The sequence below is a fragment of the Spermophilus citellus genome, assembly GCF_964194105.1.
Source record: "Spermophilus citellus genome assembly, chromosome: 15".
Classification (NCBI taxonomy): domain Eukaryota; kingdom Metazoa; phylum Chordata; class Mammalia; order Rodentia; family Sciuridae; genus Spermophilus; species Spermophilus citellus.
Genome location: NC_138195.1, coordinates 1,756,334 through 1,828,422, shown reverse-complemented (window position 1 = coordinate 1,828,422; position 72,089 = coordinate 1,756,334). Strand labels below are relative to the sequence as shown.

Below are 72,089 nucleotides of genomic sequence, written 5' to 3'. Positions count from 1 at the left end.
TATGGAGTATTTTCCAAGACTAGGAATGAAACCACCATAAAACCAAGCTATGCTTCTACTCTGTATTTATCCTGAAGAATTAAAGTTATCAAGTACAGTGATATGTGCATATCCATGTTAATAGCAGCAGAAATTAAAATAGAGGAGCTAGAGAACTAGACTAGGTGTTCATCAATGGATGAATGGATAAGGAAAATGTGGTGTATATACAATGTTTTTTTTTTTCAGTTGTAAAGAAGAATGAAATTGTGTCATATGTTATTTGCAGGAAAATGGATGAAAGTTGAGAACATAATGTTAAGCAAAATAAGCCAAGCTCAGAAAGTCAAGGTTCCTTTTTTCTTGAATGTGTAGAAGCTAGAGAGTAAGAAAGAAAAGAAAGGTATGTGGGGGATCTCATGAAAATTAAAGGGAGATCAGTAAAGTAGAGGGAAGATACTAGGGACAGGGGGAGAGGAGGGAAAGGGAAAATACAAGGGAATGCCAAATTATCTTGTGTGCATGAATAGATATGTAACAACAAATACCACCAGTATTTAATTATTTTTATATTTATATTTAAGTTTATATTTAATTATTTTTTATTTCTATCTTTTTTAGTTAACTCTAACATTCCTCCAATTTTTTTTTTTTTTTTTTTTGCTGAAGTTACGAAGTAGAAATTTGAAATCATATTTTCCTCAAAATGATCCAATGTCTTAAAACATGTGAGGTACATCTAGTTGTTTTTGAAATTGTTTAAAATTACCTTTTTAATAACATCATTATAAATATATGTAATATAATTAAACTATACTACATTCATGATAAAATCTCTATATTGTTTCAAATATAACACAAGAAAACAAGAAACCCTGATGACCAGAGTTTTACTTTAAATCTCCTTAACGGATTTTTCTTGTGAATCTCTTTTAACATCCTATTTATTCAGTTCTCTCAGTCTTTAAATGTTTCCTCTCAAGACAGATGCTAAAATATGCCTCATATTCCCTCTCCTTCCCTGCCGTTCATCTCCAGCATACACCCTCACAGTTCTCTTCAGAACATCACTCATCTGTCTAATGACAGTTTCTGACCACTCAATCTTCCTTCTCTATTTGTCAAGGGAAGTGTTCAGGGCTTACTAGAAAGTATAAATCATTACTTGCTCTCATGAATTTTCTCCTCAAAAATGTCATAGATAATGATCATCTTTTCTTAGTTTCATATAATTTCTAACATTTTTGTCTGATATTTCTGTTTGTTTCTGTTGATCTAGCTATTCTATACCGGTAGAGTTCCATAACTATTGCACATTAAACATTATTTGATAAAGCCAGGAATGGTGGGGCATGTCTGAAAACCCAGTAACTCAGGAGGCTAAGGCAGGGGGACATAAAGTTTGAGTGTGGCCTCAGCAACTGAGGGAGAACCTGTATCAAAATAAAAACTCAAAGTGGCTGCAGATGTAGTTTTGTAGTAGTGTACCCTGATTAATCTCCAGTTGAACAATATAAAGAAATAAGTATATGATGAATGAATAAATAAAATCATTTGATAAACTCTATTGTGCCATTTCTCTCATTGCTCAACTGCTTAAATTGCTTGTAATTATTACTCTGTTATTGTTTCAGAAGGCTTTTGAAATTGTTTAATAAATATGCATTTGTATTTTCAGAGAAATTATATTAACATATCTTTGTAATAATTTTTCCTCTAATGTATAGCTTTTTATAGAGTTTAAACTTTTTTAGTGGAATAAACAGAATTGAATAAAATTGACAGAAAAGATAAAAACAGGCAGAGATAAGTTCAATAACAGCAATTGTCTCTGACAATATATTGTAGAATTCAATGTGAAGTAAAATTCGATGACATAGTTCCCTTCACAGTTTGCAAAGAGGAGCTCCTTTCCTTACTCAGTCTATACACACTGGTATTATTCGATTTAGAATATTGGGTTGTTATTATTTTTAACATTACTATTATTTTGACAGGAGGGTTTAAACCCAGGGGTGCTTTTTCAGTGAGTTATATCCCCAGACATTTTTATATTTTTATTGTGAGACCAGATCTTGCTAACTAGCTTGGGGCCTCACTAAGTTGCTGAGGTTGGCCTCAAATTTGCAATCCTATTTTTAAATAGCCCTTTCTCAGTGTAACAAAATGATAAAACTTTTCTGAAATGATCCTTACCAAAATTTTTTAGAAATAGTTTCAGACAACTAAATGCAAAAAAATAAAATCAGATAGAAATAGGAAACAGATGAAAGACATTGAGGGAGAAATGCTGATTATTTGACACATGAAATCCTTAATAGAAATATTTAAATCCAATTTACATAAAGACCAAGGAATGTGGTGGCAGAAGTATGATAAAAGAAATTCAAAGAGGATTCTGTCAGCTCAAACCATGTTTTGATTGTTGGCAGTAGGTAGGCATTATTTTACTCATTCAACACATACTTAGTATGTTTTTCATATGTTGGCAGGTTCAAAAGGGAAAAGGAAGGGAAGAAAGTCACTTTAGAATGAAATTGACCAATCTATGCTATGTATATATATGAATATACACAGTGAATTTCACCTTTATATATCTAGCACTGGCATAAAAAAATAAACAAATGGAAGAAAGTAGAGAAGAGGAAGGGGAGAGAAAGAGGAAAGCACCCAAGACTGAAAGGGAGCAAATTATATTCCATGAATATATAACTATGTCAAAATTAGCCCTAATATTGCACATAGCTCTAACACACTAATAAAATATTTAAAAAGGAAAAAAATCATTGATAAACTCTTTAGAAAATTTACATTTTGAAAGGAAAGTCAGATAATGGGTAAAGAATGAAGTAAAAAATAATATAATTGCAGATTGAAAAAAAAATTGCTCCAAAGATAGTAATACCAGAAAAATAAAAAAATAGCCAGTAAAAATCTGAATTTCAGATAAGCAATGAATAGGTTTTTAGTTTTTAAATCCTTTTGCATAAGTTTTATAATTTTTTGCATATGTATGACCCAAATATTGCATGTTATTTATTGCATTGTTTAAATAAAATTCTAATTAGAAAGTCATCGCATATTTTTGCTTGCTAAATCTGGTACCTCCATCTAAAAAGTATAAAGAAACTAGGAAGCAGCTACAGAGGGACAGAGGAGGTGATGATTTAGGGATGGGCATGAGCCAGCTCTGAAAAGAGCCAAGAAGAAACATGCCAAGCATTGTCCATGTGGCCACAGGCTCACGGGGAAAGAGACCCAAAACATTTAAGGAACAGCAAGCTAGTGTGGCTTCATGTCAGTGAGCATGAGGAAGACCTTGGAAAGAAACCTGAAAGCTGGATTACTCTTGAGTCGGCAAGAATTAGATTGTTTCTGAAGTACTTTATGTTCCCCTGTGGGTCTGGTTTCCTTTTGTCTTCATCTCTGTAACTTCTATTTGGCAGAAATTTGCTAGGTGTTGCTTTTTTTCCCAGGATAATAATATTTTTAGGCAAGTGCATGACCCATTAGTGTGAACAATACATTTCCCAGTATCCTTTTTAGATTGGTATAGCCACGTGTTTACTCTCAGGACAAATCTTGAGTAGCACTTCTGAGAAGGTCCCTGCCCCTCCTTCCTCTCCCATTTCTTGGGCCTGCTGCATGGAGTTATAGCTGGATCATGAGTGTAAGAGTCATACATGGAGATGCTAAAACAGAAAGCTGGAAGGAGGTTGGGTCCTAAGAGTATTGTAAAATAAATTCCATATCAGCCATAGATTTCCTACTTCCAGACTCTGAAGAAGTTGTGCAAGTAGTAGTGTTTATATTTTTAGTTTTTTTTAAAAAGCCAGTAATATTTTTATTCTGCACATAACTTGTTTCCAAATAAAACCTCGCTCCTCACGTATGATCTTATCTTTTATTTCTTCTTTAATTTTGCTTTCATCTTCATTTACCAGCTCTGCTCACTGCCCCCTCCCTTCTTTTCTGAAAATTATCATCTTACTTGATCTTTACTTTTATCTCTTTGCTCTTTTAAAAGTCTTTTTAATGTGGTAAGATACATACCACATAACATTTCAAAAATTTTTAAGTATACAGTCCCCAGGCATTAAGTGTGCTCGATTGACAGCACTCTATCTTCATAACTCTTTGTACCTTTCAAATTGAAATTCTATATGCATTAAACAAAGCACTCCTGATTCTCTTCTCCTCCCAGCCCCTGACAATGATCATCCTACTTTATGTTTCTTTGAATTTAACTACTCTGGGTACCTTATATGACATCCTAATGCATTTTTTTCCTCTATTGTACCGGGCTTATTTCACTTAACATAGTGTCTGTAAGGTCTGCATATGCTGTAGCATGTGTCAGAATCTCCTTTTTAATTCTAAATATATTTCATTGTTTATATGTACATATTTTATTTATGCTCTCATCCAGCAAAGGACTCTTTTTTTTGTTTAGTTTTAATATTTTAAAGTTAAATATAGACACATTATCTTCATTTTACTTATTCACTTTTATGTGGTGCTGAGGATTGAACTCAGGACCTCACATGTGGGAGGCAAGTGCTCTACCACTGAGCCACCACTCCAGCCCACAAACTCTTGTTTTATCACTATCATTTAGCTTTTGTGAATAATATAGCTACAAACATTGGCATACAAATATCTCTTCATGTTCCTACTTTCAATTCTTTCAGATATATACCAAGAAATAGAATTGCTAGATTGTTAGTTATTTTCTTTTTCTTTTTTTTTTCTTTTGAGAACCACACTATTTCCCATAGCAGCTGTACTATTCTAAATTCTCTGTAGCAATTCAAAATGGATTCAGTTTTTCCATCTCCACTCTTCTGCTTCTTTTGATAATAATCATCCTAATTGTGCAAAGTGGAATCTCATTGTGATTTTGCTTACATTTTCTGGAAGTTCAGGAGGTTAAGCATCTTTCAAAGATTGTTTTGAGTATTTTTTTTAATATTTCATATCATTTTTTGAATGGCTTCTATTTCTGCCACAGAAAAATAATTGGGGTTTTGATAGGCATTGTGTTGAATCTGTATATTTCTTGAATAGTGTTGAAATTTTAAATATATTAAGCCTTCCCATCCATGAAGAGGAAACATACTTCTACCTATTGGGGTCTTCTTTAATTACTTTCAGAAACATTTTGTAGTTTTCAGTGTTCAATGTTTTCCTATATTTGATTTAGTTTAGTCCTAAGTGATTTTGGTGGTATCATAAAAGGAATGATTTTCTTGATTTTCTTTTCTAATTTTCCCATCTTAATATGCAGATATAAGTGACTATTGTAGAGGTTTTGTATCCTGCAATTTTGTTGATTTTATTTATTAGTTCTAAGCTTTGGGGGGAATCTTAAGGATTAGAAGCTGTCATCTGTGAGTAGAGATACTTTTACTTCTTCCTTTTCATATTGGATATATTTTATTTCTTTTTTATTTTTTTATTTATTTGTTTATTTATTTATTTATTTTGCCAAACTGCTCTGAATACACTGTCTAGAACTGTAATGAGTAAAAGCATCTAAGGAAGGCATCTTTATGTTGTCCATGATCTTAGAGAAAGAACTTTTAGCCTTTTATCTTTGAGGATGATGTTAACACAGGATTTTTCATATGTGACCTTTATTATGTTGGGATAATTTTCTTCCTCTCCTCATTCATTTTGTAATTTGATTATGAAAAAGTGTTGAATTTTACCAAATGCTTTTTATGCATGAATTGAGATGATCACACATTTCTTTATGCCTCTGTTCCTTTAATGTTATTCATTAAATTAATCCATTTTCATGTGTTGACCTACCCTTGCATTCTAGGAATAAATGCACTCAATCAGAGTAGTTTTCTTTGAAAGTGCTGTAGAATTTCATTTGCTACTATTTTGTTCAGGATATTGGCATTAATATTCATCAAGGATATCAGTATGTATTGTTCTTCTTTTAAAATGTCTTTGTCTTGATTTGGTTTTCAGGGTTGTGGTGACCTAATAGAATAAACTTTATTTCTCTAGTTGTTTGGGAATTTTTGAGAAGAGTTAATATAATTGCATCTTCAACTATCTGGTAGAAAGCACAAGTGAAGCCATGTGTTCCTAAGTTTTTTTTTTTGGAAGTTATTGATTACTGATCCAATCTCTTTTCCTACTGATAGGCCTCTTGAGGTTTTTATTTCATCAGAGTTTTGTTTTGGTCATTTGTATATTTCTAGAAATTTGGAGCTTTCATCTTGATTATGATTTTGATGGCATATAGATGCTCAGAGGATTTCCTTATAATCTTTTTTACCTTATGGAAAATCAGAAAAAAAATCCCCCCTTACATTCTGATTTTAATTATTTTTTCTCTTTCTTTTTATCTTAGTCAATCTAACTAAAGGTTGTTAATACTGTTGATCTTTTTGAAAGACCAACTCTAGATATTTTTTGGTTCCCTGTTTTATTTATCTCTGTTCTAATGTTTATGATTTCATTCCTCTGCTGACTTTGAGTTTTGGATTCTCTTTACCTAGTGCCACAGGATATAAAGTTTTATTATGTTACTTGAGATTGTTCTTCTTATTTTATTAATAAAAACAGTTGTGTAAGTAATTGTACATGTAAATTGTTAAATGTTTTCTTTATACCCTTTAGATTTTATTTGTTGTGTTTCCATTTTGCAACAACTTTGCAAAAGAAAGAAATAATTTTGTAGTCTTGCATAATAGTGGTAGGCATTATTCCTGTATTTTCCAATTATTAGCATACAAAATAAAGATTTCTTATTGTAACATAATGTGCTAAAAAATCACTGCATCTAAATTTACTCATAAGTTTTGGTTGTAAACAAATATATTGCTAGGCATAATTCTTTCTGTCTTCATCTTGTATTGTTTTAAGTGAGCTATCACAAATAAATGAACTGAAAGAAAAATATTTAAGTACCATAACTAGTTTTGAACCAACCCAAGTTCATAAGTAAATCTGCTTGTAACAGAAACCTAGAAAATCTACAATTTTTATGAGACATGGCTTTATATGGTGGGTTCCACAACCTGCTGCTAATGTGTGATAATTTGCTGCAATGGCTCACAGAACTCAGAGAAACACTTTACTTGCTAGTTTATCACACAGTGTGTTATAAAATGATACAAGTAAGGATCAGATGAACTACGTAAGATAATATGCGAAAGAATTTGGAGCTCAGGAATTTATATCCTGCTGTAGTTGGGGTGCACCCCCCTGGCAGTACTGGATTCATCAAGGCACAAGCTCTCTGAACCCCATGTGTTGAGACATTTATGGAAGCTTTGTCATATAGGGGTGTCAGGTGCTTAACTCAATATGCAGCTTCATACCCTCCCCAGAGAATGGCATGGAACTTAAAGTTTCAAGATTCTAATTATCACTTGCTTTTTTCTAATATGGGATCCCAATCCTGAAGCCATGAAGAACCACCAGTGGAACAAAAGACATCCCTGTCACTCAGGAAATAAGAGAGATTGAGAATCTCTGAAAACTGCATCATAACCCAAGAAATTGCAAGGGCTTTAGAACCCTTATATGAGGAACCAGGTTTGGTCCAAAGCAACTAGCATCCCATTACAAAGATTTTCAGAAACTGCCAGAAACCAAGTGAAGAAATGAAGTACAAATTTCTTATTATATCATAATGTGCTAAAAAAATCACTGCATCTAAATTTATTCATAAATTTTGGTTGTAAACAAATATATTGCTAGGCATAATTCTTTCTGTCTTCATCTTCTATTGTTTAAAGTGAGATATCACAAATAAATGAGCTGAAAGAAAAAGATTTAAGTACCATAACTAGGTTTGAACCAATCCAAGTTCATAAGTAAGTGATAAATACATAGTCATTCACTAAATGTTCTGGAAACTTCACATTTTTTTAACTATTAGATCATTAGAGTTAAATTTTTTTAAAAAAAACCTTTAAAAAAAGTTTTTATGACATCTCATCAACATAGCTAAATATCTGTTCCTTACTGTTTTATATTTTCTAAAGCTAGACAAATAGGAAGACTTGGGTTTCTAAGATCTCTAGTTTGACTATGTGTACATTTCACCTGCATATTTTATTCATGATAACTGAAATGTTTCAAAAGAAATATGCAAAATAGGTCTTGGGATAAGAATTGATTATATTTGAAAAGATCATATGCCTTAATCCCTAAAGTAACCTCTCAGTCAAAGGCTGATCTAGTACAAGTTTTGAATGTCCTGTCATATTAGAATTCAACTCATTTTAAAAACATGCTAGGTTACCTTTTCTTTGCAGTTTTCAAGATCATTATGAATTTCCCCTGAAAATATTTATAAAATTTTTCATAAAAATCATCAAAATCACTTCACAGTTTCGCAACAACTTGGTAAAAGAAAGAAATAATTTTGTAGTCTTGCATAATTGTGCTAGGCATTATTCCTATATTTTCCAATTGTTAGCACACAAAATATAACTTCTATTTATATTTTATGGGTATACATAGGTAATAAATATTATCTGTAGTTTTTGCCACCAATATAATTGATTATAAGTTATGCTTTAAAAGATGAAAATTTACTTTTTATATGTGTGTATCCATGTCACAATTCATCACATTAATAATTAAATTGTCATCCAACTGAGGCAGGAACACAGCAAAAATGAAACAGTCTAATGAGCTTGCTCTAAGCCATTGCCCACTGGCTTAAAAAGCAGTGGCGCCTTGTTTACTTGAAAGAAATACTTCTTCAGACCCACTAAAAACTATGGATTTCCAGTTATAATTATTTTTCTCATCGACTTCTCTATTATACTAAGGACCCTGCTGTGATTCAGGATCTGCTTTTAGATTCACTTTCATCAGAGAGTTTTCAAAATATATTTGCATATCTCAATTCAATTATGTTAAAATTATTTTTAATCTAAATTGCATCTTTTAGGTCTTTTTTCCCTCTTCTAATCTGAATCATTCTGCGCTTGTTTGTATAAAAATTCATGCTGACTCTTTTCATTTTTTTCTTATTTATAATTTGAGAACCAACTTTGATCCATCTAATTAAAACTTCTGTGAAGAACAAAACATAAAATGCCTGATAGGAGGCAGTCTGAAGTTATTTGAAATGATTTTAACATCAATGCTCTAACTTTCCATAGTACCCTTGAGTGCTTGCAGAACCAAGTAAACAAATTGCTTGCTCTTTGCACAGTATAATTAGTATTTAGTTATAGTGCACTCTGTTGCCTTGACAAGCTCCTCTGACAGTCAGTCACTTTAAGGTGTTAGAAAATAATTCCAAAGATAGACTGTCTATGAAAAAATATTATTTGAATGGAACAAAGAATTTTTAAAAAGAAAGGAAACAGGATGAAAGTGATCACAGACTTTACTCCTGTTTAGGGGGAAAGATGTGGAATTAAAACATGAGGAGAAAAGTAGGCTAACATGAGAAATGAAAAAAAGAAAAGAGAGAAGTCCCAGAAGGATACTGACCGGAATGAAAACAGAGACATTTTAAAAAGCAAATCGACAGGGATTGCTGAGTTTTTCTGTCCATATACAGCTTATTTCTCTCTGTGAAGTTCTGCAGTATTGCTGAGTGAGCCAAATGCAAATGAGGCTATTGAAGCATAAATGGAGCCCTAAGAGGTGGGAAAATGTTATGCTAATAATCTCAGAGGTCTCTGAAGGTCATGGGAAAAAGTACAGGGGTCATGGGAAAAAAGTACAGGAGGCCCAAACAGAGTTGTGCTTTTGGTCTCTGAGACTTGCTAGAAACAACACTAATATTTAGGAAACACAGATTTCTAGAACTTCCTAAAATGTCTGCTTATATAAAGGAGTAACACTTTTCTAGAATAGCATTTCACAGACCTTATAATTCTTTAGGCCTGTAATAAATATCTGTTATACTCATTATATCAAATGGCATATTCTTGTTATTAGAGAGTTGAAAACATTTGATCTCGGGCTGGGGATGTGGCTCAAGCAGTAGCGCGCTCGCCTGGCATGCGTGCGGCCCGGGTTCGATCCTCAGCACCACATACCAACAAAGATGTTGTGTCCACCGAGAACTAAAAAAAAAAATAAATATTAAAAAAAAATTCTCTCTCTCTCTCTGTCTCTCTCTATCCTCTCTCTCTCTTTAAAAAAAAAAAGAAAACATTTGATCTCGGGAATTCAAACTACAGGGTGAAAAAAAGGATCTAAAAGTGGTTCTGCATCAACACCCACTTTCCTTTGTATCAAATATGGCAGGGAATGTATGATAATATTTAGAAAGCAATCATGGCTAGTGGGTATCTAAACCTTTGTAAGACATTATGATACAGTTGTGGATTTATATTGTATTAAGAAAATATTTCAATGTAGATAATAATATTAGTGAAATGTATCACGCATGTTCCATCAGTAAGTTTCACTAGTCAAAATGATGATAGCTTTATTTTCAGTCAATCTTGGCTTTCTTTATACTTTGAAAATGTGGAAACAACTATGATAATCACTAAATGGTTGTGTTCCTTACATGCAAATTACTAGATAAAAAGATTTCATGTAATCTTTTGAGTTCCCTGATCACTAAAAAGGATCCATTGCATGGATGACATAATGAGGACAAATGCATATTAATTCAAGTTAAAAGATTCTCAAGTTTAATGTTCAAAATACCACATAATACAAATTTTAAAAAGATAAAATATAATTAAATTTTAATTTTAAATGCCAAAAGTATGAAACAATTTCTTGTCTTCAAGAAACTTTTTATGAAAGAATAAGTGAAAGCCAGGGACATAATCAAATCAGTGAAGTTCACATTATTTTCATCTTGATAAAGAATACAAGGGAAGCATTATCATTACAAAATAATGCACTTTCATTCCTTAGATAAGTGCTTGTCATGTTGACTGAACTGTTTATTTCATTTGTAGTTTGAATTACAAATTCAAGCTTCTAACAGTTAGAAAGCAATAAGTTATAATTCCTCGTTTTTAATTTTATGCTAGCAAAATCTAAACAGTTGAACCAAGTTGTTTCATCAATTTCCTGAATAAAATTAATAAAATTAATGAAACATTAATAATGTGAAAAAACAGGTGACAAATATTCTTGCTTGGGCCTTATTCTTAGTTTGAATTTAAACCAAAAGTGACGTTCCTCAACAAATGTTACATGATACTTAACTTTTAATTCCAATAATTACTTTTCCAAGAATTATTTTTGATCATATCCATTACTAAAGGATAAATAATGTAGGTGACACTAGAGCTAGAGGAATGGAAATTGATAAAATTAGATAAAATTACCTGGGCATTAAGGTTAAGTAAATAAGTAAATAATCAAGTAATATTTATGTTTTATAAAAGGCACATAATCACTACCTCTATTAATTAAAATAGATACAGGAAAATTCAATTTGCTCTAGAAATACTATTCTATCAGGATACAGATGACTACCATTTTGCATAAAATGGAGACTGAGAACTTATACCCTTTTTTTGGTAGTCAGTAATCAGAAATTATAGAGAATGGTGCATATGTGTATGGGCATGTGTGTCTTGGAACTAGATATTAAGATTAGAGTTTGAGTGCCAATAATTGTTTGGAGTTCATATGTCAAAGGTGAGAAAATGAGAGGAAAGAAATAATAATCATGAAGGTTATATTATAGTCATCTATCATGGTAAGCAATTGGGATTTCATTCCATGAGGAAACCCTGGAAAAAGGTTCATATGTATATGAACACACACACACACACACACACACACACATACACACATATATATATACACAAACACATCTCACAATTACCTCATTTGAGAGCAAAGGACCCTGTATATTTATTCAATAATTCCCCAAGTCATTACTAGAGGACTGTTCCCATAGTGTTGTGAAATCTACAGTGATTTTCAGTTCTCAGGATAGACAGAGATCTACCTTCTCTGTTTCCAGAATTAAAGTCAGGCACAGTTCTGCAGAGACAGGCACTTGAAAACTATCCCTGATAAACTATTTGAATTACCTGGGCAGGGCTTTGGGATACATGCTCCCATCTTTTTCTTACATTGTTTCCCCTAAGACTTAACAATAAATTCACAATCCACTTGATGTTACTAGTTCTTAAATGTTGGTCTTAAAGCTTTAAAAACAAACACTAAACCAAAAAATTAGTAGCACCGACTTTAGCCCCCACATTTGTAGTTGGCCTTGCATTTGGCATGGCAGATAGTTTTTGTATCACTCTTGTACATCTTGGATTATTCTTCTTTCGATTTGCCTCAGCAATTCTTCTACTCCCAACAACTTTCCCATTGAGAAATATTATACTTGCATACCTGAAGATTCATATCCTTTGATAATCAGTTGCCTTCCTCAGATTGTGTAGACTGCAATTACCATTTATTTACTTACTTAATTTGGGGTGCCAAAGATGGAACTGAGGACTTCATGCATACTAGTCAAGTGGCTGTGCCGTGGAGCTATATTCCCAGTCCTGCATTTAATGTTTTGATTCAGTGGAAGCAATAAAATGTACCTCAAGGAATTGCTTTAGCTGGACATACTTCCCTCTACCTCCAGTACACAGAAGCAACCTTACCATCTCAAGATAGTTGTGGGCATTGCTCCAACCAGGATTGTAACACGCTTTTTGCCTACTGTTTTACTGGAATGAGGAGCTGAAAATAGTAACTTGAGTCAATAATTTTAAGTTGAATGGGATCCTTAATATGTTCTTGGGTGAAAGGAGTAAAAGGACCTCTAGTACAGAGCCAAAAGTTACTATAAGAAGCAAGATTTACTGAATAGTGGCACAAGGATGGATGGAGAGAAGGCACTCAGACACAGCATTCTGCATATCAAAATATTATTGGTATTATTTCCATTCTTTTATCAGAAGTATTATAGGTATTTGTGCCAAGGAACCCCACCCATCTTGTGTTTATTATTGTACCATCTTACTCTTGTTCCAAGGCCCTGAGCATGGTTCTGATATAATAAATACTTAATTTGTTTCCCATTGAATAGAATTGCTGCTTGTGGTACTGCAGGCACAGAACGATAATACATACTTGCACCCCTGTCAAAGCCAAAGTTGTTCTAGATAAAACTAAAGTGACAAGGAAGTCCTTATTCAAGGCAGGAGACAGAACCCAACTCCACATTCAGTTATTCTGAAATTTGCAATTGCTTTACCTTGTGATAATACTACTAAGTTTGCTATTTCCGCCCCCCCCCATTGAAATGAGGCTCCTACATTTCCAGGGAGACTGGGAGATAAGGGTAAGCATCCTTTAATGTTGACATTTCAAATGAATTATTCCCAGGTCTTTCTTTACAAAGACATTTCCTTGGATATAAAACTGACAGGTGTCTGGGAGAAGATTTATATACATTTCAAAGAAGCAGAAAAATAATTTGCAATTGAAAGTTTCCTAAAGCAGTTGTTCCAAGTAAAGGCCAGCCAGGTACCTTTAACTAGGAATAACCAGGCTAAACTGTATTCAAGCTGAAGAAAGACTTAAGACTATCTGGCTCATTCAGAATAATTATCAATTCAGAACAGATGAATTATATGTCATTCAAGGATTTAATATACTTTTCTTTTTCTGCTAATGTCTCCCTTTAATATTTCTTATAATGCAAGTTTGCTGGCAAAAATTTCTTTCTTTTGTCTGAAGTGATATTCATTTTACCTTTTCAAAATGTTACTTTAAATGGGTATAATCATTCAGTAATAAGACATATTTTTGCCCTTTTGAAGTTATTTTGTCCCTATCTTGGGTGTTTTGAAATTTTTTTTTTAATCTTTGTCCTTCAGTTTGCTTGTTTCTTTCTTTCTCCCTTTTAATCTCCCTCCTTTCATCCTTCCTTCCTTTATCTTTATCCCTTTTTTAATTTTATGTTCTTCTGTTGTCCAGAGTTTTAAATATGTTTTCATTTCTCCTGGACATATTCACATATATAGTGTGGCTGGGGAATATGATCAGTTTATGTGTTTAAAAAAAAAGCTGTCAAACCCTTTTCTACACTGGCTCTTCCATGCATATTAAATGAGAATGTCAATATCTCTACATCCTTGTCAATAGTTGCTATTAGCTTTCCTTTTATAACAGCAATTCCAGCGTATAGGATTTTGCCACTATAGGTTTGTTTTGATTGCTAGAGACTAATGCATATCATGAATGACTCATATTTAGTCTACCAGTATTTAAGACCTCTAATATTGTTAGAGTTCATTAAAACTAAATAATGTCTTTTGTCCTTTTGCAGTATGTTTTGACCTATATGAATAACTCAGTTTTAAAAAATTAAATGCTATTATTTTATAATTGCTTCAGCAGCCTAGTTTGCTGAAACTTTTTACAGCTAATTTTCAAAATTAATTTGATCACTGAATATATTCATAATTTCATTGTTTCTGTTAACCCAAGAACTTGTTCAATATACAACATATACCCTTGGGAAAGTGGTTGATGTAAATGTGTTAGAGAATCCTTCCCATGAATTCATTCTATGCTGTTTTTGAACCATTTTAATTTCACTCAACAAATTATAAAACAGTGTCATTAGCATCCTATAATGTACATAGAAAATACCATTATATAGTGTTAGGTAATTTTTCTATGTTACCATTATTCCTAATGTCTGCTGAAAACTCATGTCTTCCTGGAATCTCATTTGGAAATAATATCTTTGCACATGAGATTAAGATGGAGTTATGCTGCCTAAATATAATGATTGACTTCCCTATAAGCACAGAAGAGAATATATTCATAGACAGAGGGGAGAGGACCAGGTGCAGGCAGAGGTAGAAACTGGAGTGATAATGGATGCTAAGCATTACTAGAGTTACCAGCTGCTAGGAACCCGACTGCCTCAGAGGAAGTACAGCCTTGCAGAACGCTTGGCTTTAAATTTCAGGCCTCCAGTACTCAGAAAGTGGTTATTCCTAATGCATTAAGCAACCAGGTTTGCAGTATTTTATTACAGCATCTATAGGAATCTGATAGAGCAATATTTTATAATATGCCTTTTCATATCTTCAACCTTTATTGAATTAATGTTAATGAGAAAATCTATTGACTCCAAGCAAAATATTGTCATTATTATAAGAGGGTTTGCACAATGTGATGTTACACCTACATGTATTCAGAAAATGGTTATTCCCCTGACTATATTTAGGCTTTGCTATTTTAGAGCAAAAGTGTTGTCAAAGGAAGTGCTTTCACAAAAGAAATTGACAATAATTCCATCAAAATCAAAAGTTTTGTTTTTTACCTGTCCATTCAGAGTCCCTCACATATTGTACAACAAGTAGAAAGAGATATTTATTATATTGGTAAGGTTTGCATTAATCTTGATAAACAAAATTTAATGTGAAAAATATGAATGTTGTTACACTACAGGGGCAGGAGCTAGGATGTCTGGACAACAAGGTATTTTATCTGACATTTAGTTTCATATTTATAATGTAATTTCAAAAGTGTTTCATAGATTTCCTAAGGAGGGGGGAAAAATAAAGCTGTTTGCTGTTTTATATTTAAGCTAATTCAAGATCTTAATATAAGTTAAAGTAAATGACTCACATAACAGCTTTAGAGCACTAAGAAAATGCATGCAGGAATTAAAAATATAATGAAATATGATTGTTGTTTTCTTGCTTGAGGTTTTTAATGCCATGTAACATTTTTATGAAATAGCTAACATGGTTACCTTGTTATTACTACTTACTAGATAAGTGCCATACAAATTTCATTATATATAGATACAGCAAAGAAGAGAGAGGAATAAAGGTGGATGTAAGAGAAGCAACTATCCCTACTTGTTCTAATATAATGATGCTTCTTTTAAGTAATTTGTATTATAATTGTCTTTCATTTCTGCATGCAACATTTCCAACATTGGTTATATATATATATATATATACACACACACACACACACACACACATATATATATGTGTATATATATATATATATATATATATATATATATATATATATATATATAATCAATTTCAACATCAAACTTGTTCTTTTTACATTCTGTTTAGTGTTTTAATGTACTGAGTCATCACTTTTGGCACTTGGAGTGAATGGGTAGGTGCTGGACTTGAAGTACATTCTTTAGAAATATGCTCTTTAGACTATGTCCTCAGTAGTATAGACCATTAATATTGTCCATGCAAACTTTCATAAGGTTACAGAAATACTTGGCAATTAGTCCAATACATAAAACATGAATCACAATTTTAAGCACTCAATTTTTATGTTTATATTCCATTAAATTAATTGATTATGTAATAATATCTTTTTAATGTGAATATACATCAGCTTAACTGAAGTTCATATAGTTTCTTACATTGCTTCCTAATATATATTAAATATATATTTCTTTATTTATAATGAGCCTTTGCATATTATTTAGACTTCATAGAAAAACTAAATCAGTGCTGCATGAACTAAAAGAGGATTTGAAAAGTTTCAGCCAATTCCATACAGGGAAAAAGAAGGTTGTTAATTGTGTTCTGTCTTAGAAAAGTGAACCAGGTTCCTGATGAAGCTAAGTTTTCATAGAGAATAAAGGAAAATTATACAGTAAAGAGAATCTATGTTAATTGTATATGTGAATGATTAAAGTAATTTGTATAGACAAACATGACAGGAAAAGATCAAGTTACCCCTGTTTACAGAAGACATGATTCTCTATTTAGAAAACCATAAAGATTCTACTGAAAGTTTCTTACAACTGAAAAAAATTCAGCCAAGTAGTAGGATACAAAATGAACATAACAATAATTTTACACTTTATATGAACAAATTATGAACTTGTTGACAAATCATAAAAACAATTTCATTGACCGCAGCCTCAAAAAATTAAAAAGAAAACTAGGAATAAATCTAAACTGGGAGGAGAATGACAAAAATTATTAATATTGAAGGCAAAAATTGAAGAAGAGTTTGGAAGATAATGAAACCTCCTATGTTCATTGATTGGGAAAACTTATAGTTTAAATAGCCATTTTATACCATAAACAATCTACAGATGCAATGCTGTCTCCATTCAAATACCAAAAACATATGAAGAGCTAGAGAAAATAGCATAATGATACTAAATTTCATTTGAAAGAGCAAAGGATCCAGAATAGCTTGAATAACAAAAAAGCAAAGTTAGAGGCATCACAATATCGTACTTCAAATTATACTACAGAGCTATAGTAAAAAGGGAAAAAATAATGGCATTGGCCTAAAAACAGAATAATAAATGAATAAAAACAATGAACCATATTAGAGAATCCAGGAAAAAAATCCCATCCATCTACAGTCATCTGGTTCTTGGTGAATGTGACTAAAGCATACATTACAGAGAAGAGAACCTCTTATCCATGGTGCTGGGAAAACCAGATATCCAGATGTCCCAGGCTGAAAATAAAGCCCTATATCTCACTGTGGTCAAAGAATCAAGTCAAAATAGATCAAAGTCTCAATATAAAACCTGAAAGTTTGAAACTAGAAGTGGATATTACAGGGGGAATACTTCAGGACATGGGTATAGGCAATGGTTTCCTGAGTGAGACTCTCATAACTCAGGGGTTGACAATGCTGACACATGTCGGGGAAGAGGAGACTCTTAATACACTAGACAGCTGTGCTACTTCTGGGTATATATCTGAATGAAGAGACGTTAGCATACAAAAGATATACCTGCAGCCCATTTTTATTATGGTATGTTCATGGTAGCCACTTATGGATCATTCTAGGTTCCCATCAACAGATGAATGGACAAAGAATATACCATATATATGTATGTATGTATATATATATATATATATATATATAATGTAAGATTCATCAGCCATCACCAAAAAGAATGAAAATGGATGGAACTGTAGATCCCTGTGTTAAGTGAAGCAAGCTAAATAAAGACTAGTACTGCATGTTTTGACTCATATGTGGATGTTAAAAAAGTAAAAGCAAACTGACATTATAAGAGGGACTATTAGGGAAGGGGAAGAGGACCAGTGAGAGGAAGGAGAGGAGGGCAAGGAAGAATTAAAGGTAAATAGGACGGAAGCACAGAATGTGCCTGTAACAATGCCACAGCCAAACCCACTGATTTGTAATATTGATATACACTGATAATTATGATAAAATAAATAAAAATGAAAATAAGACTAAAGAAGTTGGAAAAGATACAGAAAATATTGATTCCACAGGAACCTGTTGTTTGGGTAAAATATCATGGCATATGTTCTATAGGAGACTGATATTCAGTCTTACCTCTATCCATATTTTTACTCTTTACAATTCTTTGTTTGTATGGAACATATTTAGCATTTATGTTATTCACGATTGACATATTATTAAACTATAAAATAACAAGACTCATATAGTAATAGATTGATCCTGATTGATTATTCTCTTCAGGAAACCCCACTCATTTAATCACTAAAGCTCTGAATTATATGTTTGTCCACATTTTCCCAGTTTTCATATGAACTTATCATTACTCAACGGAACAACATGCTTTTCTTTTTAAACACCACACATCTTTTAAGGCAAAATTCCTAACAAGATGTGCTATGCTTGCAAGTTCTTACCTGTTTTGTCCAAACACACTCCCTGTTTAGACATTTGATCTCAGCTAAATGCCATTTAGAAGCATACTTCCTCCCTCAGATTCAATAGCTGAAAAAAAAATTATCTGTGTTGATGTAAATGTTGAGATTGTCAACAGTCTCTTACCTGAAGTTTTTCTGAATAGATACAATTCTTCCTAGATTACTCACAAAATGTTAATTCAATCAAAGGAAAAAACAAATTATATAAAAATTATGTATAGGTATTGTTAAAAAGAAGCTTGTGGAATGAAACAAGAGAAAGATTAATTAAGTCTTCAAGTTAATATATACAAGCAGATAATTTATGTAATTACCTACATTTGCTTGATCAACATTTTTGGAATGAATATTATGAGTCATATAAAAATTTACAAAGTTGCCCCATATAATCTACTATATATATATATATATATATATATATATATATATATATATATATATATATATAATCACCAGTGCTGTGAACTGAATTGGCTTAACTATGGATTAAGAAGACCTGCCTACACAAAGAGTATTCAAATATTTATGATCTTTCTATTGAACCAAACGATTTCTAACTTTTGTATAGAATCTTCTTCTTTTAAGCCCTCACAACTTATTTCAACGCAAAGTACAGAAAAGTCATACTGAGTTAATAGAAAAGATTAAGAAGTGAATGAATTTTAAATGAAAGAAAGAATGATGATATCAAGAGATGTTTATCAGCATAACATTGGCTTCATATTACCAAGAGTTGAGCAATCAGGGGCCTCATTTTCTTTTGTCTTCATCTGCTGAAAGACTGAAGATGTTTAGGAAAGAAATTTGTATATTATGAGTGACATATTAATTAGTACACTTAATATATGAGTATAAATGTGCTCTCATTAAATGTATAAGTATACATTACTTAATAAAAGCATGTGAATTGTTTGTATTTCTGTAGAAAATATTTTGATCTTGTGAGATTTCTTAAATTGACTATAAAAAACAATTATGCTGTGGATAAATGTAAAAGCCTTCAGTGTATGTTTATGGTAAAGTAATTGTTATGTTGCAGAATGCATTGTCTTTGTATTCTCACAAATATGAAACATGTAATATACCTATGCTAGGATAAGAAAAATACACTGTCTACAACTTTTATTTAAAAAGTTTCTCTCTATATACTCCTCCCCCCCAAAAAAAAAGATTAAAAAAAGTAAATACCTCTGATTTAATACTTGGGCTAAGTTGAAATGCCAAACAGCTGTATTTTCTTCATTTCTCCCAGAATTCCTTTCACCGGATTTTGCTTTAATGATATTCATGATACTCAGACAATAAAAATGTATAAGACCCATCACTGTGTTAACTAATACTTCAAAAGGCAATTTTTTCTTAATATGAAGAACATTTCTTTAAAATACAAGAAGACATACCTTTAGAGTATAATGTTGATTGATATATGTGTTTATGTTTCTATTTCATACTGAGAATTGTGTAAGTAATAGACTCTTTCCAGTTTGGGCGGCCATTAATTTCAGAAACAAATTATAAGTTTATCTGTAGAAAATATTTAAGGTCTCACAATAGAAAGTATTTATATTACTTTTCCCTGATCTTGATTTAATTTTTTTTATGGTGGTGTAGGGGTTAAAACTCAGGGCTTCACATATGCTTGGTAAGTACTCTACCACTGAGCTATGTCCCCAGCCCTTAATCAAATTTTTAAAGAAAATTATCTGGGTATTGAGTGATAATAAAATTGAATCTGAAAATAAATAATTACATTAATAAAGGTATGTATAAATGAATGAGAGTTTTTCTCTTCTGAAGCTTCCACTGTCTTACCTCTCTATGTGCTGATCCTTTATCAAGGAATCTCTATTTCCTTCACCTTTTCTTGTCTAAATCTCATATAGCATTCATTCTCCATCAGATTCTGTATCTCACCTGAAGTTGGTAATGATTCTCTAAAGGGGATAAAATCTGCCTTTTGATATCTGATCATAAATTTCTACTGCCTAAGACCATTTATTGTTTTCTTGCAAAATCTACTATCTCTGATTTAACCTTAAGTTTCCTGATGTCTTGTATCTTTTCTGTTACCTATTGTCTTTTATTTAAGTTCTTAGCTGAATGACATGATGTTCCATGGTAAGAGGATCTTTTTTTTAAATAAGCTTGAAAAATACTCTATGATTCTAAGTTTAAGAGTTTGCACACTTCACTTAAAAAAATGTTGAAATCCCATTGAGATGATGATACCTAACCATCCACAATGGAAGTCAGTAACACATGAACAAAGTGATTGGTCAAATTTCTATGAAACTCCAGAGAATATAACCAAATACTAGAACAGGGATAGGTTAAGCCCTAAAGAGAGCTGTGATAGAACCCTGAGTTGTTCTTTCCCCACAGTGTCTCACAAAATCTTTAAAACAAATAAAGAGATAAGAACTAGTTTCTGGGAATGTGATGGGGTCATTAAATGTGAAACTGTATGTGGTGCAATACATTTAGGTGTTTTTCCTACATCTTCACTCTTGGGGACATGAAGCAGAGAGTCTGGTACAAAAATAGACCAAAGTTAAGGAGGAGAGGAAGGAAGCAAGGAGGGAAGGAAGTGAGAAGATGTAATTAGATTGTAATTAAAAGTTGTGTTAAGATAAATTAAACACCAGACATTTTAAATCAATAAAAGGGAAATAATAGAACTAATGTAGCATGCCAAGAAAAATCACAAGCATGAAGTGGAGGAAATAAGGAAATATTATAGTGAAAATATTAAAGTTTGGCATTTATTAATGCCTCTTACCTTAAACTATTCTGACATTTGCAGACTTCTAGTTCGTAAAATTAGAAATAATAAAGAAAAAACTTGAAGGAAACATTATTAACATGTGAGCAAACGAAGAACCTTTTAAAAATTGAAAATAATGAAACAAGGACCTTTAAAAGAGTCTTGATACACACCTTTGGTAGTATGTAATAAGATTATATTTGTAAAACAGGAAAAAAGAAAGCAATAAATATTTTGAATATGTAATTCACACTTAAGCATTTTTCATTTTGTACAAAATTCAAACATCTAAAGGAAGAAAATGACAGGAAATATTTAAAAACAAATCTTATTGAATTCCAATATGTTCCTTGTTTTCCATGAGTCTTTGTTAATTTGATAATGTTCTTATTTTCTTATAATTTAAAAAAATCCCGAATTTTCTCTCATAGATGTTTTTCTATAGTAATTATACAAATTAAAATTATTTTAAATTAAATTTGTAGCTTCAAATGTAATGTAATTTAGCTTCTTTCCAAAGAAATGATCATGAAAGTCTTAAATTGATACAAAATACTTTATAACTCAATTAATTATATGATTCTTAAGCCTCAAAGTCATCTTCTAGATCAATGACTTCTTCCAAATTGTTGATTAACATAGTCCACATTCATTACTGACAAATTAGTCACTCAATTTGATATTTCATGTTCATGCTGACTTGAAATCCTAATCATTTTAATAGCAACAAAACAATAGCAAAATATTTCCAAATATTGTGTTTAAATCCATTGTTAGCAAATTTCAACCAATCCAGGAAACTAAAATTTCTCCTGAGTAATGATGTTTTTATTATCATGCAGTTATTTTATAAAGTCTACACTTGATTTAACATTATACCATGCTACCTGTATCAAAACTGTGCTACTCCACCAACATGTACAATGTTTACATTTTGTGTATGTTAAAAATAATCCCCTACACTTTAATATGATTTGTTTCAATGTAGCTTAAGAAGAAACTGTATTAACTTTACAAATGTATTAGAAAAATTTCTACTATTTGTCACACTTTTAAATCTTTTCTTCTATGTAATAGGAAAAAAATTGAAAATAAGTTTCTTTGGAGCATCATTTTAGGTCAATGTGTAAAATGTAAGTTTACCAAATCCTCTATCATTCCAGAATTTTCTATATATTTTACATTAATTATTACTATATTTTATGTATTAGTACCTCACCATTTCATTGATTTGTGGACACTTCTTCAAATATTCTTGGCAACCCAGTAATGTTGGTGAATGTAATGCAATAATTTATTAAAACACCTGGTGTTTCATTTTTGAGTTGGCCATAAACCTGTGTTATCACTAACCCAAGTCAGTGCTCTGTTCGAGAGGCAATATAAGCAATGTCCTCAGAACAGGAAATATTTGTCCTTGTGAATTAATTGTTTTCTTTTGTTGTTGTTGTTGTTTTTTGTTTTTGTTTTTGTTTTTTTTTTTTGGTACTGGGGATTGAACCTGGGGTTCTTACCCACTGAGCCACATCCCTAGCCCTTTTTATTTTGAGACAGATCTTGGTAAGTTGCTCAGGGCCTCAATAAGTTGCTGAGGCTGGCTTTGAACTTGCAATCCTCCTAACTCAGCTTCACTAACAGCTGGGATTATAGGTGTGTACCACTATGCCTGATTCCCCTGTGAACTAATTTTAAAGTTTTTGAATATTGACAAGCTCTATGCATTACAGTCTGTTTTCTAAAAGACATTTCCTGTTTTTTTTCATTCCTTTTGAAGTTTACATATGGCAACTGTAGTTTATCATATATCAAATTTACTCTTACCTTTTCACTGATTCATCTAAAAATGGTATCTTTGTTCAATGAAAAGGAATAAATTATTTAATTTGAACTTCCTTTCATTCTAATACAAATAACTTTACATAAGTTTGAAAGACTAATTTTTCCCCAATATTGTTTCAAGATATTTTGCATTATTTGTGTTTTTGTATGAAAAAAAATTATTATTATATTGGTTTTAAAAGCTTTTAAACATTCCAATGTTAGACCACACAACACTGTTCAAATACATTTTCAAATTTCATAATGATGTAGTTACTATTTCTTTTTAAAATCTGAATTAAATTGATGTCAATGCAACTCCTTCAATCATACACTTGTATTAATTTGTGATTGTATTTGTACAAGAATATTGAGGTAGAACCTACTTAAAATTTTTAAAAATTTACTATTCTTATTACACCTACAATTATTATTACACCTTATTACACCTATTTTCATATCCTGGTTGTATATAGTATATTCACAGTACTTTGTGTCTTCATACCTGTACTTTGGATAATATTGATCATCACATTCTACCATCATTAATAACCTCATGCTCCCTCCCTTCCCCTCCAACCCCTCTGCCCTATCTAGAATTCATCTATTCCTCCTATGCTCGGGCTCCCTATCCCACTATGAATCAGCCTCCTTATATCAAAGTAAACATTTGGTATTTGGTTTTTGGTGATTGACTAACTTCACTTAGCATTATCTTCTAACTCCATCCATTCACCTGCAAATGCCATGATTTTATTCTCTTTTATTGCTGAGTAATATCTACTTGTGTATATATGCCACATTTTTTGTGGCACAAGAATTAAAATCAAGAATCAATAAATGTGATGGACTTAAACTAAAAAAAGTTTCTTCTAATCAAAAGAAACAATCTGTGAGGTGATTAGAGAGTCTACATTTTGGGAGCAAATCTTTACCCCTCACACATCAGATAGAGCACTAATCTCTAGGGTATATAAAGAACTCAAAAAGCTAAACACCAAAAAACCAAATAACCCAATCAATATATGGGCCAGGGAACTGAAGAGATACTTCTCAGAAGATGGTATACAATCAATCAACAAATACATGAAAAAATGTTTATCATCACTAGCAATTAGAGAAATGCAGATCAAAACAACTCTAAGATTTTATCTCACTCCAGTCAGAATGGCAGCTATTATGCATACAAACAACAATAAGTTTTGGTGAGGATTTGGGGTAAAAGGTACACTCATACACTGCTGGTGGGACTGCAAATTGGCCCAGCCCTTTTTTATATTTTATTTAGAGACAGGTTGTCATCAAGTTGCTTAGTGAACTTGAACTTGTGGTCTTCCTGCCTCAGCCTCCTGAGTCAATGGGATTACAGGAAGCACCACAGTGTCCTATACCCCTGGTACTATTGGGTTTTACCTTTTCACACAAAATATCTAGGAAGTATTCATAATATCATAGGTGATATGAAGGTGACTTGATTTTCCAAAATGCTGAATCACTTTTTATTAAGTTTCCAAGAAAGCAAGATACAATCTCCCCATAATTTGCCCAGTGGTTAAGGTATATATTCATGAAGCTGTGAAAAATTCATTGTGTATTTATGTGTAAAATGACAGGTGATTCTAGACTCTATAGTTAAAGTGGACACCTACTCCAGGCATTCTCTGTTATATAGCCCTGTTTATCTCCTATAAACTCATTTGTAATTGTAGTACACACCCAAGGACACAAGTAGTCTAAAGCTATCTATTTTGAGAAAGAAAACCTTGTCTGCTTCCCTAGATGGTTGATCCCTTACACAGCATACTCACACAAAAGTATGTGTTAAACAAGTAACTATTATTTTGTGGTTTTATTTGAACTAAATGTTCAGTCCTTTTGAGGACAATAGCTTAAGATACAAAGTAAATTATGATGAAATTAGAACAACTCAAGGCTATTGCAGTATGATTGACAGAAGTTATGTCTTACATGTCACCTTAACACTTACCAGGAAAGAGTTGGTAGATTAGACAAAAAACTATTTTTGCAACTTAAATTTTTAAACAAAAAGTGCAGTGACCTGATGCTAGTAATTGTGGGATATGCTACCTACTTACAAACTTCAAAATATTGATATTTTTAAGTCTCTCCTATAAGAAACAAAAGTTAAGAAGCACTGCATCCAGAATGAGCCAAGGTACCCGTTAGCAGTAATGCTGGATTATGGTTTGCCTGAGGAGTACCAGAATCACTCATGTTTGCATAGTTAGATTAATAGCACACTTGTACAAGGTTTGTGCTGTAATTGGGACTTAAGTAACATTTGTAGAGTGTTATCTGTGAGAGACTGAAGAGACCCAAAGAGAATGTATGTCATTATGCAAAATTACTAATTAAGTACAAGTAATTTAGCAGATAATTTACATGTTCATTTTATAATAGAAATTATTTAGTTTTAGGGTCCTCTTTGTATTTCTAAAGTAATCTTGACCCAAGGGATCACAGACTGTTAAGAAGAAGTATAAATTATAGAATGAGACATATGTTTAGCTGACTCGTAGAGCTTTTGTTATAGTTAATGATTCCTCTAACAGTAATTGCATAAGGGAAAACATTTTCTTTTTAAGTAAATAATGTTCATTACCTCTCAAATCTACTGTCACTTGACAACATTAATGTGGAAATTTTTCTACCTCCTTGATTAGCTCTCTGAGGATATTCAACAGGTTTAAATTAATATTGATCAAACAAAACCAAGATATCTATCAAAGTGTTCCTATCAATGTAGATAAACGGAAAAAAAAAAACTCACAATAAACTCTCCAAGGAGAAAAAAATTGCACCCTTTAAATATATTTCATATTATTGTAGATGTACACTAAAATACCACTGTAAGGAACCTGTGTCATAATGGAGTATTTATTTTGTGACAACTGATAAGGAACAGCTCTTTTACAAATCTAAATTATTTCACTATGAAACTTGTGTATTGGTATAGTCTAATGATGGTCATAATTTGTTAATAATTGTTATTCTAACAATACTCCTTTGGGAAAGAAAAAAATCTACCTGTTTTGCAAACTGACAATTTCTGAAATTCAAACCATCTGAAAAGTTCAGGAGAGAAGAGATTTTGCTTATTCAAATAGTTTGAATCCAACAACCTAAAACAGCACTCAAAGACACTTAATTCATATGACAAATCCCTCAACTAATTGCTGCTTCAACTTTAAATGTATGTTAGTTTGAAATAACTTTCTAAAAATGTGTTGTTTCCAGTATTTTTGTAATTTTAATGGTGCATATATTTAATGCTATTAAATTTACTTTTATCTATTTTAATCATATCTTGTAGATTTTGATAAGCCCAACTTTAATTTTGAGAAAATGTGTCAGTTTTGTTTGTATTTATATTTTGATATTAGATGTGTTTAACACTGATTAATTTCCAAGAAGACAAACATTTTGTTTTCTCAATTTTGTTATAATTTCTAGTTTTATTAAAAGAAGTTTAGAGAATGTTCTTTTTATTACTTATGATTTGTGGGAAATCTTAAGGTTTCCTTTGTTCCATAAGTAGTCAATTTCAGTTACCCTTGGATGTACTAAAGATAAAAAGTGTAGTATTATTCTCATGGTTAAGATTTCAATATATAAAGTCTAAATTATTAATGATAAGTGTTCAGTATTTTAAGATGTTTATGAAATTTTTGTCATTTTGATTTATTTTGGATCAAAAAAGGTGTATTAAATTTCACTAGTTACTAGTTTCTTGTACAGTTCTACTTTCAACTGCTGCTATTATCTAATGAAAGTCATTGGCATTTTTTTGCATAAAAATTAATGATGGTGGCAGCTTCCCTGAGAAATGTTGCTTTCAACTTAATAAAATGAGTTCTTCATTTTATACTTTATTTGCTCTACTATTCATCTTTCTAGACATCAAGATTTTAATCTCTATTTTCCATTGTATTTGAGTAGTACATATGTTAGTGGATCCTTTTATTCTTTTCATGTTTGAAGGTTTTGTGTTATTGTTTTAAGGTTTTTTACTTGAATCCAGCAGATTTGGGGATCTTATTTTTAGCCAATAAGAAAATATTTTCTTACATTTGGTGATATAAGTACATTTAATTATCCTACAAATAATCTATCAATAAATAATCTACCAAATATTTTATACTTTTAATATTTTATTCACATATAGACATAACATTATAATAGTTATTTGTTCTTTTCCATCAGATATTTTATTATTTAGAAAGGTATGCAATTTTATTATGGTGGTTACCATTGTATTCATGCTTTTTAGAATATGCTTATTGCAGTCATTTATGAATTGACTACTGTTTCCCTCCATGAGTGTTGTTGAATTTTACTAGCAAATATTTCTTTTTCCTCTTCTCTCTCTCCCTCCAAACCTGATTTGAAGTAGTGTCTTATTCCCGGTTAATATTTATAAGTCAATTAGTGTACTGGTTCTACATTGCATAACATTTCACAATTTTCAAAACTATTTTTCATCATGTGGCTTTATGTAAAATATCTATCTTTACCTTAATGATTATTTGTTTTCTGTATGTCTCTTTTCCTACTTCAAATATGTAAGCATATATAAAACTCACACACACACACACACACACACACACACACACATATATACGCACAAATATATGCACATATATTCAAAGTTTTTTTTTAGTTGATATAGTCAAATCTTTTCATTTTCTTGTAGAAACAATATTCTCTGAGTTCTGGAAGTCTGTGACCTTCAAGTCTTCCTTCATGCAGGTATAATAATTTATAATAAATAACCACATGATAACTATAATTTTATTATAATTATTTATGTAATCATAAATACATAATAATAAGTTATTTATTATTTAATAATTTATATGTCATGGAAATAATATCCTTTGTCATGCTTTATTTCCTTAGAAACTTAAATATATTATGGTGTTCTGGCACAAAATGCTACTAAAGAAAGACTGATGTCAATCTGATTTTATTTCTTTTACAGCTATTTTATACTTTTTCTGTGGATGCTGAAGGGTTGCCTCTTCTTCAGCTTTAAAGTACAACAGTTTTACTAGAATATATGCAAACACTAGGTGTCTTCTATTTAATTGACTTTACCAGGTACCAGAATATGAAGAAGTTACACACACACACACACACACACACACACACACACACCACACATGATTATTTGTCTTTGTTATATTTTCTTTCCTGTTAAGCCTCATTTTCATATTTTTCTTTTAGAGTTTACTCATTTCTAGGATGATTGGAGTCTTTTTTATATCATCGTCTTCCATCTCATTTGTATTTTCTAATGGTACTGGTAGTGTTTTTCATAGTTTCTAGTATCTTCTGACTTCCATAAAGTAGTATGTTTTCGTGTTCCGTGTGCCTGCCCTGTGGTATGCTTTCATGGCAAGAGTGCCATCCTGCTTACTACTGTTAAGGCTGAAATGTCTCTTCCCAAATTCATGGGTTCAAGTTCTAATCTCCAATACTTTAGAAAGTGACCGTATTTATGAATCAGGTCTTTATGGTTAAACAAGGTCATTAGGATGAGCTTTATGCCATATGGCTGGTGTCCTTATTCAAAGAGGAAGTTTGAATAAATTGAGAGGCACTGGAGGTATGCATGCACAGCGGGAGGGTCTTGTGAGGACACAGCAAGGAGATGGCCTTCTCCCAGGCATGCAGCATCCTCAGAAGAAAAGCAACCTGTTGCCAGTGGGATTGTGACTTCAAGACTCCAGAACTGTGAGAAAACACATGTTTATCTTTTATGACACCCATTCTGTTGGCACTGTGTTATGACAGCCCTAGAGAACAAATGCCATTATTATAATTCAGCCTTTTTTCTCTCTCTCTAAGAAAGAAATTGTGTTGGACTAACGTTAATTTATTGATTACTCATAGGAGATGGGTTTTTCTATTCTATTTCCATGGAAAAACAAATTGGAATAGCTTTCCCATTTTGATGGTTCTAGCCTTCCCTATCATATCATTATAGGAAAAAAGAAAATTTAAGGGCATCCTATATTTTCTAACATTGATCTCCAAACTACCACTCCTTCATTTTTGTTCATTGCTCTTCTTCTGTTACCACAGTGCCCCTGTCTTGTTCCGTTTACTCTCTAGTCATAAGAGTTTCTCCTCCATGTGCAGTTTTGTCACAAAGGAAGGATTTTAGGGTTTTATTCTTGTTGTAATTTTGGTATTGGGGTTTGAACACAAGGCCTTGTTCATGACAAGCTTGTGCTCCACTACCAAGATACAGGCCAGTCTGGAAATTTACTTATTGGTGATTTTCAAGAAACACAAGCCCTAAACTAAGTCAGAACCATCTGGCTTTCAGTAGTACCCATTCGCAGCTGTCAATTGGAACAAGTACTGATCATCACCACCTCTCAATCAAACACACACCTTAAAGACTCTTTGCTTTTCTTTTTTGGTCTGATGAAATTCCTTGTGAAGTATAGACACAGCAAATATTTTTACTTTCTACTTCAATGTTATCCAAATTCCCCTATGTTCTTTCTGACTTGCTCCTGCACAGACATGATACAACATGTTACTAAGGGGTAATAATTACAGTTTTCATTAGATATTAAGGAAACTAAGAAATAATTTTGCCACAACCATCCTGATACCAGTGTCTCTGTCCAGCTATTTCTATTAACATTCATGCATCCAGTAGAGATGGATAATAAGTTAGAGGACCCTATCAAACATTTATTAGATTATTATGTTGATGATTCTTATTTAACCAATTCTTTAAAAACACATTTTTCTCCTCAATTTCTGTCTTTGACGTAATTTGAACTTCCTATGCACTCAAGCAATGCATTGGCAATATAATTGTGGCATATTCAAGCACAAGTTCTTGTCAGCTCCGTTGTTTAGAACTTGAGCAGTTCTGGCTCATACAATGCTCATTCACTTTCCTACTAAGCTGGATATTTGTTTTGGAGACTTGTAGCTCAGTTCTAGTTTCTACTCTTTACAATTAGTCTATATGGGTAACCACAGTTAATGTAGCCTAACATCTTGCACTACTCTTCTAGATTGGGTCCAATTGCAGTGGTTCTGAATGATTTGAAAAAGTGAGTGCTGTTCTCATAATCAGCTAAGTCTGTGGCATTTCATTTTTGCTTAATTCTACCACATTTTGTTCATTCTACAACCTGTGTGTTCCAAAACTCTTACAACATACATTATGTTAAACTGGATACTAAAAATAGATCATTAATAGTAGAAGAAACAACAACAACAAAATATTGAATCTAGTCTGGCTTGTAAAGTTTGCAAGTCCAGAACCATAGCAATGTGCAGATCTTGCCTGAACACCTCTCCTCTCCACAAGGTCGATGAGAGATACAGTAAAAAAACATTAATCTGAATGAGAGGTACTTACCTGTTATTAGCATGATGTTGGATGACCTAAGTTTTAGAGTTGTGATTCAGAGAGATTAAAAACTGTCCCTTAGTTCTTCAGACATAAGAAAGTCCAGAACTGAACTTCTGATATCTCATATTTTTATGATCACTTGTACAGTGAAAGGTAATTGAACCAAGAGCTAGAACTTCCAGGGCCATATACCAGGTTCCCAGTCCAGACACATGTAGTGAGGAGCTGCAAAGAGCAGGTGATTATGTGTAATAAGTGTATTAACCGGTTAGAGACTGAGTAATGAGCCTTCTACTGATCAACAGAAATGTGTAATGTGGCATTCCTTGGCAGGGGTGGGGAGGATTTGAAACTCTTCCTTGGTTCCTTTAGTAAGTGTTATCCATGCAAAATGAATCAAAAGAGAGCACAGAATTTTTTCTGCATAAAAATAGCATTTAAACTGGGACCTGAAGGATAAGCAAGGGTCAGATTAAAATTGGAGCATTCTAGGCACTGGGAATTGTTAAATAGCTCACTTGCTGTCAACCTTAGTGATGTGAATGTGTGGATGGGTACTCTGCTTTAATTCATGCTTTTCATGGTACTTATACCTTATACTTCATTTTTCCTTGGCAGGGTGGGGAGGACTCTCCATCACTCTCAGTCAAGGCTATTTTAGCCCAATATTGGAATGTGTCACTTAATCCCAGCCAGTCATCAATTTTAATTACCTTAGAGATAGTGACTGGTTAAGAAAACAAAAACAAAACAAAAACAAAGGTCACTCAAAGAGAAGTAATGAACATTTTCCCCAGAAATCTTGAGCAAAGTTGTTTCTTGGCCACCTATACCCAGAATAGTTGGTTTCTAACAAGCAATAAATGTTCTGAGCTTTTCTTGTTTGTTTGTTTGCTTGTTTCACAAACTAGTTGAGAAATATTCTACCCCTGCAACCCACAGAATACCATCTGCTAAAAGGTTAAGAACGTTGAGTACAGCAGGTATTTTCTTGACATTTTAAAGGAGCTGAGACAAGATAAGTTTATTCCTAGGAGGCTGACCAAGGGAAATAGTAGCATAACAGGAAAACAAAGCATTAAAAGACACTAGGACCAGACAATATGAGACTTCATAGGCCCTGGATAAAGATTGTTCACCTGACTTTCAGTGTGACAGAAAGATTTTTAAGCAGGAAAATGACTTGATCAAATTGTATCTAACAATATAATTTTGGTTAAAACCCACAAAATTAGTAAAATAAAAACATTACTATATAATTACAGTGCTCACAACTTTTGCCCACTGCAATCTCTGCAATGTAAATATCACTAAATAGCGCTGTGAATGTAATATGCGTGAAAAGAGTGGTGAATAACACTAGATTATAATTTCCAAGGCGTCTTGTGGTGAGTGAAGTAAACAGATGAATGAAAGCAGTGTAATTATAACTCTAGGATTTGGCTGGTCTTCAGACTGAGACATTTGTTCTACAAAGATTTGCTGGAATTACTAATATAAACACTTACTTTAACTTCAGGGAATTCACATCAGCAATATGTCGATATCTATGGTGCATTGGCATGCTACTGGCTGGTGTGCAAAGATGAAATGGAACAAAAATCAAAATTGTAATACATTACAGACTGTCAGATATGGCTTCCCAAAATAAGAAAATCCCACTGGGAATGCTGATTTAAAAAAAATTGAAACAACAAAAAGTGAACCATGGCCAATATTCACTATATATAACATACATTCAATAGTATTCTCCACCATTTTGGTGACATTACTTTTAGAATTCAAATGTGCTGTTAGAACTTTCTGGGACTTCACAATGGGAACTTCTGTAATATCTAAGTGGAATAACATAAATAGGTGAACAAAATCTGATATAATATTATTGTCTACAATGCCAATATCTCTTAGGAGTTAAGCATTTCTCTTCTATAGTAGAAATTACTTATCCTGTTCGATGGATTAATCTCATTCCCTTAAAAGAACTTTTATTTAGTTAAAGAGCACTCTAAAATCAGAGATAATACATGCCCATATTTTTTTCACAATAATTTATATCCTCTGAGGTAATTTTCAAAATAATTTGACCTTAACAAATCCAAGTGCATTTGTAACTCAGAATTTAGTATAATTGTTTGTATATAATTTTACATGTTGGGGCTACTTTGTAGGTATATAACTTGAATTTCTCAAGAAATGTTCATTGCACCACCAGAAGACACTCTTCTTTTATTCTTTATATATAATTTTACAGTAGTTTTTGGTGTACATAGTAAATTGAGTTTTGTCAAATTTTTAAGACATTACTATGTTAGATTTAGATTACATGGAATTAAAACTCAAGAAACCAATAACTTTTTAAATGTGGATTTATACTAAAACATTCCTGACCATTTGCAACCTGTCAATATTGTTTCTGGTGGAATCTATATAGGTGACTAAACTGAATCTGATCTTTTCAGTTATATTTTTTATTAGGTTTCTAATTTAGACCTAACAGAGTATGAGATCATGTAACATGAATCCTATTATCAAAGACAAATCTAATTTTAACATAACATTGACATATATTTGCATAGTTTATTCTCTAGGATTTTGCAAAATGAGATTGAGGAAAATCACAAGCTTTATTCAGTGTTGAGAACAGAAGAACTAAAATGTGATTTGTGGAATGATTTGAAAGCAGGGCTTAAAAAATATCAAATAAATACTAAAATTACAAATATGATATAAATAATGAAAAATATCCAGGGTTTTACTATATGCACTCCTCTATATATGTTTTCAATCCTATTTCTTCTCATTATCACCATATTCCATACATAACTTGTACAGTTGGTTTCCTTCCCCAATTCTATTGGCAGAAGTTGATGAATCCATGTACCAGTATTGAACAATAAGAAGAGAGGTGGCAAGTGTTCAAGGGGTTACTAGGAAAGATGTCACCTTCTGCATGTTACTGAGTATGATGATGTGATGACAGGAAATCCTACAACCATCTTGAAACCTGGCTGCTGATGAAGCCTAGATACAGAGGAGAAAGAGCCAGGAGCCACAGAAGAGATGCAGGAACTCCAATCAACAGGTCTGGAGATGACAGAACTCTTAGGTAAAATTTCCTTTACTAATTTGAGATCTATTACTTGAAGCTAAAGGTATCCTGAGGGTATTTGATTTGTTTAATTTTTAAAAATATAACCTTAAAAATTATTTCTCTCTCTCTTTTTACCTATTTTTAAAAATATGACACCATAAGGCACATTTTCAAATATAATAGAAATAAACAAATTCTAAATACTCAACATGTCAGGTGAATTTTACTTTAACAATTATTATGTTTTAGATATGGCTTAGTGTGTCCCAAAGGTTCATGTGTCAAAATTTATCTCCCATTTTGAGGTATTAAAAGCATGGCAACTTAAGCAGAGTAATTAGATTAGATAAAGTCATCTGGGTGCAAATCCCATGATTGAATATTGGTGGCATTATAAGAAGAGATACTAGAGTGGTCACACACATGTGCTTCTGATCTCTTGCCATGGGTTGCACTGTACCACCTTGGGACTCTGCCAAAAACAGGTTCATCCATACTGTGAACCAAAATAGACCATCTTTCTTTACAAGGTAGTTGGTCTCATGTATTTCATTTTGGTACTGACAAAATAAACTAACAACTTATAAGTGTCTTTAAAATAGTCAATTATTCCTAATAAAAACTTGATTCAAACTAGTATTTTCTTATAAGTTAAAAAATAAATGCTAGTTTACATAGGTATTATTCTTTTAAACCACAAGAATATGAGGGTCTTCATTTAAAAAGTAGTTTTCAGTTTATTCTTAAGAGTAATATTTTTTTAGAAAAGTAGAAGTGTTAATGAAATCGGTCAAAATCATTTTCAGACATGTCTTCATTTTTTAAATGTTAAATTTTATTGAATATTTTCTCCATGTGTATAAAAATATTAAAAACATTAAAATGTCGATATGATACCACTACAAAAACTGTATTCTTAACCAACAATTTTCACTTAGAAAGTAAAAAAAAAAAATGAAAGGTTAAAAGGCACATATATAATGAGTCAGTTGTAACATGCAAACAGGCATCTACACAACAGAGTTGGCAATGTGTAGTAGGAGGCAAAACTGGACACAGCGGCTCAAGACATTGCTATGTAAGTTACCTTTACTGGAATCATTATCACAAATATGGAGGTTCTATTTGTTCATCAAGGCACTTGGGAACAAAACATTTCATTTTCTTTAAGAATGAGCTTCTATTATCAGCTAGGATGACTTGGACACACACATAAACAAAAACAGAATTAATAAAATTTAAATACATTAGTCAAGGAAATCCATAGGGTTATATATTTTGGTAAGGTGACAGTCATTTCTAATGGTGAAACCTAGAACTAAGACAACTCTACTAAGATGGTACTTTATGGTGCCATTAAGCTGTAGATACAATTTACCTAGACATCTGATAAATACTATCAATTCCTTGTGCGCAGAGGACAGAAGAATTCAGTTTCCTGGTATCTTGATAATCTGTGTACAAGCATCATCAAATGTTATTCAAATATTTGAACATTTTATAGATTGGATTATCCAGAAAGGGATGTCAAGGCCTGACACACCCTCTGCACTTCCTGTTGCCTGGTACCTTTCCTTAAGAACTCTTCACTTCTGAGGTAAAAATGCTTTCAACACATCAGTGTGAGAGCCAGTGAATTAGTTTCACATAAGTTTAACATAAATTCTTAAATTAGATCAATATTTACTAAAATACATGCCATGAACTTAGAATAATCAGACACATCCAAAAAATTTGGTGTACTTTTTATACAAAATACTTTATAGACAAAAGAGTTTATAGAAAGTATTGAGAATATGAAAGTATGGTGAAAGTAATAAAAGACAATAGAGACAAACTATTTGTATGTGTATATATAATATATAATATATATGGGTTTTATACATTTATATTTGTATATTTAAGATGTTCAAAATGTTTTGAAGCATGATGTCATAGACATCTAAAAATTGAAAATTTTGAGGTTAAAATTTAACTTTTGAACTATCAAAACTATAAACAAAGTGAGCATATTTGGACCGGATTTAAAATGAATTAAAATACAAAGAAATTTCACACATCCATGTAAATAAAAAACACCCCAATAAGAAAATAGTCTAAAATCATGAAATAGGTAATTAATCAGTATGAAAATATAGTCAAACAAAGCAATATCGAAGTATTCTGTTTTACATATCATGTCGAATTGGCCACAAAATCCCTTGTTCCTTGGAGTACATGGAAATGGGCACCTCTCTAGTTTGATAAATTAATGTAAGTGGCACAATTTTTCTGGACAATATTTACAATATCACTTTTAAGTTGCTTGCTCTTTTAATTCTTAATTCTAATCCTATTCATTTTCTTAAGAAAATAAGTAGGTATATTTGCATAATAACTTTGCAAGTATATTTATCCTAAAGTTGTTTATGATAAAGGAAAAGAGGAGAAAAGGAAAATATAACCTAGCACCATGTGTTTATCAACAAGAAATTAGTGGCATTATGAAATAATCATTGACCAAACATAAAAGTCATTACAATTATAGTCATTAAAATTATATTGAAATGGTTATTTGTGAACATGAAAGTTGACCATAGCATATTGTCAAATTTAAAAAGTAACTTAAAACAAAAATTTATATAATTCTACATTTCTCAAATTGTCTACGTATACACATATAGAAAAAAGTGTGGAGAATATGCACCAAATTTTAATATATCTGATCTGTTATCATAATACTTTACATATTACTCTTCATTTTGTCATTGTCCATGTTTTTTTTTCATTGACTTAGATTTTTAAATTTAGAACATGTGCAATGAATGTATTTATATATGTGCATATATATGTATATTTCTCATTCATTCATAGTCAAAATATTGCCAAAGAAAACTATTTTAATATTACTTTTGTACTAGTAAAATATGAAACAAAATATTTGAATATAAGGTTAAAGGATATAAAGCCAAAAAAAATGAAAACAACAATAACAAAAAAAATCATTTTCTAGATATCTTTGGTATGAGCAAATCAGAATTTTTGTTTTGTTTTGTTTTTGATACTGGGGATTGAACTCAGGGACATTTGACCACTGAGCCACATCACCAACCCTCTTTTGTATTTTATTTAGAGACAGAGTCTCACTGAGTTGCTTAGCACTCACACTGGCTTTGAACTTGCAATCCTCCTGCCTCAGCCTCCAGCAGCTGAGATTACAGCCCTGTACAACATAAGAATTTTTAAAGAAATTATTTAAATGTAAATAAATAACTCTTGCTGCTTTTTCCAAATGGATTTGAAGCAGCACATAATAAAAAGCCAATTATTAAATGCCTTTTTAAAAAGTGTAAAAAGGAGCTGAGTAATTTGATTGAAAGAAAGGAAAGAAAATATTTGGGAATGAGACTAATATAAAACTTATTCTAGAAAACAGTCCAAGCAATATAACTTCAATTAGTGAATTTCTGATCAATCAAGGCTGGAAGTGAATATTAATGGGCAACATAGCTCTCACAGTCTAATAAAAGGAGGTGTACATTTATAAAAATAAAGGAACTTACTGTTTGGAACCCTGAGAGAGCATCAGTAACATGGATCACTCTAAAACAGAGATTTAAACATAGATTTTAAACATATTTTCTATGTTCTATACATATGCATTTCATACTATTGGTATGTGACAAAAACTTATGGTATAACATTAAGCTGCATAGGCCTAAAATGATTTAAGACCAGCCCATCTTTGGGTCACCTGAACTGATACAGAACTATAATTTAAGGAATGTATAAAGTTTTACTATGCAAGCAACAATTTAGAAAACTAGAAAGGACTGGATTATAATAAACCAATAGAAAAAGTTAAAAAAAAATAGCTTAAAAAGCCAGTTTGTAGCCAACTTTAAAAACCTGTATAATTTTAAACCATTACAAAAACAACCATGTCCCTATACAAATTTAAAAGAAATTCAGCTACTCCCTGATACTTAAAACATTAACTCAAAATGAAATTAGACACTTAATTGAATGGGGACTACTAATTTCTAAACTTTTGATTTGTCAAAAACAATTTTGTTAAAAAAATTACAAAATTTATTGGTAAAAAATAAATTACTCTGTATTCCTTACTTTGAACATATTTTCACAGAAGAAATTAAAGCTAATCATATCATTCAAGTAAGAAGGAAAATATGCAATAGACTCACAATTACTTCAGCTGGTTCAAAATAGCATTAAGATATATCTAACCACATTTATTGCTCTGACTACTACATCAAAATTTAAAAAAAAATCTGTAATTTTAAAATGAAAAGCTGTGCCTCTGTAAAATGAACCAAGTTTCAGAGATTCATTTTGTTTCTTCACAAAAGTTTTTAAAAAATGTTTTTGTGTTAAAAAAAAGATCTAAATTTTTATCATAAAATTTACTAATAACGTAAGCAGCCATCAGTGGGCTCTAAAGTTCACTGAAGGCAATTCAGGCAGAGATCGCTATGGTTCCGCCACCTGCTATAAATGCTAGCTGGCGAGGTCAGTTATGCTTCTGGGCCAGGGCAATGTTCAGGGCTTTGGAGCCCAAGATGCGGCCATTCATCTCAGCCATGGCTGCGAGGGCCTCCTCGGAGGAGGAGAAGCAGATCAGGCCAAACCCCTTGCTCTGTCCTTCCTCCTGCATTACCTTCACTCTGTTAATGGATCCAAAAGAAGAAAACTCCTTCCGTAGTTTCTCATCATCGATGGTATCATCCAGATTCTTAATGTACAGTTTTACCCCCTGGCGTCCACGGATTCTTTCCTTTTTCTTCTGCTCAAACATTTCCTTTAGCTCAGCCTGTCTCTCTCCTTTCTTTTGTGCCCTGCCCACAAAAACCGGCTGCCCGTTTATGTCCTTTCCATTCATTTCTTTAACAGCCTTTTGGGCAGCCTGGTGGCTCTGGAAGCTCACGAAGCCGAAGCCTTTGGATTTCCCGCTGGCGTCTCTCATCACCTTCACACTCAGGGGGTTGCCATACTTGCTGAAAACCTCCTTCAGTCTCTCATCATCCATGTCATCCCCAAAGTTTTTGATGTAAACGTTGGTGAATTCGCTGGAGGCTTTGCTTCTGAGATCGGCCTCGTGATCCTTGCGGTTTTTGAATCTGCCAACAAATACCCTGCAGTCTTTGAGCAGCTTCCCGTTCATCTCCTCGATGGCCTTATCTGCCGCACTCTGGTTCTGAAAGTGCACAAAGCCGTAACCCTTGGAGCCTTGGTCATCACTCATCACCTTGGAGGAAAGGATCTTTCCAAAAGCTGAAAAATGTTCGTGCAGCGTCTTGTTATCTATGGATTTGTCCAGGTTTTTGATGAACACATTCCCAACTCCAGATTTCCTTAGGTGGGCATCCCTTTGAGACCACATGAGACGGATGGATTTGCCTTTTATCGTGTCAAAGTTCATGGTGTCTAGAGCCTTCTGGGCATCGGCCAACTGCAGGAAGTTCACGTAAGCGTAGCCCAGAGAGAGGCGGGTGACCGCGTCCCTGCAGATGCGGATGGACAGCACAGGGCCCACTGCACTGAACTTCCTGAACAACAGGTCCTCGGTGACATCTACGTGCAGGTCACCCACGTACAAGGAGGCCATGCGGTACTTGGCTTCTACATCCATCTCTGCACCACTACAAGCCTGTTCCCAGGAGTTCTCGGGGCAATTCCTGCAGGATCTGGGCCAGGCCACCGATGGGGCAGGCTAAATCTTGGTGACCTCAGGACAGCCGCTTCCTGGCCAATCAATGGGGTTCAGGTACAGCACCCCAAGCGCAGGCAACAGCCACATCAGAAAGGTCCACTGCAACCCAATTCCCCTTCTCAGGACTTGGCAATAGGACACTGAGCTCTCCAAGAAAGGATATCAGGACAAGACTTCCCTTTCCCACCAATTTGCGAGAAACCTTGCAGAGCCGGGCTGGCCCTCCATCTGAGCGATCTCCTCAGGAGCCCCGGGTCGCCGGTTTCTGAATAAAAATAGGCCTCACTCGACCAGTTTAGAGTTACAGCTGCTCGGGGAGGGACTCAGCAAGTTGTGACCCAGGCAGAGCCGTGCAGGGCGGCCTGGTCGCCGAGGGGAGTCCTCAGCCCGCCTGGACCCGGTTCCGCCGCGCCGTCCCGGCCAACGCGGCTGCGGGCTCCTGAGCCCAGCGCCTTCGGAGCCCAGCGCGCGGCGGCGGGACGCGGGGACCGAAGCGGGCGCAGGGACCGGGAAGATCAGGCCGCGCTCACCCGCAGCTCCGGCCGCGGCGGGAAACCCGGAACTCGCGCGCCCAACTTCCCGCGCGCTCGCTGCCAAGTGGGATGTTTTTCCATATTTCCTGAGAACGTTTTTCCTCCCCTGCCCCTTGACACACTTCCCACCGCGCTCGGGTGGCGGGGCCGGGAAGCAGGGGGCGGTGACCTGGGTGGAGGAGGGCGGCCCCGGGGAGTGGCCCAGCCAGCCCACCCGCCCGCGGGCTGCCGGGCGGCCACCTGCTCGCCTGCTGCCCAGCGACGGCTGCCGGCCACTCCGGGGCCAGTCCCGACCTCCGCGCCCGCCCCGCTGAGCGCCGGGGGTCCCGTCGCTGCAGCCTCCACGGCCGCCGGGTCCCAGGACGGAAGCCTGACGCGCGGCCTGTCCGAAGTGGGCTCCGCAAAATGCGCTCCGCGGAAACCGGTTAAGCGCTTTCTCGGGATAAAAGTTTTCCTCAACACTTCGGAAAAGTTTGCTTTTCTCCTTTAGAAACCTTTAAGCTGCCTTGCGCTTTCCCATATTTACAAGGTACGGTAAGTCCCAGGACCCCAGGAGCCAGGCCCACGGTGTTCTCAGGGATTTTCAGAAATGAGATACACGGTGGTTATTGAATAAATCAACTCCGTGAAAGAGAGGTACTTAACCTGAGGCTGCTTTTGACAGTGCGAGATGCGGAGATAGCAGCACTTCTCAGGGGGTGCTGTATGTACATACTCAGTTAATTAATGGATTCTGAGATGTCTGACACAATACCAGGCCTGAAGTAGATTTCACTCACATTAGTCTCTCGTTCTTTTACCATTAAACAAAACGATTTAATGTCGTTCGTATAAAAGTTTAAAATTGTAATCATAGTATAGCATAGAAAGTCAAAGTCAGTTATCTGCACATCTGAATGGGTGAATCTACTTTTGTAAGGAAAATTCAGTACTTTGCACACTTTCATGGATATACTTTGGGATCTTGTTTAAAAGCAGATTCTGACTCAGTAAAGTAGGATAGACCCAAGACTGTACATTTCTGACAAGCTTGTGAGTGATTCAAAATCTCCTGGTCTCTGATTTATGCTCTGAATATCAGTAATTTGCAACTAGATGAGTCCTGATTTAGTGGGAGAAAAAAATACATATTTCTCTCTTAGTAATAATATTTCAGCAAAAATCATTATTAATACACGTAAAAGCAACATGATTTCCACTCTAGAACTGTGTTATTCAGCTTTTCCTTGCTGCCATCAAAATACTCAACAAGAACAACTTAGAGGAGAAAAAGTTTCTTGGCTCACAGTTTCAGAGGTATATTCCATGGTAGATCAAGTCAGAAGTTCTGGGCCCAACAAGAGTCAGAATATCCTGGGGGAAAATTGTGTCAGGGGAGGGCTATGCGTTTAATGGCATCCAGGAAGCAGAGTACCCAGCCCCCAACAAAAGGAGTAGTTCCAGGGAGGGCGTGTCTTCAGTGACCCACCTCCACCAATAATGTCCCACAGGCCTAGAGTTACCACCCTGTCAGTCCATTCAAACTAGGAAAAACTGCTTAGGTTACAGTTCTCAAAATCCAATTATTTCACCTCCAGACATGTCTGCAGTAAGACTAGAGCTTATGTGGCACACTTCATATCCAAACTATGATGATAATCTAAATTTCTGTTAGCCTATATAAAATTTCATATGTGGGGGACCATAATATGCTACCCTAAACTATGAAGAGTTGTTGAGCTGAATACAATTAAGATCCAGATGCAGGAACTCTCTTTGACTTCTCTCAATTTGCCTAAAAGGAAGGCATAAATTCACAAACACAAAAATATCCTGCTCTCCTCTCTACTGGGGAGAACAGTGATTGACCACTAAAGAACGTTGGAATCTTATGAGACTGGAGATAGTACCAGATGAAACTACATTAGGAAACTTTACTAACTAGTCTTTGCCTGCCAGTTATTTGCCTTCCCTTTACTTGTCTCCCTAAGAGACTCAAAATCTTTTTGTTTTGTCTTGGTACTTTTCGAATAACTTTTTATTCTTTGTTGAAGATGATGTATGAGTTGGAATTTAAAGATACTTCTCTGAGATCTATTTTCTGGTATCTCCCAAGGATATATGAAGTATACATGTTAATAAACTCCTACACATATACTTTTGTTTTTCTTTAGTCAACCTGTCTTTTGTTACAAGAATTTGTTCCAACCAATGACCTGTGGGTTGAAACAAAATATATGTATTATTCTTCCACTATAAACAATGGATCTATGATTACTCCCAGACAAGTCTCGATTGATGGTTTTTATTTGTGAAACTTTTTGTATGTGAGTTATTCCTATAGGATCTGTTTTAGTCAGCTATATCACTACTGTGACTAAAGGATCTGACCAGAACAATTTCAGGGAAGAGAAGTTCAATGGAGGCTCACTGTTTCAGAGGACTTAGTCTATAGAAGTCCAGCTCCAATCCTCGGAGTTGGAGGTGAGGCAGGACATCATGGTGGAAGAGTGTGGCAGAGGGAACCAGCTCACATGGTGAACAGGAAGCAGAGATAGGCTTCACTTGCCAAATAAAAGTATATACCCAAACCCTTGCCCTAATCCACACCTCCTCTAGCCACACCATACCACTTCAGTTCCCACTCTGTTACCCTCCCCTCATTGTATTTCTGTTTTCTAGATAGCTGAAGCTCAGCAGCTTTATTCCACCAAACCTTTCTGCCATGATGCTCCACCTCATCCCAAACAGAGCTATGTAACAGCTGACCATGGACTGAAACTGTGAGTCACAGTACATTTTTCCTCCTCTAAGATGTTTTTGTCAGGTATTTTGATCACAGCCACAAAAAGCTGATAAATCCATCATATATACATGATACCGAAATATTCAGGTAATTTGTGAGTTTTTCATCTTATTTAGCATAATTTTTCACACATCATTTTAGGGAAAATGAGGAAGAGTGTTCAAATTCTTATTTTGGTCCTATGGTCCTATTTCTAGTAAGTTTATATAACTGATGCTAACCCTATTTTAGTAAATGGCCAACAATTTTGGCCCTGCTTATTCATTTTCCTCTTTGTACTAATTTAATTTTTGTAGTTTAAAAAGCAGCGTTTTTAGGCATCTATGGTTTCTTCCCTTTAGTTCTCCACAGCTCATCTATTTTCAGTTGTGTTCACTCAGTAATTTCTTATTTGGGGATGTCTTGTGCATCTTCCCCTTTGCTGTTGCCTTGGCTTCTGTTCCTTGCATATGATTGCACAAGCCTCAACTATTCCTGCTCGCTTGTCAGTCTGTCTCTACGTCAGTCTGTCTTGCATTTTGCTGCCAGAATAATTTCACTAGCATCTTCTTCATAAAATTTTAGTAAAAATTAATAAATGACTTTCAAGGCTTTGCAAAATCAATCCTTTTCTGACTACATATATCTTCTGTCAAGTTGATCCTGCATCTATTTTATATGTAAATGCAGTTAATTCTTTTAAAATATTCCTTTTCTTAGTGATTATCCAAATTCTACCACCACTGAGTCCTGTTTAATATATTTTCTCCTATTAATCCACCTGACACTGATTATTTTTCCTTTTCTAAAGCAAATTATTTATTGTGTGAATTATATTATGAAACTCATTTTGGTATGAGTTAATCAGATTTGATGCACATTGACTTAAAATTTATGATGTTAGTTGTATTATGCTTGTCTTAGCCAGTTGTTATAGCTATTTATATGTGTCTTTTTTTATTTTCTAAATGTTCTGAAAACATTTCCCTTAAAATCCAGTGTTTTGTCTCATTTTAAAAAATGTAATTTTACCAAATCTTGTGTCATTTAACTAAGTTGATTTTCAAAGTACAAGTTTGTTTCTTGTTTGGCTCTCAAAATTAAGTGGGAATAAGATTTATGATTTGCTTAGATGGCAGAAAAATTGTCAGTGTCTCTCTTTAATGATATTGATGGCAATAGAAGCTATTGCTTACCATTGTAGCTATTTATGGATAAATTAATAAATAACTAGCTGGGGTATGGAAATGCCTTGTAAAATAAAAATTTGTTGTATTAATTCTATTGAAGGAATTCCCAAGGTCCACTTGCATCAATCATAACTCTGATGAAGTGAACTGTTATTGAATCGTTTTTATTATTCTTCAAAATGGTCACAGATATTTAATAGAAAATAACCCAATGAATGAAACGTGCTTTTGTTATATTATAAAACATCCATGTTCAATATTTGCTGCAAAGTATAATAGTGCATCCTTCAGATTATTAGTTTCAATTTTGTTTGACAACAATTATAGTCTCTTTCCAGTTGCAATGTTTTCTGACTTTTTAACCCAACTAGTGTTAACTTTTTCAGAGGAGTATGCTGAGATTTATGTTTCAGAATTGGATTCTCTTCATGGAGCACATTGAAATTTCTCTGTAAGAAATGCTTGATGACTAGTGAATCTTGAGGAGAGACTCAACTCAATTAAAAAAAAAATACCAGTTAGAATGTTAGGCAGTACAGTCATAAAACTAAAATAAAACACAGTATCTTTCCCCAAAAGTCTCATGGACCATTATTGGAAAAAAATAAATTTTAAAAAATATAAAATTTAAAAAAATATAATATCAATATATCAGATAGAAATTTAGCATGAAAGAGATAAAGTTTTAAAACATTTTTGGAAAGAAAATGGTACTAAAGAAATTTAGAGACAAGCAAGTGTTGGTATCATGTGATTCAATATTGTTGGAATAGAAAGTATAAATAAGGCAGAATTTTCTTCACATTTCACAAATGTAATTGTAATGTGAAGTTAATATAAAAGGCAACTGCTGGAAACATGGAATCTTTAAAAAAAAAAGTACAAATTATATGGGGATCCCAAATTGCTGTTTTGTCCAATGAGCTCTCTGTAGAAGTGAAAGCCTTTCTGCTACAGCAAAAACTGTTTGTTACTTATAGCTAAGTATGAACTGTTTCATGTATGAAAAGGATTTTCAAACAAAATATCTCCTATTTTAATTAGACCAAAGTAGATTCTGAAGTCTATGGAGTCAGACATAGTCAACTACTGATGAAACTAGTTCAAGGATGGAGAACATGGTGTTCACTAAGTCACACACAATTGGTGATGGAAAGTGCTCATTTAATGTTCTTCAGATCACTATGCTCAGATGGGTGATCAGAAACCATTCGCTTCATCAGTTTGTCCTCTCTACTTTATTTACCTCCTGTCCACCTGTTCCACACCCTGACTTACCCCTTGGTGTTAACACTGTTTTGCCAAAGCCAGAGAAACTCTTCACTCAAGTCTTCAGAGTTGTTTCTGTAAACAGCTGGACTTCTCTGTCTCCAATGCTGAACAACTCTCAAGACAGACATCCATTTTATTAGAATGTCCCAAAGCATCAACCTCATTATTAAAGTTCAGGTAGAACAAAGGAGGATGAAAAGATTGGAGAATTCCCTGCCTGTTCAGTTTTTTTTTAAATTAATGGAATGCTGTGCTTGACAATTTAGCCTATTTGTCTACAGTAAGCCAAAAGAAGTAGTCATGGAAATTCCTATCTAGAAAGCAGTGTCCTAGCTTCCACAGGATGAATCTCAAAGGCCTGTGGATTAAGATCTGTGAGAGTCAGTCCAGGAAAGACAGTGGCATCATGGATGCTGGTATAACAAACCATGACAGGTTGGCAGAACTAGTGGAAACTGATCTCTTGGGTATCATGGATTTCCTCTTCTCATTTTCCTCCACCTTTCATGTATTGCTCCCAAGAAGAGCCTTACTCAATCATTTGAATAGGCTGTTACCAGTTTAGAGTAGGTAATCACCTTCTCCACTCACTGACCCAGGCCCATTTCTGTAATGCGTACAAAGGTTTTATGATGCTCCAACTTTTCAGACTTTCTGAATGCAACTACACAAGACCAAACAGACAAAAAGTTCTGTCAGATATGAAGCTCTTTTCCTGAAGTTTAATAATGCCTGCTTCCAAAGCAAAATCCTTTCTTCCAGTGGCAACTCTGAGATCTTTTGATGCTAGCTGTTATGCTAAGCTGCCAGAATCACTAGACAACTGGGGATGGGGGGATAAGACTTGTCCTTACCATTAGCTTCTTCCTATTTATATCTTCTCTACCATTACTATGCATATAAATATGGACACATTTGCTATTTTTCATTATCCATCACTCCCTGCCACCACACACACAGATACCACTGACATTATCTTTAAATGTAAGTTCCATCAAGGAAATAATTTTTTCTGACTTAGTTACCAGTTTATTTTCAGTGCTTAGAACAAGTATTATAGTACAACAGGTCCTTAAAGTTGATGCTTTGGGAGTTGGCAGGTAATTCTTCACACATCTTTCACGTTTCTTTGCATCTTGGAAATGAAGGCATGGAGTGCTTCTTGTGGAGTATGGTTTAAAAGATATTTGTACAGCAAATAGCTTTGGAAGATAGAGTAGGTTTTTTTTTCCCTGAAGCAAAGGGCAAAGTTGTTTATAGGCTTGCAAGTTAGAGATATTGTTCTCTCTTTGTACCAATGAGCAGGCACATCTTCTGCCTATCCCAAAAGAACAAGCTTTCTAAGCTCTGGGTTATTCTACTATTAGGCAACCCACTATGGACAGGTGTCTCCTGAACTAGTGCACCCCACTCTTGGGGTACTGTCAAAAGAAAATGCTAGTATACTGGGAGTTGCTATTACTTAAGAAATTTCTCGTCTCTGACCTAAAAACACTGTTTTTTATACCAGCATTTACAAAACTATGGCAAATAATTTCTTAGTTGATAAGTAGGGCAAAATCTTAGACCCTTCAGAGTTCTTGATATTAATAATGAGGATAGGATGATGACAAAGACATTGTTTTTTAGAAAATAAAGATAGAGGGCCTTATGCAGAGATTTATGGGATTTGAGGGAAATTTATGGGATTTGGCAGCAAAAACATTGCCCAGCTAGTATCATTGATTGTGCATAAAATAAATCTTCCCAGTTCCCAACAGGAAGTCAGATCCTAGAAACCCATTCAAATGTGTTGAGATATTTCCAGGAATGGAGCAAGTTAAATTTCCAAGGCTTTGTTGGATACTAATTGCTGAAGACACAATTTGGCCTGGTCCCCTGGTAGAAGAAAGTGTCAAAATTCTCCTGATTGGCATAGTTCACAGGATTGGCCTGATGGGCCCATTCAATGTACTGGTTTTGTTGATTTTAAAACTCAATTGACAACTCATTTCAAAACTAAATATATATTAGAATTTCAGTGGTCGATGCTCAGACATTCCTACAAATTGGCCGATTAAAGACAACCTTCTTTGGCACACTGGCCTTTCGTAATAAATCTTTGCTCTTTACAGAAACATCTAAGTGCATCATCTAGAGGCTTGTGTTTCAGACAGCAATCCAGCTGCTGATTGAACCTGCACCACTCAGGTTACTTCTGGTACTGATGGGCTGTCAGTGCATCTTACATTTCATGACTGTTTATGTAGCAAAGAATGCCACAAAGCATGGAGTCTTGCTTACTCCCAGCAATCTCCACTGGGTGCTATCTCCTGGGGCTCTGAGTACTGCCCCATCACCACTGACTGGCATTCAGCTCACAGTGTTTCTTGCTGTTCGAGTTCAGCCATCCCACTGTAACTTCATTGTGGTCAACATTGGAACTAAACTGCTACCATCTTTGGCTTTTGGAATCAGGAATATTTGTATTTGACCAAGCAATATTTTATCCCAAAACCTATTTGGCCGTGGTCTGATAAACAAGTAATTTAGTGGACGTTCCATACTCCATATTCACTGACATCTGGTAACATGGAGGGTTGGAATCTCCTGCCCCAAATTAAATACAAAAAAATTCTGACTCTGCTTTCCTTGACATCTCCTGGTCTACATTTTTAGTAGGTGAGTTTAGTCACTGAATGTAGCTGTTCCCAGCCAGTGAGCATTTCACTTGGCTACTTCCTGGGTAATATTCAGGACAAAAAGAGCAGATTTATAGACATATAATAAATAGTCGGCATTCTACTCTGTTCATTCCTGAGACACATGCCTTTTGTTTGCCCTAATAGTATCACTATGCCAAACCAGCTGGTCTGCTCTCCAAGAGTCTGCATGGCCAAATGGTGCCTTGTGGGTTCAAACTAGATTCTGATTCAGCCAGCTGGATACTCTTATTGGATTAGCATATTTATATGTCATAATTATAAAGACTATTTGTTCAGTACACTACACACCACATCCCTTGATTGTGTTCTATGCAGCTAAAAATAGGAGACATATGGATATGATAAGTTTCATAAAATATCCTTGTGACCTATGACCCCTTATGGACAAAAGTCTGGGTGCAAGTATGGATGATTGGGAAAACTGTGGAGTTATAGCTTATGAAGTGGGACATAACAATTCTTTTGCACACAAGAGCACTTCGTAAGTATCCAGGGACTATCTTAGACTTCAAGAGGTATGGTGAAGAGGGGAAGGTTAATGATCTTTGTCTCTTAGAATCACCGCAGAAAGTTGCTCATGAAGAAAAACACAATGTGTGCCTCTCCCAAACTGTGGAAAGCACTTTAAATTTAAGTGACTGCTGAGTCTTCCTTTCTCTACCACATGGAAATCTGAATCATGATTTGAATGCTATTCCCCTAAACCTTGCTGTGAAGTCTATTGAAAACAGCAGGGGGTGGCCTCAGCTCCTGCACTTCCCCTGCAAATCTGCTGTCAATGCCCCACATGTTTTCACCACCTCCTTTTCCATAGTTATTATTCAGTTATTCGATGGAGTAGATGAATGGGACCCAGGTGTTGGCACAACAAAAAGAGTGTGGGTTGGACTGACTGCTGTCAGGCACTCACATTCTATTTGAACTTGACTGTAGAATGCTAAGACATATCAGTTATTGGGATGACAGGTGGAAGTCATCATCAGCCTGTACCCCTAAGATGGTAGGTCCCATGTGGAGTATTGTACCCCAAAAGGTTAATTAAATGTGGATTTTTATCTGAATCTGCTTAGAAGCCACACATTGGCTTGCCTCTATGCTGTAAATATAGTAGCTTGAACCTTAGAAATGATCACAAGAGATCTTCAAGTGTTTAATGGCATGATGCTAGTTTATCATGTAGGTCTCAGATGACTGTGGAGAGGTTTCTAAAACAAAGCAACCCTTGGGTGATCTTTCCAGATTTATTATTTAGATGTAACCTCTATACAATTATCTCCATAATGGGAGCCATCCAATTAGAAACCGTGACAAGAGATTTGATCCTGGCTTTACTGTGAATGGCCCTGAAAGGCATTCATACCTCACCTCACCATCCAAGTTAGTTATGAATGATAGAATTATCCTAGACATTGTCCTTGAAGCTCAAAGCAGTTTTATGCTATCAAAAATATATCTTACTGAAGCTCCATTAATGACTGATTTCAGGTGGTGGTAAGGTAAACACAGAAAAATAAGAAGAAAGTTATTCTCCATCTCAGGTAGAGCCTGGTAGTTTATAGGAGTTGCTCAATCCCAGGCCTAGCCCCCTCATGCACATGGCTGAGGTCAATACTACAAACATGCCATATTCTGTTGCTTAGAGTCCTGTTGATAGTAGCCTTGCTATCAACAATAGATACAGAATAAATTGAGCAGACTAACTCCTCCCAACAGTGTGTACTGATGGGAAAATTTTCCAAAAGAAAAGGTGGTATAGAAATAAGAGGAGAATTCTCCATCAGCCATTTTGTTTCTGTGTGATTTGCAAGCAGGGTCTGACTGTTAAATTTCCAGACATATAAACATCTTTTCTGAGATGTTTATATGGCAAAACGCCTCAGAAGATAAGTGTATCCATCCACAACAAAAAAAGAGAATGTATTCTCAATGTCTCATATAAAAGACCTCCATTCCCTAATCTCAGAATCCCCTCATTTAATGTAAATTACTAAACAAATAGGTATCAAATGACATAGTCATTACATAGTCCTTGGGGATCAGGGATCAGGCAATTGCCAAGAAATGGTTATAGACTGACTACAACTATTCTTGTGAGTAACAATATTTTTTTTCTCTGACTCATCAGTCTCATGTCTTCTATCATACATGAAACTATCATGCTGACTGGGTAGATCGGAAGTAGAGGAAAATATCCAAGTCTTCCTAGTTTTTGGCATTGAATAAATGAATTAATTATGGACAATCTTTGTCATGTATGGAACAAGGATTCTTATGGTTTTGGAAGATCACACTTACCCTGCAGGCATTTTTTTTGTCCCTTACTGGTAGCATTCCACATTTCTTACCTGTGCTCAGCACCACTCCTGCATCCCCAGTTAGTGAAGTGATGATGGATGTAAGGTTGTATCAGTAAGACTGGAAGCTACCTGGTGTACTGACTTTAGTTACTTTTTCTTTAAAAATCCATTAAGTTCCTATGTTTCAATTCTGTGAACACTTCAACAAAATTGACAGAGGTGCACCAAAATAGGCTGAACGTTATAATTGAGAGTTTACATATTTCTTCATATGTTTATGTACATATATTTGTTTCTCAAATATTTTCCTACTAATTTTCACAAAATTATAGCACTCCAAAAACAGTATTTATTTCAAAATGGTCATAGTGACATTTGTTACTCAAATATCTTAAGATACCCTGTATTAAGATAGTTGGGAATTAAAATAATTTATGTGTGTGTGTGTGTGTGTGTGTGTGTGTGTGTGTGTATATGCCTATAGGACATCCATATTATATATATATATATATATATATATATATATATATATATATATATATAATACACATATTTCATATATATAATACACACACACACACACATAGACACCCATAACTAGGTACCTGGTTAGTTCCTGATTTCAATTCAGAATGTATATTTTTAATACTCTTTGTGCCTATTGTCCTAAGTAAAATTTTCTTTCAGCCTCACAACATAATTGAAAACAACTTCTGTTTAGAATACATTTTGGCATTTTGTACTCTGTCAAAACTTTTCTTTAGAGTAGTCAGATATGATGCTTATTCTGTCCACAACCACCTCAGAGGAAGTCTTTAAAGACTCTATAATCTTCTTGTTTTTCAGTTTCTGCAATACTTCATTTTAGTTTTTGAAGCCAAGCCATGCACACCCTATAAAAATAATCATGACTTTTAAAACCCAAAGATATAGAGGATAGTCTGGACTGCTTGTCCTATTTCTTTTCTAACACTGATAATCCAGGGCTCCTTGGTGGGCAGGTTACAATCCAGGCTTGACTGGGGTTCTGCCTTAGCTCTACCGTAGCCTGTGTGTCCCTTTTTTCTTTTTCAAGAATGAGACATTGACATCTCTTTAATATCTATAGTCACAGCATCCTTCACCATGGCCTCCTTAAAATCTTATGTTGAAAGGTATAGACTTGGATGGATTTCTAGTTAGAAAAAAATCCCTTTTTGAAATGTAGCCTCTGACTTAGGAACTATCCTAGAGCTTAGATACCCGTTTTCAGCTTTATCCCTCCCAAAGAATCAGTCATTTCCACATCTCAGGCTGAACTATGCCATGCACCACTCTGTTAGGAGTTGCTGACAATTGTAAATTGATTCAAGGTAATCCGTTGCTGCACTAGAATTTAACAATCCCTAGAGAGAGAGACCTTATAAATGCAAGCCTGCCTTTATGTCCTACAAAGTCTCCAACTTTATGCAAATTCAGTGTATTAGTGCTGTCAGTCAACTATGATCACCTTTCAGGACACAAGGAGTCAGCTTGAAATGGAAAGCCTGAAATTCTTTCTCAGTGATTTATCTTTTCTATTCTATATGCATTTCTCTCACTTCCCCAACTTCTTTGGTTTATCTTAAAACATTTCTTGTGAAAAAGAGCAGCAAAATTTGTTGAACATGGATCCTGATATTCCTCCAAGAGGGGCACATATGAAACAGGATACATTGTATTCCTGGTGATGTAGGTTGATTGCTTCTTCATGCCATATTATTTTTTAGAAGAGGTTATCATAATGAATGTTATTTTGGAATAATATTCATTTTTAATGACCCTGCCATACCCATGGTGAGGCAAAGACCACAGAAAGAGAAGCTGGGTCAGCCACAGCATCATTTTAATTATTATTGACAGGAGCCTATATTAAGATAGTTGGGAATTAAAATAATTTAGAGATGGTATGTTGCTATATATGTTTGAGTTGAAACTGGTATGTAATCCGAAGTTATACTTTATGTTTTACAATGATTCTTTTAAATTTCTGTGTGTGTGTGTGTGTGTGTGTGTGTATTTTTTTTTCTTTTTTGGTACCAGGGATTGAACTCAGGGCCATTTGCCCACTGAGCCACATTCCCAGCCCTATTTTGTATTTTATGTAGAGACAGGGTCTCACTGAGTTGCTTAGTGCCTGGCTTTTTCTGAGGGTGACTTCGAACTCACATACCTACTATCTCAACCTCCTGAGCAGCTGGGATTACAGGCATCTGCCACTGTGCCTGGCAATTTCACTATAACTTTTAACAGCAACTATCTTTCTATCATCACCTAAATCTCAATCACTATGTATAAAGTATTAAGCACAGAGTATTTGAGAAAACTACTTACTTAAATTCGTACTAATATTATCAGTTTTACTTAGTCTTGTCTAATCTTTTTTGAAAATAATCTTAAGAGGAAAATAAGATTCTCATTTATTTCCTCTATTCTCATCTATCATATAGATGTCACACAAAGAAATCTTAGTTTGTCCAAGTAATTATAATAAGCAAGAGAGAGAGAATTTTAATCTATGTCTCTGTAATTTCTGAAGTATGCACTTACCATTGTTCATACTCTGTTCACTTTAAATATAATTTCTGATCTCAGAAAACCTGGTGGTGTCTATTTTTTTAAAACACTATCTAAGTAACTTAGGAGACATTTTAACAAAAGAGAGGATAAAAACAACAAAATTTTATATTTTCCATCATCACTCAAATTTATATGCCCAATTGTTGACTTAATTCAAAATGTTCAATCTTTATCCTCTGTATCTTTATTCCTGCTCTTTATTTTCCATTTATGTCTTGATAACACATCTAGTCTTCCTCTAGGCTAGCTAATTAAGAAATTCACAAGACTGTATGATGTAAGGTCCCCAAACACAGCTTGTCAAGAAGGCATCAGAGAAGAGCCCGTCCACAGGCTATGAAAGAGGTGTTGGGAGAATCCAGAATATGCTATTTTGATGTACAGGGATTTTGAGCTAACAAAACCCTTAGGGATCTCCTGACCCACTGGAATTTGCACAGAGACACAGCTGAAATTCTCTCCAGCTCTTCTGTTCCCAGAAGAAAAAATGGGCTAATTTCAAATGACCCACAAAAGCCCACTACTCAGGAAAATTTCAGAGATGATCCATAATCAAAAAGAATGGGAGGCAAGGGTGATAAAGGGTAAAAGGCCACATTCTAGGAATGCAGAAAATGAACATGGAATCACATTTTAGGAGAAAATAAAGAATAGCTGGTGATATAAGGCTGGCTTTACAAACATTTCTGGGATTTTCTTTTTTATTCCATTTGTGAAAGGGAGATTGTGAATATAAAATCATTTGATATAATAATGGAAGTCAACAATATTAGAGCTTAATATGAGACCTACTGTTACAAGCATGTTCTGTGAATTATTTAATTTTTATAAAACTGCACCAAATACTATCATTTAATCCACTTATAGAGGAAGAAAACAAGACAAAGAGGGTTTAAAGAACTTGCATAAGGTCATGTGGATAAAAACCTAGGTAGTCTGATTCCATGATCAGTTTTTTTTTCCCTTGATGTCTTTTGTTGGAAATGTCCCAGAAGTCAACATCTCACTTCAGACACTGTGAATGGACCATTTTTGAAGATTCTTTCTAGATAAGAGATGGGAAAGTGGCTGTATCCATTGTCTCCCTAGCTGTCTCAAAGACTGTATCCAGTATTACTTACCAACCTCTGACTCAGATGCCTTCCTGGTTTACTACCTACTTGCCAACTAAACTCTTGATGATTCTGTGGTCCTCCATCCCCATTACTAGACTGGAGTCTTCCTCCTTACACTGGTAATCCATTGAACATTTTCCCTGGCCTTGAGTGTACCAGTAGTCTTCTCCATCCCCTGTACCCTTTACCCTCCTCACTTTCCTCCAGCCTAATATCATAGGTTCAGTCTTTCCTAACATTCAGTCATACCAACATCAACCTCATCTGTACCCTCATATCCCTGCAAATGCAAACCAGGTCAGAGCAGACATCCAACTCCTTTTACAGTGCAGGACTAGATAGCTGGAAGGCTTTAGAGACACAATTTCTGTTGACAGACAATGTAAGCTATGACAACTCTTTTTGTTGTTGTTGTTATTAAACTTGCTTGTATTGATTTTTTATGTCATGTGCATTTTAAAATGTCATCAACAACCCTTCATCTAGTCTTTAACTGGCATATTTTATTTTTAAAACCATTTCAACTTCTTATTTTTCCTTTCATAAACCACAACTTATTTTCTCTTCCTTTATTGATTATTAGTTGGGACCTTTTTGTTTTATTGATGCTTTAATCTTTTATGGCTCTTAGAGTATTTATTCTAAATGGTTGTTTATTTCTGCTCACAGTAAAAGGAAACTACTGAACACACACAAAAAGTTGCATTACTTAATCATTGACCTACCTCATCCTGTATGCTACAGCCCCATTTGTGGTAAAGAAAAAAAAATTATTAATATGTTATTATAGGACATTTATGTACATATTTTAGTGTCTATTTCCCTCTTTCCAGTTAAATTAAGCACCTGCTGATAAGGACTATGTCCAGCATCATTTTCTTCCAGAATTTAGCATATCTGACAAGTACCAAACAAATATTTCTTAGAAGCATATCTGAGTCAATATTATTTCACATATGTATTAAAAACCACCTAAAATACCATATTCTTAAACCAGGAACAATTTGACATTCAGATTACCTTGTACATTTCCTATATATTTATTTTCTGCTCAGTATAAAAAATATACATACCAACATCTAGCTATACATAGCACTTAAACATCCATACATAAAAATATGTGCATGTACATTTTTACTCTTCTAAACTATTCTTAAATAATTATACCAAATATCTTTGCAAAATCTAAGAAGAATATTTACTCAAGTAATCTGAAGATATTTAAGTGTAGTTTCTGAAAATTATAGGTATTGGTGTTCTTCCCTGTTATGTGTGAAAATGAATAAAGAAGTAGAAATAAAATTTTGCTGCCATATTTTAATTTTAATTATAGTTATTAATTCTATTGCTTTTATCAATATTTTAAGGAAATCACCCCATGAATATTCATCTGTAATTCATCTTTACTGAAAAGGCTATACAGAGAAAAAAGGTGGAATTAACAAAGAATAATACATACTGATTACATACCTAACACTTCCTTAAAAATATCTTTCTAGTGTGATTATTCAAAATATTCAATGGAAATGAAACATCCCTGCATATAGTTTGTTGAGCTGTCACAAATTCTGATCACTGATTCTAATGGTTTTGCATCATTTCTACATAAAAAGGTAAAACTTGCCATGAAACATAATGTAGGTTTCTACCCCAGAGATCTTGTATTTGTCTCCATGGGGAATTCCCTATCACTTTCTTGTGTTTGGATAGCTCTAGAATAACACTTAAGGAATATTTAAATACATAAGTCATTATATCTTCAAGCAATAAAAGTGAGTGTAGTGTTGTTATTACTTGGCTTTGAATACTGCGAACTCAGATATTGTTAGAGGCATAGACTCTTATACACACGAGCATGGATATCCTTCCCAGGATCTTGCAAGTTACTAAGAGAAAATGAAAACGTATAAGACATTACATAAATTGAATCTCTAATATCAGGAGTCATATATTTTACTTTTTCTAATGAAGAAACTAAGATGTTGCCTCATCAGCACTCTGTGTATATGTGTTGTTCTCACTAGATTATCTGCTATAAAGATCATGAATTGCAAATCGACCAAAATATAATAGGATTGGCCCAAGTTCACCCTAAAGATGCTAGAAAAGTTACTGCAGAAATAAGTACATTGCTTCTGAGATAAGGTAAGTTCAAGGTAAGATTTTCCTGCTCAAATCAATTAAATGCCAAGAATGTATTGAAAGTGCATTGTATGTTCAACATAACCTAAAGACCCGAAGTCAATCACAAGAAAAGATAGTGTTTGAACTTATTCTGCTGTTATATCTAGCAGTGAAAAAGATTTAACAAAATGAAACCCCAAGTTCTGCATTATTAAAATCTGAAAGGAACCATGTCCAGGAACAGTATCTGATATTTGTTTATTAATGACTTATAGAATAGATAAAAAGAAAAAGTTATTGATTCTGATTCAATGAGATACATGAAAAGCAATCATGCAGAATCACAGAATTCTATTGATTCTATGAATGAACTCTACTAAGTGTTATCTTAGTATTTTATGTTATTGTAATTGTTCTCTGTCTCTCTATCAACTTCTAATTAAGTAAATATGTTAAATTTAAATGTAATATAGAAAATGTGAAATCATTGCAGTAAAAGAGAATTATAAAGAATAAGAATTTTAGAAGTAATGTTAAAAATAAGAGTTATTTTTCATTACTTTAACATACAGCATATCAGCTTTCATTATATGTCTCCAAGTCATATAAAACTATGGTAAAGTTAGCAGAGTATAAATGAAGACACTTTTATCCAAGAAAACCCACAAGAGAAAACAAGGCCATATTCCTTGGACTGTTCCTATGGTGCAAAGACCTGAGTAGAAAAATCTGCCTGGTGTTGGTAAGATTTATCCTCTGAGGGCAGAAAAAAATGACATTGTGTTACAACTGAAATAAAGGACAATCACTTCTTCTTTTGTGCAGCTTAAGAAAGCAACTTAATATAGTAGGCTCATTAGAAAATAAGAATTGAGCTAAACAAGAATAACTATGTCAATAACAAGCAAAAACAATAAGGAAATGTTATATTAGCATTTAGAAGGTAAGGCTAATGACATTTGGGAGCAAATTTTACTGTGTATTTTGTGCCACTGAATTTATGTTGGGAATAGGTGATTGAATCATGCAATCAAAAGATTCATCTTATTTTTTCCTGATAGACAAAATTAATTTTATTAGTGCATCTTAATTATAGAATAATGGATTTCATTGTGACATATCCATATATGCAAATAACAGAGTTGGAAAATATTGAGGGCCTCTTTACATTCTTTTGTTTGAACATAAAAGTAAATGTCAAATTATTAAAATTTCTAATGTATATTTATTTTTTTAATAATTCAGGTGTAAATATACCTTGATTCATGTAGTTTAGCAATACCAATTTCTTTGATTGCTTTGTTGCAATAAAGATCCACTATGAAAAATATTAATAACTAAATACTTGAAGTGGTTACTGAAGGTTTACCATTGCCCAGATAGTATGCAAGATATTCATATACATAATATGATTGTAAATATTAGAATAATGACATAAGACCAATATCTACATATCCATATTCCAAATAGAAGATCAGAAAATTTTTAAAAAATGACAAAATTCATGCAAATATTATGTACTAGAGTGAGAATTTGAATCTATATGTGTTTCTATAACATACATTCATAAACAGTACCTTAGTAATATCAACAGATTCATTTAAAATCCAAAGATCAATAATTTGAATCCAAAAAAATAATTTTAAATAGCAGCATCAACAAATATTTTATTGTTTATTATTTTTGTCAAATGATTTTCTTTTTTATAGTGAAATTTGTTGCATGTATAGAATAAGTTCTTGTGCATTTTTTTTCTTCTTATATTTTAAAGAGTTATACTTTAAAAATATCCAGATTTCTGGCACAATTTGTTAAAGAGGTTGTTCTTCTCCCACTTTATACCCTCAGCACTCCATTCAAGATTATTGGCTTTATTTACATGCATGGATTTGTTTCAGGAATCTATATTCTGACCCATTGGTATATCTGTCTGTCTTTATGCCCAGAGCACACTGTTGGGATTACTGTCATGTCATAGTGAGATTAGGAACCAGGAAGTGTTATGCCTCCAGCTTTGATCTTTTTTCTCAGGATTGGCTTGGTTACTGCCTTTTGTCCTCCAACAAGAATTGCATTGCTCTTTTCCCTATTTCTATAAAAATGTCTTTGAGATTTCAATAGGGCTTATATTGACTCTGTAGACTGCTTTGGGCACCATGGGGGATCTGGCATTATTATCCTTTCAGTGTATGATAATATAATGTCTTCTGAGCATTACATTAAACAATAAATGTTTCATATTTTGAAATCAGTGCTTAGAACTTTTCTGTAAATGAGTATTTACCTAATTCCTTATAAACATGATATATGATATATGATTCCTACATTTATTAATTCTGACCGTTTTTAATGAATCTTTACGGTTTTTTGATGTGTAAGATCATATCCTGTGCAGATAACAGTGATTTTACTTGTTCATTTCCAATTTAGATGCCGAATATTTATTTATTTTTTGCCTGTACAATTGCTTTTTCAGGAATTCCCAGCATTATGTAAATTGAATGATGTGCATGGAAACCCTTGTCTTGTTCCTGACATTAAACTTGAGGTCATTGTGGGCTTTTCATATATAGTCTTATTGCACCTAAGAATTTTCCTTCTTTTCCCAGTTTGTTAAAAGTTCTTGCAAAGAAAAGGTGTTGACTAATGCCAAAAGCTTCAGATATATTTTACTATAATAAGGTGATCATACTCTTTGTTATATTAATGCATTTAATTGTATTGATGGGTTTTAATATATTGGATCTTGTTGAGGGCCATAGACAAATCAAGGTGGCACCTGGCACTTTGCCAGGAGGAGTGGTTTGAGCTAACGCCAGGGAGCCATTAAAGATGATAGAGATTCCTTAATGACTGACTGCTGTATCTAATGATGTTAATTAATTTAAGCTGTGTATAATTATTAAGATGATGAGTATTCCTTAATGACTGATAGCTGTAACTGGATTCTGCTAAATTGAAACAAGCTGTGTATTCAGTTAGGTATAAATACCTCTGCTGTCTCGCAATAAAGAGGCTCCTGCTGTTTCAACCTTCACGAGTTCCTTGTCACCCCCGGTTATTTTGCCCAGCCAGACTGTGGAAGGATCTTTCTTAGATTTCTGAGATAAACCTCAGTGATAGTATATGTGATCCTTTTGATGTACTTTTGGATTCTGCTTGTAACATTTTGTTGAGTTTTTGCAACAGAATTGATCAGAGTTGTTCTGTAGTTTACCCTTGGTTTTGTCTGAATTTGGTGCTGGAGAAATGTTGGCCTCATAAAATGAATTTGGAAATATCTCTCCTCTTCCACACTTTAAAATAGTTAAACATGTACTAGACTTATTTTAATTAGATTCATTCACTTCTTTTTCCTATGTGCAAACTTTTAAAAACTCAACATATCTCTGATTTTTTTAGTTAAACAGAAAATAATTTTTTGAAGTGAGTATTCTTTTTTTAAAAAATTTATACATGACAGTAGAATGCATTACAATTCTTAATACACACATAGAGCAAAATTTTTCATATCTCTTGTTGTATATACAGTCTATTCACACTAATTCGTCTCTTTATACCTGTACTTTGGATAATAATGATCATTACATTTCAACATCATTAATAACCCCATGCCCTCTCTCCTCCCCTCCAATTCCTCTGTCCTATCTAGAGATCATCTGTTCCTCCCATGCTCCCACTCCACACCCCACTATGAATCAGCCTCCTTATATCAAAGAAAACATTCAGCATTTGTTTTATTAGGATTGGCTAATTTCACTTAGCATTATCTTCTCTAACTCCATCCATTACCTGCAAATGCCATGATTTTATTCTCTTTTATTGATGAGTAATATACCATTGTGTATGTACGCCACGTTTTTTTCATTCATCTATTGAAGGCATCTAGGTTGGCTCCACAGTTTAGCTATTCTGAATTGTGCTGCTATAAACATTGATGTGGCTGGGTCCGTTATGTTGTTTTTATGTCCTTTGGGTATAGACCGAGGAGAGGGATAGCTGGGTCAAATGGTGGTTTCATTCCCAATTTTCCAAGAAATCTGAATACTGCTTTCCATATTGGCTGTAACAATTTGCAGTCCCCCCCAGCAGTGCATGAGTGTAACTTTTTCCCCATATTCTTGCCAACACTTGTTGTTGTTTGTATGCATAATACCTGCCAATTTGATTGGAGTGAGATAAAATCTTAGAGTGGTTTTGATTTGCATTTATCTAATTGCTAGTGATGATGATTTTTTCATGTATTTGTTGATCAGTTGTACATCATAATCTGAGAACTGTCTCTTTAGGTCTTTGGCCCATTTATTGGTTGGGTTATTTGTTTTTTATGTGTGTAGCTTTATGAGTTCTTTATATACCCTAAAGATTAGTTCTCTATCTGATATGTGAGGGGTAAAGATTTGCTCCCAAGATGTAGTCTCTCTATTCACCTCACAGATTGATTATTCTGCTGAGAAGAAACTTTTTAGTTTTAATCCATTCCATTTATTGATCCTTTATTTTAATTCTTGTGCCACAGAAGTCTTATTAAGGAAGTTGACGCCTAATCCCACAGGATGGAGATTAGGACCTATTTTTCTTCTATTAGATGCAGGGTCTCTGGTTTTGTTCCTAATTTCTTGATTCATTTTGAGTTGACTTTTGTGCATAGTGAGAGACAGGATTTTAATTTCATTTTGTTGTATATGTATTTCCATTTTTCCCAGCACCATTTGTTGAATAAGCTATCTTTTCTCCAATGCATGTTCTTGGCACCTTTGTATAATATAAGATAATTGTAGTTCTGTGGGTTAGTCTGTGTCCTCTATTCTGTACCATTGGTTTACCAGTCTGTTTTGGTGCCAATATCATGCTATTTTTGTTACTATTGCTCTATAGTATAGTTTAAGGTCTGGTAAAGTGATGCCACCTGCCTCACTCTTCCTGCTAAGAATTACTTTAGCTATTCTGGGTTTCTTATTTTTCCAGATGAATTTCATGATTCCTTTTTCTATTTCTATGTGGAATGTTGTTGGAATTTTGATCAGAATTGCATTAAATCTTTATAGTGCTTTTGGAAGTATGGTCATTTTGTTAATATTAATTCTGCCTATCCAAGAGCAAGGTAGATCATTCCATTTTCTAAGGTCTTCTTTGATTTCTTTCTTTGGGGTTCTGTAATTTTCATTATATAGATCTTTTACCTCTTTCATTACGTTGATTCCCAAGTTTTTTTTTTTGAAGCTATTGAAAATGGGGTAGTTTTTCTTGTTTTTGATTTCTGAAGATTTGTCACAGATATACAAAAATGCTTTCAATTTATGGGTGTTAATTTTATATCCTGCTACTTTGATGAACTCATTTACTAGTTCTAGAAGTTTTCTGTGGAACTTTTAGGCTCTTCCAGTGCCCATTTGAATTGTTCTTTTTCCTATATGTATCCTTTTAATTTCTTTTGTCTGTATAATTGCTCTGGCCACTGTTTAAGGAACTAAGTTAAATAGAAGTGGTGAAAAAAAGCATCCCTGTCTTGTTCTAGGTTTTAGAGGGAATGCCTTCAATTTTTCTTGGTTTAGAATGATGTTGACCTGGGACTTAGCATAGATAGCCTTTATGATGTTGAGATATTTTCCTGTTATCCCTAATTTTTCTAGTGTTTTGAACATAAAGGAGTGCTGTATTTTGTCAAATGCTTTTTCTGCTTCTATTGAGATGATCATATGATTCTTATCTTTAAGTCTATTGATGTGATGAGTTACATTTATTGATTTCTGTATGTTGAACCAACCTTGTATCCCTGGGATGAATTCCACTTGATCATGGTACACAATATTTTTGATATGTTTTTGTATTCGATTTGCCAGAATGTTATTTAGAATTTTTGTATCTATGTTCATTGGAGATATTGGTCTGAAGTTTTCTTTTTTTTTTTTTTTTGATGTGTCTTTGCCTGGTTTTGGAATCAGAGTGATATTGGCCTCACAGAATGAGTTTAAAAGTGCTGCCTCTTTTTCTATTTCCTGAAATAAATTATAGAGTATTGGTGTTAGTTCTTCTTTAAAGGTCTTATAGAACTTCACTGTTTATCTGTCTGGTATTGAGTTTTTATCAGTATTCTCCTTTTATCTGTGGTTTGTCTATCTGCAATTTTGGTTAGAATTAGTGAACCATGGTCCAGAAATATTAAATGTACAGATCTAGAAATAAGCACAATTCCCAAGTGTTAAATTATATGCCATTATGAGTAGCCTGAGGAAATCTGTGCTGTTTTAGGACATCTTGCTTAGTGCACGAATTGTCCCTTAGTCTAGAGTACCTAAGCTGCATAAGCTGCCCACCTGTCGGTCACTCAGTTGTTAAACATATTGCTTATCAGGAGGACTGTGACACTATCACTGTGTTTACATTCAGATAATCTTTATTTTACTGTAAAAAGATCCCAAAGCATATAGTATAGTGTTAAATATAAATGGGGAGAGTGGGCACCATTGACATCAAAATGGCAATTTGGATATGCCAATGAGAGGCCATAAGTGCTTCCTATAAATTAAAAGATTAAAGTTCTCAACTTAAAACAATAAAAGTTCAAGTGCTGAAATTGCTAAGCTCCACAGAACAAGCAAATACATTGAGAGAAGAGAGGCATACTCACATTACTTTTATTAGAGCATATAGTTATATTTTATTCCTATTGTGTTAAACTCTAATTGTGTTTAATTCATAAATTAAACTTCATCATCAGTATGCACATGCAGGAGAAACATAGTATATATGGGTTTCAGTGTTCTCCATGGCTTAAAGAGACACAGGGGCCTTGGGATGCATCTTCTGTGGGTAAGGAGGAGGGGGTTGATAATCTTGATCTGAAATGTCCCCTAAAGTCTCCTGTGTTGAAAGCTTTGTCCCAGCTGATGGCACTATTGCCATGAGATGAAAGTAATGAGAGTGGGGCCAAGTTGGAGGAAATAAGTGACTGGGGGAATGTCCTTCAAGGCTATGTTCTGTCTCAGGCCCCTTCCAGTCTACCTGTGCTCTGCTTTCTGGTTGGAACAGCTATGTCCTGTCATGTGCTACCCATGATGATGTTCTGCCTCACCACAGGCAGATCGTGATGGGGACAAGTGACCATGAACTAAAATATATGAAAGCATGTGTCAAAATAAATCTTTCCTTCTTTAAATTGATTTTCTCAGTTATTTTGTCACATTGATGGAAAACTAACACATAAAGAGAACTTCTTCCCTAAAATACACATTTGGACCTAATAAAGTACTGCTTTTATTACCATTTAAAATTGTATTTCTTCCAGTAATGACAATGATGGTGACATTTACAAAACAAGATTGTTTCATATACAAATGCATGAATCTAAAATTCCAAAAAATATGCTGATAATTAAAAACTTATTTTTATATTTATTATGAACTTTTATTTTGCTTTAAATCACTTAAAATTAATAATTCAATAAGTTGTACCTACTAAGTTCAGAGATAAAATTTCTTCTTATCATACTAGAAATAGTTTTCTGTGTCAACAAACATAAATAAATATGAATTTCAGTATTAGGTCTATATTGTTGCTGATTTCCACCTTTAGAAAAAGTACTGAAATTTTTTAGGCATTTTTATATTTAAATATTTGGTAAAATAAACGTGAACTATTCCATTGGTTTTGACAATTTTCTTTATAGAAGAAAAGAGTGGGAGGGAGGATTATTTGGTTTTTGTAAGAAGCAACTTGGAATGAAGATTTGTCTCTAAAGTACATGAAGTTTATGTGATTCTTTTGATGTCTTCAAACTGAGGCTCAGCTGCTAGAAAATGTTCTCTGTTGAGTGTGACAGTCACTCACAGGTGGTGCTGCTTGATTCTGTACACCCATTTGTACCGCTGAGCATCTGCCAATCTGAGGAGATCAGGGAGCATGGGTCTATAGATACAGATGCTTGAACTGCCAACAATGAAAACAGAGCCTGTAAACACGGAGAAATAAAGCATCCCCTTGCTTTGCACATTCTGTTTGTAGTTTCAGAGATACTTAAAATGTGTGAGCACAAAAGAATTGCATTTTTTAAAAAGTAACAAAGAAAGAAGAGATAAAGCAAGGATTGAATACAAAATCATATTTCCCAATGAGGGGAAAAAGATTTCTTTTGCAAAAAAAAAAAAAAAACTAAAAGGGATAGATTCATTTTTCTTTCTGGAAGCAAACAAACACAAAGGAAATAAATATAAATAAAATACTGAGTAATCAACAAATAATCCAGTCACAATAGAGAAGTGAGAAATGAGGAATTCATGTTATGACAACATGAGATGTATTTATATTCTCTTCCCTCAGGATACCACAGCCTTATTCAGAATGCTGTAAGGTGATTTAGAAAACCAGACCTTTGTACCAGTCCCACAACAAGGACTATCTTCTTGGGTTAGACTCTGGACAGAAAAAGTAATCAGGGAAATGGTAGTGAAATCCAAATGATACCTGGAGTTTATTTAATAGCAATGTATCAGTAGTACTTTCCTGAATATGAAAAATGTGTTGTGGTAACTTAAGATGTTAACATTTTGGGAAACTGAATAAAGAATATAGAGGAACTTGTGTCACAAACTAGAAAGTTTATTTAAATAACACGCATTTTCTTGTGTCAGGGAGGAAGGTTTTATGTATTTATTTAGTGGTTATTGACTCAATGGTGCTGGTGCTAGTGCCTGAGCTTGTGGCAAAACGGGCATTTGGTAACCAAAGAACTCAACGCAGAGCTCAAAAACCAGTCACTGTTCCAGGGAGCTCATGGGCTGATATGTGAGAGGTTTATCATTACATGAAAAAAAGGCAGGTGAACAGTTAAAAATTCCAAATATTTTAATTTTAAATATTAATTAAAAATGTAATGAGAAACATTACTAAACGACAAACTACAAAAGATTCCTGCTGTGATGTTTTAGAGCTTTTTTATTATAATACTATATTCATAACATGTATTTAACAATGTTTGAGTGAATGATTCAGTGGAGGAATCGTCATGGAGGGATAACTTGATTTTGGAAATTTGTAACTTGAAGTGCATGTAAGTTATCAACATTTTGTACTTTAAAACAATACTTCCTCAAATATCATTTTTTAAGCAAAGAACTTTAGAAATTACCTCTTTCCAGTTTTCTTGGTCTGCAATGAGATCATAACTCTAGAGAGTTACACTTTTTTCTTTCTTTTCCTTTCCTTAGTTTTCTTTCATTTTATCTTGGAAGTCATAGAAAACTGGATTGTTGAAAGTAAAGTCGATATGGAATACCCTTCAAACCTTCTTTCCACAATCACTGTGATTCACAGAGACATTAAATTCATTGTTCACAATTATGTTTAATATAACCTATATAATACAGGTTAATATAACCTGGCCACTCAAGCAAAATACGTACCACAGTTCAAATATATGACAAAAATTCTGACTATACAAGGCTGATTTACTTTGTAAATCCAAAATCTCACAATTCACTTCATTTCACAGTTTTATTCTCTTCTTTTATTTTCTCTTCCCTTAACAGAGTCTTCTCTCTGTTAGATTTTAGTCATTACTATTGTTTTGTTGCATTTTCTGAAGCTCTTTTTTTTCCTCTTTCTTTGCCACATGAATAGAGATGTCCTGGCAAAGGAAGTCTATTTGTCACCCATTGTTAGTACTATAAAACTGTTGTCACTTGGTCACTTATAACCTAGAGTGCTTGGAATTTTATTGGTTTTATGCCAGGTCACAAGAAGCTTCTTCTCACCCATGCTTTGCAATATGAGTATTTTAATCTGGTGATTCTACTTCAAGCGCTTCTTTTAGAACATATTTTTAAGTAAAATGTATATTGAGGTATCACCAGCTGGCCAAACTGATGATATCAGCTGGGTTCAAAGGACCTGGCTGTATCAGTAACTAAGAAAAAGGCGAAGAAACTACGTAACACAAGAACGTAAGTTTCTAAAGCAGGGCGGCTAGGTGATCCCAAGGGTCAGCTCCTGCGCTGAAAGACAGTGAGCACACCGAAATCTTCTATTTATTGGGGAAAAAATATTCTATAGAAAGTTCCACCCAAGTGGCAAAGGATTGTGTTTCGAAGGGTGGAGTCTTGCATGGTGATGTCTATTGTCAGCAGATTGATTGACATCCTGGCAAGTCACACCTATCTCGGGTGCAGGGTGGGCAGAGCAAGAGAAAAGGCACCCAGAAGTCGCATAGCCCAATCAGCTTGCAAAGTCACTCCAGTCCCTTCTTATGCTCAAATGTGCATAGCTTGCTCTCTCTCTCTCTCTCTCTCTCTCTCTCTCTCTCTCTCTCTCTCTCACACACACACACACACACACACACACACACACACACACACGGCCCATGGATGGTTCGTGACACATAGGAGCTCAGGAAGACTTGGAAGAAGCCAAAAATGCGCCATAGCTCTACTGAGATGATTCTCATAGGAAACAACATAGCCTTCTTTTGGCAATTTACGTGTTTTGGTATCATTCAGAAACATCAGAAAAAACTTACTTGATGCTGGAAACAAGGAGAAATGATCAGTTTGATTTAGTCAGTTTGTTTTTTGTTGTTGTTGTTTTTCATATTTTTTATATTAACATGAGTAGTGCATTTTGCTATCACTCCCTGAGAGGCTTCTTCATTAGCCAGAGGAAATAGCTTTCATGGGAAAACATTGAAGAAGGAGATTTAGTCATATTAAGCTGTTCTTATTGGTTATAAACGTAATAATACAAGATTTATAATATATTGTTATTTTAAAAAATTAGGAAATACAAAAAACAAAGATTAAAAAAAAGATAACATCACTGGTTACCCTTTTGACATTAAATACACATTGTTAACATATTTGTGTTTATTCTCTAGTATTTTATGTATAGTAAAGATCCAGCTGACTTTTTTATCTGCCTTTTTTTCTCATAGGAGAGCCAATCATAGCTTAAAAAAAGGAATTAAAAACATTATAAAATACTTCCAAGCATATTTTTATCTAGTGTAAGGAAGTATTATTGTTATCATTGAAACATTTCTGATACATTTGTGGTAAATATTGTTAGTTTTGATCACTGACATATAACATGTGACTCTTTGAACTTACCTTTCCAAGTGACATATCCACATTGAAGTATTTTAAGCATCAAGAGGCAAAGAAGACCCTGGAAAGAAAACAACTCAAAGCAGGGGTGGCCATAATCCCATAGTTAGACTGAGCTTTTGGACGGGGACACCACCCGTCTGTTAGATATGTGAAATTTTATTCAACGAAGGTTCAGAATATTAGCGGTCTTTAAGAAATGAAAGAGCTATCTTAATTTGCACAGAGAATTTTAGGAATGCATGTGACATATTTTTTGAAAGGTAAACTACAAATTGACTCTTCCTGGAGGGTTCTTTGCATATTCTAATATTTGTGACACAATATGCCTAAGAATGGGAACATGTATGTGGAGTCAGACAACTATGGGTCCAGATTTGTCTTTCTCACATCTAAATGAATTGGAGCATATCCCTTAACTTCTTCATTTGACCCAATTTAATCATCCTAAAACTGAGTTCGAAGATAAATTTCCTTTCTGAATTTTTGTGATTATTGGATGAGATTTGTGTATAAGCTTAATAAAGGGAAATTAGATCATAAAGGAGAAATGGATGGCAGGAGTAAAGGAGGCTGTAGAGGTGCAGCCTGCACCATATTTCCATTTTCTACTTGAATTCCTATGATGCTACCCTCATATGCAGGCACTATCTCTCCAATTTATATTTGTGATACTATGTTTAATTTTGTAACTGTTTAATTTCTACATGATATTACAAATGTGTAAAAAAATGCATTTTCCTTTGAACTACTTTGTAATTTTATAAAATAGCTGTGGGAAGTTCTCTGTATTATCCAGTGACTCTTTAAACCTAGGTGTGTGGCCTCCTGGCAATAGACTTTGTACAGGCAACATCATTTTCTCATCTGGCCTTGCGAGAAAACACTACTTTGATGGCAAGCATGGACAAGTAGAGAAAACTCTGATCAAGGAGATAAGATATCTATCCAGACCATCTTTTGCTACTCAGCAGTTATGTGATACAGGAAAATGATGTCTCCTATGGGAAACAGTGTCTTGTTTGCAAACAAGTAGTGTAAACTAGATGACTACATTTTGTTCTAACATTCTCCTCTTTTCTGATCTCTTCACCTTTGCTGTTCCTTTTGCAAATATATAGAGCTTACATAGCAAATCTTCTCAAACATGAAAGCCCAGTGTTGATTACAAACTGAGTATCAAGATGCTAATTGAAAACATGATAGGAAATGACACATCTTTTATTGAGATATATGAGAATAACAAGGCCAGCATTATCAAAATATCAAAGATAGTCAGTAGGGAAGTTCTATTGCCAGAGGAAAGGAATTTTAATTTTAGTTGCCAAAATACTATGAGAATTGGCAGAAGCCTGTAGCTGAATCTTCAGAACCAAAGGCAGGAGCATCGACATTTATCCAAGGCTGAGCCTGGATTAAAGGCAGGTGAATCACCTATTTTTGTCCAACAGATTTCACTTGGACCTCAGTGAAACATTCTTATTTCTGACTTGTGCTTTATACTCTGTTTCCAAGATCTAACTCATTGGTACTTGGAGTCTTCCATGCATGTTAGCCTCATTTTCCAGATCGATTCCAACTTGGTTTGATATGTGATGGGAAAGAGTAGGGACAGGGGTAAAATCTAAACTTATCAAGGACTCAGGACTTGTTAAATAATCAGTCAAGAAATGTACACCAATCTAATCATGGTGGCCATAATATAAAATTATTCTCATCACCTCTATTTTATACATACGAAAAATGAGCATCAGAAAGGTGAAATTATCAAGTTATTGATAAAATTACTCATAGAGTTACCAAATTTCTGTGCCCAGATATGAAATCCTGTGTGAAAAAAATGCCCAATTATACATCTTTAAATAAAAAATATAATTTAGAATTAGTACCTTGGAGAGGTTAAAAATATACTAATGTATATTTTCTCCCCAGCCAGTCTCTGGGCCAGCAGCCCACATCTGCCCTAGTCCAGTTAGCTTGTCTCCAAAGGTCATCTCATTTCCCCAGTGCATTGTGCATATGGAAAAGTTGAGAGGCCCAGATCCATCACATGACTTGAATAAACTCAGGTAATAGAAAAAATAAATATGCTGAATGACACGTTTATAACTTTTATCCCTTTAAAAAATAGGCATTCAGCATGGTAAGAAATTAAAATGAACCCCACATCTGTTCCTTACATCACTGCTAAAATACGCCAGATTCATAAGCTTTAGGTAGAACAGGGTGTCTGCTCTTCTAGAAGCTCCAACCAAATGGAGAAATGAGACCACTGAAACATTGGATTCACTTATATTTCAGTCACAGCTCTAGTAGTGCAAGGTGTTAAATTATTTATTTAATTTTTATCTTCTGCTCATGTCAACATTTTAGATTCAAAGAACACCTGTCACTTCTGACATACTTTCAATGCCTTAAAAATCTCTTCCTAAGGAAATACATTGAAATCTAAAATGTTCTAAATATATTAATGCATTCCAAGTATAACATTGTCGACATGTCCATTTTCCAATCTACATTCATCCTAATTCTCTACTGGCAGATTCCCAAACTATATGTAATACAAGATAATATGACAGAAAAAATAAACCTTCATATTACTTGATTTGTAAAACAACTAGAAACTTTCCTTATATTTTACAGAAAGAAAATTTAGAAGAAAATATAAGATACACTAAGACACCTTCGCTTTTCTTAAATGTATTTTTTCCTGAAAATATTTCATTGTCTTTAGAATTTGTATAATGGTATATGAAGATAATTGCTATAATATGTATTTAATCCTGACATTTTTAAAGTAAAGCCAAGAAATTATAACAGTATGATCAGGACTTGAAGTTTAGTATATAGTTTTTCATGTACTTTTATGCCTAAACATTGCCTGAATTTGTTTTTAGTTGATGCAAAATATTTATTCCAAGTTAGTTATTTTATACAATAATGTTCTCCCTCTACAGACTTGTGATATTCACATCTTTTAAATTTTTAATTAATGCTATCAAAATAATCATAATATTTGAAATCTTATAAAAATTTATATATTACAACTTACCCTAAATATCAAGGCTACAAGAATAACACAACATTTCCTATATCCAAATAGTTTACAGCTCTATCCAAAAAAGAAAAAGAACAAAAGCAATAACAACAGCAACAAGAAAATACATATGCTTTGTTAAGGGTTAGATTTACCTGAGCAACAAATTGAATATTTGTCTATACTTAATACTGGCATACTATTAAAAGTTCTAGAATATTTACCTGTATTATTTCTTCAACTAGAATAATAAAATCCATGGTAATCTCTAGGACAATTAGATAAACTTAAATAAAATAGCTAATGGTGAAGCTAAGAGGATTTCTTTCTTTGTATACACGTGTCTGTATTCTGTCTTAATGGTAGGAGAGTTTTGATTTATGAATTAGAAAAATAAACAAAAAGATAAGATGAAGTAAAATTCCATAATGAGTTTTGAAAAAAGCAACTTGGCTTTTGCTAAAATATGTGGATATCAGAATGAAAACAAACCACTGTGTTAACTTTGGGAGACTCATTTAAAAATGTTTGCAATTAAACCGATAGTTTTCTCTAGGTTGCAAACTGATATTTAATGCTTTCACAAATTAGAGGTCTTTGTAGGGGTAGTCTTTTGAGATAAAACAGCAGTTCCATGCAGTTGCAAAGATAATTTATAATATACTGAGACATAGAGAGTACTTTTGGACTTTTTAATAAGGCTATGCCATCATATTTAGGCTATCTACTTGTAAATTTCAAACCAAAGACTCAACCAGCTAATAGAAAATGTCTTATAATGAATAATGTTTAAATATTTTAAGGAAGATATCATTGCACATGCTTGCATTTTTAACCAGCTATTTAATTCCCTTTTGATTTGTGATGCTATAGCATTATCCATTTTATTTCAATTGCCTGTTTTCTAAAACATTGTGTATATAGTTTTAAAAAGCAAAGTACATAGATGAAATTATTTTACTATTCTTGAATATTGCACATTATTATGATCAAGGAAATCCCTTGAAATATTAAAAATAAACAGGATTATGATTAGATTCTAAATACATAGTTGATATAAAATATGAATATTAGTCACTTTTAATAATTTGTCATAGGTAAACATTTTTTATACTTCTTTACTCCTATTTATATATACACATACACATATGCATTTATATATCACTAATGCAATAGTGCTGGAATTACTAATATTAACAAAAAACTTTAATAATAAGAATAATAATTTTATTTATGCTGCCAAGTATGTAAAGTCACATTATACTTTTTTTTTTCTTCCTGTCATAGTAACCATGCAGGACACATGTGTATTTATTCATAAAGATGCTTTTCCTCAGAGAAGGAAAATAACCTCATGCTTCTAGCTCAAAGACTCTATTTTTTTTTTTGATTATAACATCTGTACATTTTCTAATGTGTCATGACTTAGACACATTGGAAAAGGCATAGATGATGTGATCAATTCTTCAAAATAAATAGTCTGTTCTCCATAATCAATAAGTTCCAATTTATTTTAATTTTACTATTTTCTTTTATTTACTTATTTATTTATTTTTAAAGAAAGAGAGAGAAGAGAGAGAAAGAGAGAGAGAGAGAGAGAGAGAGAGAATTTTTTAATATTTATTTTTTGGTGGACACATCTTTATTTTATTTTATGTGGTGCTGAGGATCGAACCCAGTGCCCCACGCATGCCAGGCGAGCGCGTTACCACTTGAGCCACATCCCCAGCCCCAAATTTTATTATTTTCTAAGACACATGTTCTGCATATAAACAGTGTGAGTTTAATAGTAGGTTCTGTAAGTATTTCCTTTCTTTTTTTCCTTCCTTCCTTCCTTCCTTCCTTAACTTGTGCTGGGGAATGAACCTAGGAGTGGTGCCACTGAGCTATATCAAAGTTTTATTTTGAGACAGGATATTGCTAAGTTGCTGAGGCTGCCCTCAAATTTGTAATCCCTCTGCTCCAGCTTCCTAAGTATAT

The 72,089-nt window shown here is 33.8% G+C and overlaps 1 protein-coding gene across 1 annotated transcript; it reads right to left on the bottom strand.

The window, feature by feature from the left end:
• Window positions 1-37,789: 37,789 nt before the first annotated feature.
• Window positions 37,790-39,318, bottom strand: LOC308634285 (polyadenylate-binding protein 4-like). The gene has a single exon (XM_081268093.1). The coding sequence runs from the start codon at window positions 39,295-39,297 to the stop codon at window positions 38,179-38,181; it is 1,119 nt and encodes a 372-aa protein (XP_081124219.1). The 5' UTR covers window positions 39,298-39,318; the 3' UTR covers window positions 37,790-38,178.
• Between the last annotated feature and the right edge of the window lie 32,771 nt (window positions 39,319-72,089).

Excerpts from the sequence above, each read along its gene's own strand:
- LOC308634285 (XM_081268093.1), bottom strand. The coding sequence starts at position 39,297 with ATGGATGTAGAAGCCAAGTACCGCATGGCCTCCTTGTACGTGGGTGAC.